The sequence below is a fragment of the Silene latifolia genome, chromosome 9, assembly GCF_048544455.1.
Source record: "Silene latifolia isolate original U9 population chromosome 9, ASM4854445v1, whole genome shotgun sequence".
In the NCBI taxonomy this organism is placed as follows: Eukaryota; Viridiplantae; Streptophyta; class Magnoliopsida; order Caryophyllales; family Caryophyllaceae; genus Silene; species Silene latifolia.
This window is the reverse complement of record NC_133534.1, coordinates 44,271,279-44,343,367: the sequence shown is the minus strand read 5'-3', so window position 1 is coordinate 44,343,367 and position 72,089 is coordinate 44,271,279. Positions and strand designations below refer to the sequence as shown.

Sequence of the window (72,089 nt, the reverse complement as noted above, 5' to 3'; positions counted from 1 at the left end):
TCACCCTTTCTTGGCTAATGAGCTGCACAAACATGTGCAAAGTCTGTTAGAGTCACCCCCGTGTCGTGTTGATACTGAATTTGTATCACGTTCACGATCGCCTGTTTGTCATTCTGTCAGTGTGCGTCCGTGTGAGTCAATGTCAGATTGGTCACGTGTCTCCGATCTGTCAAATCACGGATCTACGAGCAACAAATTCCAACTCTTAACAGCTTTTAAGCTTCACAACATTCGAAACTTCTCTTCCCTCACGTGAGATATTACATGCTAGTTGCTTTTATGCTAATTGCTCACATGCTTATGTGCTTACGTGCTTATATGCTTGCATTCAACGTGCTTGTCTATGCGACTGCAGATTTGTGTGGTCACTAACCATGCAGATAATCTTGAGAAGACAAACTCACTCCAACTGAGTACTGGGTTCTTCCCAACAGACGACGACCCATCAAGTCCAAGGGGTTCAGCCACATCAATTACATGGCATACGCTACCTTCCAACGAGCAACAACTCATATCCCCGGTGAGCCTTGAGAAGTTTCTAACTCCCCAGCGAGTGCCGATTTTAAAATGGAAGTCCCACAGGTCTTTCAAAGATCCTTGCAACATCGTTCATGATCCCGACGCAGCGCTCTCCCTATTTGGTTTTCCAGAGAACCTTGCTTATATGATTTATCCCCACGGAGTTCACTTTGGACCTCCAGCAAGTTGTAGTTCGTTGCTTCCTAGCCGAACCCATCAACGTCAACCCGACGGAAATCATTACAAGACAGTAAGCCTGATGATTCAAGCTATTTCCCACAGTCGATCTTTCGACCCTCCATGGCTAGCGAGCCTCACAATGCACATTCAACATGGCTGGCGAGCCTTACAACGCACCGCGGCGGGCGAGTCCCCTTCATTTCCGCAACACGGCTGGCGAGCCTTTGTCCACAAGCAAGATACAACCCAAGGACGTATCCCGAAGATGTCTCGAGTGCGACTCCTTATCAAGCTGGCGAGCCTTTATCCGCAAACACGTGAGGACATATCCGAAGATGCCTCAGGTATGACTCCTTCTTATGGCTGGCGAGCCTTTTTACGTAGTCTAACGGACTTTAAACGAGCCGCAAGGACAGTCGACAGACTCTAAACTGTTCCCGATGACTGGTCCTTGGCCCGTACCCTCGAGTCGCCTGGCGTCGCCCTTCCCGACGGCAGGTCCTTGGCCCAAATCCTTTCGAGCCGCCTTGACGTCGCTTGGGTCTCCAGGTTGTAATCTTCGATTGACCTGGGGGCTCTACTTTGATTTTTGCCTCGTCCAAGCCTCAGTCAAAGTGGGGGCTCTAAAGATACCCAGTATCCGCACCTTCCAAAAACCACCCGATGATGATCGGACTGTAACGTGTTTTTGATATGCGTGCGTGGATTGGCTATACATGAGACGGTTTAATGCACTACTCAAATATAAAAATTGATTTCAAAAGTTTTCTAACTTCATTTGTATTAAAATAACACTATTTAGAGTTAAGACCGTTTTCGGACCCAAAACCGACTCAGAAACCCGCAACTCGAGTCAACCTGAGTCAACCCAAATCTCGAATGTCAAAAATAATGCCATGAATGTCTTTATCATGTCATTTCCTTTAGAATTACCCTAATTAGAGTCAAAACCGACACCGGGCCAAAAACCGACTCCAAAATCAAATCCCGACTTACACGGGTCAAACCCGAGTCAAGTACACAAAACACCTACCCCAAGTAACACCAAAATCATCTTATTAGATGCCCATATTGTTACACGACATCTTATATAAATACCACATCTTATACCAACCAAACAAGGGATAGAGCAAAGGCCACGTCCAAATTGAAAGGGACAATACACCCCCTTCCATCATAAGGTAGCTCGCGCCTCTTTAGGCATGCCCTTGGCCAGCAAGAAAACTCAACCGACCTACCATCCCATATTTCTCTATAAATACCCACCATCACACACCATAAAACACACGCGAGTGTCCGCCCCCTCATATCTCCCTTAAAATTCTAGACTCGACTTCCTAAGTCACAAAATCGACACGTGTTTACGACCTACCGATCGTAAACACAAGCCTTGCACAATTTGTTTGGTACCGTCGCCGTGCATTCGACCGACCCATTTGACCAACTCAATTCATCAATCAACATGTTTTAATTAATATATTTTCAACTCATTTTCAAAACAAAATCCTTTTCTAAGGCACTCTTTTAAACTTCTTTGATCGTGAGTAGTCGCTACGAAAAAACCGTCTCTAAAGTCGTCTACGTCGCAAACATCAAAATACGTAAGTTTGAGGGTGTAAATATCTCATTTATGTCATGTCTTTATTGTTTTTATGAGTTTATATGCATGAAAAATGCATACCACGATTCAAATATAGGTTAGGCGAGCCAAAACCGAGTTTTGGCCCAAGACAGAAGCCCTTTGCTATGCAAAGAGGCTCGCGCCTCTTGTGGGTTATCGGGTCAGACTCATCCGTGTTTGTTCTCGTCTTTCCTCTTTATTTCTTTCTTATTTGCAATCGGTTGTTACCATTTCAAATGTTTCAAATCATTTTTATGACAAACATTTTAGCCATAAATTATAGCACCCTTAGTTCCATATACCATGACGGTTTAATCCGTGACTCGGTGATATTAATTGGTTAATTACATTTTAAAGGAAATTCTTTTATTTTATTTACCATTTTAATTCATTTTTATGATAAACATATTTTGACCATTACAAAAATAATCCTTGGTTCTTTATACCATGACGGTTTATTCCGTGACTCGATGATATTATTGGTTAATTACAAATTAAAGGGTATTTTAACCCCCTTTTATTTTATTTGCCATTTTTCTCATTTATTTACATTTGCAAACATATTAGTCATAATTCATAATCATCTTTGGTTCTTTATACCATGTTGGTTTAATCCGAGTACGATGACAAACTTGACTAATTACAAAGAAATGAACTTAACATAATTAGTTCAAATCACACATATTTTATATTTTTATTTGTAAACTATGCTTTTCAAACATGCAAATCCGACAACGAATATTACTAACATAATAGTAATTATTCCGAGTCATGCAAACAACATTTGCAATCATTCATCACAAATACGGTTTTAAATAACCTTTTTTTTAACAACCTTATAAAATGGTTTTAAACAACCTTTTTACAACCAAGAGACGCCTCTGGGTTCGACTCATGGCTCGCGCCCCAAGGCCTCCTGTTTTCATCTTTTATAAACCTGGGCAGAGCCCCTTCCCTCGCCAATAGGCTCGCGCCCCAATGGGGCTGCCTGTCATTGTTCTGTCTCGTTTTAGCACTTGTATAGGACGATCCCGATTATGGTTAATCCGAATACATGACGGATCAGATTAACAAGCTTACGTTTTTACACTTTGTCATTTGACACCCTTTTTCGAATAATGGATCGTGTTAAGCATCATGACCCGAATTTGGTAAATGGACGTTTAATTTCCGTTTTCACATGCAAATCAATCTAAATCCAACTTGACATCTTATACTTGATACTTGGATTAAATCAACCGACATAGAAAGCTCTCACATGTTAGGTTTAAATTAGTGGATGTGCATTCATGCATTTACACCGTTTTATCAAATTTTGCACTTAAACAACCACGATCGATCAGTAGAGGCCGCTAACGCGGGCGGGATTGGGTGTCCAATTAAAGGGCTTCCCAATACGTACCCTCACCCCTTACTCAGAACCTTTGGATAGTGGATGGCCTTATCCAGGGCGCACGAGAGTCATTTTAGGCATAGAATGCTAAAAGGGGGACGATTCCTTATCTTTAGTACCTATGTCAAACACCGCTTTTTGCCTTGATTGACCTAGGTATAAAGTGGATTCGAACGGTTATTTTACACCGGCGAGCGTGGCTTTCAAAAGACCGCTGCATGTCCACAATTTGGCCTGGCGTGCAGGTGGCCCGTGACTACGGACCGGCAGGCGGCATCGCGCCCGCAGGCCGGCCTGTGGCCCATGTCCACAACAGGAGGTCACTGTTTCATTTTGGTAGCCATCGACTACTTTACAAAATGGGTCCAAGCGGCATCCTACACTAGTCTCACCGCCAAGAACGTGGCAAAGTTCATACAAACCAATATCATCTGTCGATATGGTTGCCCGCATGAGATCATCAGTGACAATGGATCCCATTTTCAGGCTGAGACTGAGCAATTGCTAGCCAAATACAAGATCAAACACCACCATTCCTCGCCTTACAGACCTCAAACTAATGGCGCGGTAGAGGCAGCTAACAAGAATGTCGTCACAATCCTCAAGAAAATGATCAACAATTATCGCGATTGGTCCAGTAAGATGCCATTCGCATTGTGGGGTTATCGCATATCAGTTAGGACGCCCATTGGGGCTACTCCTTTCTATTTGACTTACGGCATGGAAGTTGTACAACCAGTCGAGCTAGAAATCCCGTCCTTACGCATTCTGCTTGAAAGTCAAATTCCAGAAGCTGATTGGAAGAGAGATAGATATAAAGAACTCATCCTCTTGGATGAACGAAGGTTGCGCGCATTGCATAATGTGCAAACATATCAGCCACGTAATAAACGAGCCTTCAATAAACGGGTTAAACCCAGGAACATTAAAGAAGGAGACTTGGTGCTCAAATAAGTCAGAGCTCTACTACCCGTCGATCCACGTGGAAAGTTTAAAACCAACTGGGCCGGACCTTTCTTCGTCAAGTCCATACTCTCGGGGGGTGCGGTTAGGATTACAGACCTATATGGGAATGAATTTGCTAACCCAACTAACCTCGACCAACTAAAACGATATTATGCCTAGTGTAGGACGAAAAAACGCGCCTCGCGTAACACCCACGTGCCGCTCTTGCGACACGAAATAAAAATGGCCCTTGGCCCGCTGAAATAAAGCTCATGTCACTTTGCTCTTGCATTCTGACACTTCGACATCCTCATATCATCTAATAAATTGAGTTGTATTTTAGGAGTAAGTAAAGCTCATGCTCATTTTCTAGTTCACTACAAGCTCTTGCTTATAACAATTATTCTTTTACATTTACTCAAACTAAGCGCAAGGGTTTGATTTCCTTTTTTTAAATGAATACGTAGGATATCCTTCACAGGATAAAACCCATTATTTTAAATGTAAATAGGAGGACATTTGCATTTGCATTTGAAATTCGACAAGAATAATAAAAGAAAAATCACAATAGTTTCTTAACTAATTAATCTTTTATTCATTTGTTCCATAAATAATAATAAATGCCACATAATATAAAATGCTGAAAAATAAATGCTAGGCTAGGATTCTAAAAACCCCGCCGTTTATTACAAATAATAATAATAATAAATAGTACTACGACTAAGGCTACTCTTCCATCTTTCCTTTGCCTTTGTCATTTCTGTCATACTTCTTGTCTCGACCACGAGCCAGGCGCTCTTGCGCTATCTCCGACCTAATCACCAAAGGTCTCTCTCACGGTCTAGCCTTACCATTTCGATCTGCCACCATCTCTGCGGCAGGAGCGGTCTTCGGTTTCTTCGACGGATGAACAACTCGGAATCCGGCCTCTTCCTCCTCCTCAGTCAAGTATGTCTGGTTCTCCTTTGCTACTTCGCGAATCTTGTAGTCAACAGGCTCGTGCTTCCTCAATTTCTCACGCTCTTCAGAAGTAGCTGCCTTCCTCCATTGCAAGTATGAATCAGATACCCATAAGGAGCCAATAAGAGAGGGTATGAACCACATGTTCCTCTGAGCCCACTTGAGGGACCACTCTCGACGAGTCTCTGTAGTATGTGCCGATGCAGCCTGAGGAACGGTGTCAAGCTTCGGGATCTTCTGCTTAAGGCCCACTTGCCTCATCAATCTCTCCGGAAAGATACAAATCCTGAATTCCAAGCCAGGGATGCGAACTGACCGAGTCGGGTCTAAAGATGAAACTCCAGTAACTGATCTGAGATGCCACCATTGCACAGTCCACCGGATCAAAGGACCTCCTTCACTCTTTAGTTTATTTTTCCAATAGTTACAAATCCGAGTGAAGTCCACCATGTAGAGCCTAGTTCTCATTGCAATTGACCGAGCATGGTATCCTGGCACATTAACGAGGGGCTCGATCAACCGCAGACGTTCCATGAGCCAAACCTGCAAAGAAGACGGGAATTAATGCCCACATGGTCAACCGAAAACAAAAAAAAAAAAACCGAAAAAAACCGAAAACAAAAAAAAAGAAGAAAAAAACAAAAAGAAACAAAAAACAACGAAAAAAAAGAAATAAAAAGCGGATGGAACGTGGAAATTGGGTTCTTACCTGCAAAATGATAGGACTTCCCAAATAAGGAAGCTCGCGGTTGGCTTTTCTGTTGTCCAACCCCAGAATGATCTCTCCTCAACAAAGGCATGCTGGGCTCTTGCACAGCTCCATTTGTTCCACTAAGCTCAAGAAGCGAGGGTCCCCTCTCATGTCCTTGTCAACATGCCCTTGAAGGACATAACAGTGAAGTAGACAAAACCCGAACGCCCTGCGTCTCGCAACATAAGAAATAGAAGGGTCTTCCCTGTTTATGAATCGGCCAATAAAGTCAAACATACAGACTCCTTTTGAGGTCACAAGACGGTCAACCTCAGCCTTGGTCAGTCCAAGCAATTCTCTAAATTTACTCTTATACCCTTGAGAGCTAAAAGGTATATCGGGCGCATTTTCTGGTCCCATCCTCCAATAGCAGCTATTTCCTCTGGGAAAGGACAAATATCGCCTCCAGGAAAGGCAAGAACGTGGAAATTAGGGTCCCAATATTCAAGACAAGCATCCAAGAAAGGTTTCACAATTTTCACTAATTTAAGACTCAAGATTGATCCCAAATTAAAAGCACCCATGTCATGTTTCTCAACATTTGTGAACTCGTTCGTCCACTCCTTGAGACGGTTTTCAAAGGCATCCATAATTTTGAAATTTCTTATGAAGATAGGAGAATTTTTATGAGATAGACGGAAGAAAGATGGAGGAATTATGTGAATAAAAGTGTTAGGACATATTTGTTGATGATGACATGCCCAATTTAATCGTGTTTCTAAGTGTACCATTTCAGGAATAATGCAACCTCCTTAAGCAAGAATTAATCAATGTCAAAGTCAAGAATGGTTGATAATTTGCTACCCAAGATTTAGAGTCGTTTTGTCAACCTATGTAAAGATGAAAGGGTAGAATACATGTAATGGTAACAGTCAAGCATACCGTTACTCATCACGGATAACAGTGTGTCTGACTGTCACGTTTGACCCGTCACACTTGAAGCAAGTCTTTCATCGTGAATATTTCACTCTTATTTAAAATGGGCTTTTATTCATCAGCTTTAAAAGAAGTTTTAAACTTGAAAGATTGAAGGGTGGTCTTTGAAAAGAATATGCTTTGAATATCCTAAAAGGCTTTCTCCAAAATAGCAAAAAGACTTTCCCTTACTTTATGAAAGCAAAACTTATTTCTTTCCAAAATGGTCTTTCAAGGGTTGTCCTCTTTTGCTTGGTTCACATGTTAAGTTTCTGAAAACACAAGAGCTTTTTAAGGATAGTTACAAACTCTATTTTCCCCTTTTTGATCCTTAGAAACAAGCCACTTTGGTGCTAGTTTGGGAAAGCTAAAGTATTTGTTTCTTTTCAAATGCTTTACCTCACAAACCCTAGCTTGCCTCCTCTTGTGTGCCTCCTCTATAAAAGGAACCCTTCTCTTCACTTTGAAAGTAAGACTTTTAAGAGAAATCAAAAGTATTTTTGCAAAATCAGTTTTTAAGAACTCGAAATTTTCTTTGCAAAAAATCTTCTAAGTCTTCAAGTGTGTCAGTCGAAATCACTGTTACTTCAAAGTATTGTACTCTCTCATCTAGAAATCGTTTGTACCAATAAGTTGTCCTTCTCAATTCTTTTTAAGAATCAGTCTAAGGAAACTTGGTTTGTAAACATTCTAGTTAGAGTGCCGAGTTCATAGACGGAGTAGTTTTAGAACTCGTGTCGCAACCGGAGTAGGTTGTTGGTTCTTTAGTTCATAGACGGAGTAGTATTAGAACTTATGTCGCAACCGGAGTAGGTTGTTGGTCTTTTATTTCATAGACGGAGTAGTCTTAGAACTTGTGTCGCAACCGGAGTAGTTTGTTGGTGTCGCAACCAGAGTAGGTTGTTGGTCCTTTTGTTGTTAGTGTTTTAAAGTGGTCGGAGTAGATTACTTCACTTATCAATAAAAGAAGATTGGACGTAGGCCTTTAGAGTGTCGGCCGAACCAATTCAAAATCGTTGTGTTATTTTTCTCTTCGCTTTTAATTCCGCTGCAATTTATTTTGTTTGTTCTTCATTCACGTTTTAGCTAGAAATAGTCCTGAATACTGTTACTTCTGGTCTGTAGCTTTTACTTCACTTGCTAAGATAAACAAGTAACAGTCAGAATAACTGTCGCTTCCTGATTTCAACAATTTACTTTGGCAATCGTGATACACTTTTAATCATTCAATTTATTTGATGTATCCATTTAACATTCATATTGTCAATCAACTTTCTTTAAAACAATAAAGATTAAGTTGAAATTTTCAGTTAAACTCATTCATTGTTCTTAAGCACAACAGTCTGCGATACTGTCGGTTTGGTCTGTTGCTTACAACATTTGCAAAGCCAACTAGTAACAGTCTGTCTCACTGTTCCTCTAGTCAGGTCAACAATACGCCTTTTAACTTTCATTTAAAAGGGGTGTTTGTTAGATACTTGAGATATCATTTCCTTTGCCTAACTTAAATCAATTAAGTTTAGTTAAAATTTTTAGGGTTTTTCTAACGTGTGCCCTTAGGGCACACATTAAGAGGCTAAATATAGAAAGAATTAAAGGAATATTTCACTAAATATGGAATAAATGAGTTGATTCTTACATTTCTCATGATACATTCCTTTGATTCTTTCTATATTTAGCCTCTTAATGTGTGCCCTAAGGGCACACGTTAGAAAAACCCAAATTTTTAAAAAAGTACCTAATTCACCCCCTCCCCCTCTTAGGTACTTAGAATCCATAAACTCTTCAATTGGTATCATAGCCTCGTGCTCTTGATCGAGGCTAATTGCCTTAGAGTTTGATTCTTGGGTAATGGATTCCGAAAAACACTCCAAGATCCCGGTCTTTACCGGTGCGAATTTTGGATGGTGGAAACTCAAAATGGAACATTACATCAAAAGTATAGACTATCAATGTTGGACCATCATCCAAAATGGACCTCTTGTTATTGAGGAAACCGATATGTTAACCGGTTTCACCAAAACCAAAGAGGAAAGAAATTACAATGAAAATGACTTCAAACTTGCCGAAAAGAACTCCAAGGCAATGTCGATACTTCAACGTTGTGTTGGTGAGGGGGAAGTTAGTTGAATCTCTGGATGTCCTACGACAAAATCTATTTGGGACTCTCTTGTACTTGCTTATGAGGGGACCTCCCAAGTTAGAAAACACCGTATTGACCTTCTCATGCAACAATATGAGATGTTTAGAATGTCAAAGGACGAGTCCATAAATAGCTTTTCTTCACGTTTTTCTTGTATTATTAATGAGCTAAAAAGTCTAGGAAGGGATTTCGAGTCCGAGGACATCATTCGGAAAATCCTTCGTAGTCTCACCTCTAAGTGGCAACCCAAAGTTACCGCTATAGATGTAACACCCCGTAATTTCGGACCGTTAATATATTGCGGAAGTAATTTATTAATCAAGTAAAATTTGATATTAACGTATTTGAAGTAATAATAATTCAAAGAAATATAATTTTATTATATTTAGAAGAAAAGTATTTATTTTGATAGTTTCGAAATGTTTAAAAATGGTTTAAACCGTGTAAAAACTTTTTATTTCGAAATAAGGGCATATTGGAAAAAAATGACAACTCTATTGAAAATTGGGCAAACGATTTTGGAAATGGGTCGTATGAGTATTCAATTTTCTTGTAATCTCGTGTTTAAGAACTTTGGTCTTGTCGGAATTTACGTTTGACAAACGGTTCTAATTATCGTCGTAACGAGCCAAAACCGACTCATTAAATCCCGTCTCATCCCGCTCCTCTCCTCTCCCTTTCCCGCGGCACCCTTCCCCCTTCCTTTCCTTTTCATTTTCTTTTTCCTCCATCATCTTCCTTAATGTTCTAAGCTTTCCAAAACACAAAACACCATCTTTATACAAAAATTCAAGCTAATTTCACCATAACTCACTCGTTTCTAGTCCGATTTTCACAAAATTTATATTTTCGGAATCCTCTCTTCAAGATCTACATCCTAGTATGTTTTAATTTCAGTTTTCTTGATGTTGTTTTAAGACGAATTTGGGCATAATTTCGGTTTTTGTACTTATTATTGTGTTTTTATTGTTTATTTAGGTGAAGATTTAGAGGACGAGTTTGGGGACTCGTATATTGTTGACGATAGTGGTTAGTTGGCAGATTAGGGTTTGGGTTCAAGGTGCTAATTGCTCATTTTCTAGCTTAAGGTAACATATTTCGAGTTACTCGACGAATAATCGTCACATTCTTTGTTTTCTTGTATGATTTTGCGATTGTTGTTTGAGTAGTTAATTTCACATGATAATATGGGTTAGTTTCATGTCTTTTGTTAGTTTAAGTTTACATATTAGTATGAAAATGGAATGGGAACGATTAAGTAATACTTAAAACGGAGTTAAAATGAACAAAAACGGAAAAATGGAGGATTGGGGGTGGCGGCCAGCAGGCCCACGACAGGCCCACGGCTGGCCCGGTCACCCGTTGCTTGTTTCGCGGTTTTTCATGCATTATTTGTCATTTCGGGTTCATTAATGTTATAGTTAGTATAAGTCACATATGGGTACACTTTTGAAATGAATCATATTAGTAGTAAAAATTATGTTGATAGTAAAAATTATGTTTATATTGGTAGTTGCACATGTTAGTATAGGTTATAAAATGAAATTGTAATGAATAGGCTCAGAATGAATTATATAGCGATAATTGTAATGTTTGGATGATTATGCCGAAAACTGAGCCTTAGTCCCTTTGACTGATTCGATGTCAGTCAATTGTGTGATTGGTCAGCCGCAATTTAACCCGTAACTGTCGCAGGACTGGGGTTGCGGGTAAAAATTCGGTTGGATGAAATTTTATATGAATTGGATAATCGGCGTTTTTCTTGTTTTAGGCCATTTATTAAGTTTTAGTTCACATGTGTTGTTGGTTGAATTTAATAGTTTCTTATATTGTGAAAACGGCCTAGATTCCCCGAAACCTTTAATATTGTTAATATTGCTAGAAATGGTATTGGTATTAAATACTTTTTGCAGGTTGTTGTGTTTGTCATAGATAGGTCTTTATAGTCTTTGACGAGTATATGTTCACTGCTTAATAGCCTTTGTGTTCCTGACTTGGTGGGATTATATCCAAGTTGGGGCATGACCTCGTTACTTATTTTGATAGTAAGTGGTCAGCTTAAGTACTAGCCAACCCTTTGGTGGACTCCTTAGGGTACTCACTTTGTTTTAGAAAAATTGTGGGTCTTGGGTGCGGTGGTGTGTATCCGCATGTCTAGGTCTCAAGATTTTTAGGCTAGGGTTGTATTGTGTCTTGGCCATGTTTTGATAGAACCTCTGAGCCAAGATACCGGTTCGATTATCTTCCCTACCTCGTGGTATAGACTCGAGTTACAGAGTGACTATTGACGGGACTAAGAACTTATGCCTGTCTTTGATATATTGTCCTTTCTTGTATGGTGATTTTATGAATTGTAATAGGTGAGATGTAAGCCGGTTACAATTGATAAAGTTTGGATTACTATTTGTTATATATTTCACATGATAGTTTAATTTGGTCAGTTTAGTGTTCATATGTTAGAATACTTGATAATTGAATTATTTATCATGTTGTTTACATGTTACATTACATGTTACATTAAATATGACTTTTCGTGGCTGGGAGGACTCGAAGTTACTCCCCACTGAATTGTGGCTTTCGTGTTTGTATAAAATGCGATTGACAGGTTGATGATGCTTAGTTGGGGTACACGGACGAGCTAGTGAGCAAGAGAAGCTTGGACTTAGTTTGGTTATTTTTTTTTGTTGAAACCTTTAACTTTTGGTTGTGTATATATTTTGAAGGGACATATGTCTCCCTCTTCTATTTTGATTTGTATCACTATATCCCCGCGTCTTTAGTTATGTTATGTAAATTAGTTTGTTAGCATTTGCAGGTTTTGGGCACTCTTAAGTTGGAAATGTTTGTGAATGGTTTAGGAAAGTTTTAAAAATTACAGGTTTATCTAGTTGAACCAATTACAAACATATCCTGTCAGTTTTTCTGTAGAATTTACGTGTTTATTTAACGCTAAAAATGAGGGTGTCACAGTTGGTATCAGAGCTTGTTGCTCCCGACGCACGTTTGTGCACCCCACTTAAAATCACTTGACCTTTAAATAATAAACTTGAGAGATGGGTAGGATGGGTAGATTTAGGATTTTATGTGGTAGTCTGTTTGTGATTGCTAATTGTTAGGTACTAATTAATTTTCTCTTTTGTAAGATGGCTCCGCCAAGAAGAATTGATGATGCTATTTTACTAGTTCTTACTCAAATTCTCCAAAACCAACAAAATCAGCAGAATCAACAAGCTCCTCCTCCTCCCCCGCCTCCCGAGGGTACTCCAGGCACCTATACTTGGGTGGCTAACCAATTAACCCGAATCAACACTCCCACTTATGGTGGAGAGATTGATCCAGTTGCTCTTACAGGGTGGTTTCGGGAGTTAGAGAAAAGCTTTACGTTGTATGATGTTAAGGAGGAACATAAAGTGAAGCTGGCATCTCACTTCCTAGTACGAGAAGCAGATCGATGGTGGTCCATGACTGGGCCTACCGTTTCATCTGAACCAGGATTTGACTGGGAACGTTTCAAGGAATTAGTGGAGGCCCGATTTTATCCGCAAGAACTTAAACAGCAGAAGTTGAAGGGATTCATGGAATTAAAGCAAGGAAGCCTTCCTGTTCAGACCTTCACTGATAAATTCAACGAGTTGGCTCATTATGCAACTAGATTGGTGAAGGATGACAATGAAAAAGCCTTCTTTTATCTTGAAAAGCTCTCTCCTAAAATCAAAAGCATGGTCCGACGGGATTCCACCAGCTTTGTTTCAATTTACAATGATGCTTTATGGGCTGAGAATTCCCTGAAAGACATTGAAAATGAAGCTCGTGCAACCAGTTCCAATCTTGGCAAGAGGCCTTTATATCCATCTTCTAGGCCCTATACTCCTTCACCCAGGTTTACCTCTTCTCCTTCTGACCCAAACAAGAGGAGATTTGTTTCTACTGTGCAAGCTAACCGGGGTGGTCAATCTCCAGCTTTTAACGACAATAAAGGTACTAAAGACCGAGTGTGCTATAACTGCAAGAAACCAGCACATCCTGGTAAGTGCTTCGTTGATCCTATCATATGCTTTTCTTGCAACAAACCGGGCCACAAAGGCCAATGTTTGACCGGAGAAGAAGGTGACGGCTCCTACTATTCCTGCCGCCCCAGTGAGGCCAGTGAGGCCGAAAGGCCGGATTTTTGTCATGAGCCGAGCAGAAGCTGAGGCACACCCTGATATCATTACTAGTACATTTTCTATTTTTGATGTTCCCTGTTTGGTACTATTTGATACGGGTGCCTCTTTATCTTTTATTTCAATAAAACTCTCCGATAAATTATCACTTGAATCATCACATGGAGAAAGCACATCCATATCCTTACCCTCTGGTGATGTCTTTTCCTGTTCTAAAATCTATCCGGAAGTCCCTATTTCTATTGTGGGATCTATATTTCCAGCAAATCTTTTCCAATTTCCGCTTGAAGAATTTGATGTCATTTTGGGCATGGATTGGTTACATACTTATCATGCTCGATTTGAATGTCGAGATCAGAAAATAATTCTTACAAGCCCTTCAGGTCACCGTGTGTCTTATCAAATGGTTAAAAGACAAACCGGTACTAAATTAATTTCTGCTATGAAGTTTGTCAATGTGATGAAAAAGGGTCATCAAGCCTTCTTGTGTATGGTGACTCCTTCTGATTCTTCCTCTCTGCCTCCTAAAGAGAATGTTCCTGTAGTATGTGAATTTCCCGATGTTTTTCCTGATGAGCTACCGGGAATTCCTCCTGAAAGAGAAGTGGAATTTACTATTGATCTTATTCCTGGTACCGGCCCTATTGCTAAAGCTCCTTATAGGCTGGCACCGTCTGAAATGAAAGAGTCAGAGACTCACCGGATGATTTGATTGTCAAAGGTTTTATCCGACCTAGCTCTTCACCTTGGGGTGCTCCTGTTCTCTTTGTAAGAAAGAAGGATGGATCTATGCGATTATGCATAGATTATCGTGAGCTTAACCGGGTTACTATCAAGAATAAATATCCTCTTCCTAGAATTGATGATCTTTTTGACCAACTCCGAGGTGCTTCCACTTTTTCTAAAATTGATCTTCGTTCGGGCTATCATCAAATTCCAGTCCGTGAAGCTGACATTCTTAAAACCGCCTTCAGTACGAGATATGGTCATTTCGAGTTTACGGTGATGCCATTCGGTTTGACCAATGCTCCAGCAGTATTCATGGATCAGATGAACCGTACTTTCAGAGAACACCTTGACAAATGCGTTGTAGTGTTCATTGATGACATCCTGATCTATTCTAAATCTGAAAAAGATCATGCCAAACACCTTCGTGTTATTTTGGAGATTTTGCGCCGTGAAAAATGGTATGCTAAATTCTCTAAATGTGAATTCTGGTTACCTAAAGTGACCTTCCTTGGGCACGTCATTTCAAAAGAGGGCGTTATGGTAGATCCTGCCAAAATTGAAGCCGTTGTTGATTGGAAAAGTCCGACCAATGTTTCTGAAATCCGTAGTTTCCTTGGCTTGGCGGGTTACTATCGGCGATTTGTGAAGGATTTTTCAAAGATTGCTAGGCCAATGACTCAATTGCTGAAGAAAGAGTCTAAATTTGTGGGTCTGAAGAGTGTGAAAATGCCTTCCAGGAATTGAAAAAGAGGTTGACTACCGCTCCGGTGTTAACCTTACCTGAAGAAGGAGTGGACTTTGATGTTTACTGTGATGCTTCTAAGCATGGTATAGGTTGTGTCTTGATGCAAAAAGGGAAAGTCATTGCGTATGCCTCTCGACAGCTTAGAGTTCATGAAGTTAACTACCCGACTCATGATCTTGAATTAGCTGCGGTGGTGCATGCTTTGAAGATTTGGAGACACTACCTCATTGGAGTCCATTGCAACATCTACACCGACCACAAGAGCCTGAAATATCTCTTTACCCAAAAAGAGCTGAACATGAGACAAAGAAGATGGTTAGAATTGGTGAATGACTATGATGCCGATCTAATTTATCACGAAGGAAAAGCTAATGTGGTGGCTGATGCTCTTAGCAGAAAATCATGTCATTCTTTGAATTCTTTTCGGGAATTACCTCCTGAACTTGCTTTAGAACTTCAAAAATTAGGAATAAGCCTTGTAAAAAGGGGCTCTCATCATCTTGATGCCATGTCAGCCGAACCTGACTTCTACCGTGAGATCCGTGCTTGCCTTCCTGATGATCCTACTTTCAAATCCATTCGAGCTAAAGTTCAACTTGGGCAAGCTAAGGATTGTAAGATTGATGATAATGGGTATCTTTGTTATCATGGTCGAATCTATGTTCCGAGTGCAGCCGATTTGAGAAAAAAGAATTCTTGATGAAGCACACCTCTCTCCTTACTCCATTCATCCGGGAGGTACCAAAATGTACAAAGATTTGAGATTGCAATTCTGGTGGCCTAGGATGAAGATTGAAGTTATGGAGTATGTCAGTAAATGCCTCACCTGCCAGAAAGTAAAGATAGAGCATCAAAAGCCCGGGGGTTTGCTTCAACCCCTGGATGTTCCTCTTTGGAAATGGGAGTCTATATCCATGGATTTTGTGATGGCTTTACCCAGGACTTCCACTGGGAAGAATGCTGTTTGGGTGGTTGTGGACCGATTGACTAAGTGTGCTCGGTTTATTCCCATTAGAGAGACCTGGGGTTTAGAAGTTCTAGCTGGTGCCTATGTGAATGAAGTAGTGCGCTATCATGGGGTTCCTAAAGATATAGTTTCGAGATCGAGACCCTCGATTTTGGTCTCGTTTCGGACTGCATTACGAGAGAGCCTTGGGTAGTAAACTGCGATGAGCACTTGCTTTTCACGCCGCCACTGATGGTCAAACTGAGAGAACAATTCAAACTTTAGAGGATCTTCTTCGTGCCTGTGCCTTAGATTTCCAAACTTCTTGGGAGAAATGTTTACCTCTGGTTGAATTCTCTTACAACAACAGCTATCAAGCCTCCATTAAAATGGCACCATATGAAGCTCTGTATGGTAGGAGATGCCGTACTCCAGTCTGTTGGGATCAAACCCAAAATGTTCCAATGTTAGGACCTGATTTGGTGACCGAGTCCATTGAACAAGTTAAGATCATTCGGGAGCGGATGAAGGCCGCTCAGGACCGTCAAAAATCATATGCTGATGTCCGTCGTCGACCACTTTCCTTTGAGGTTGATGATCAAGTATTCCTTAAAGTGTCACCTATGAAAGGGGTGAAACGGTTTGGCGTAAAAGGGAAGCTGAGCCCTAAATATATTGGACCTTTCCGAGTGATTGAAAAGATTGGTCCTGCTGCTTACCGTTTAGAATTGCCCCCAAATCTGAGCAAGGTTCACAATGTCTTCCATGTTTCTCAGTTGAGGAAGTACATTAGTGACCCTAGCCATATCATCCAAGAAGAGATTCTTGAATTGGAGCCTAACTTGGCGGTTGAAGAAAGACCAATTCGGATTCTTGAAAAAGCCAACAAGCAACTTAGGAGCAAAGTTGTACCTTTAGTCCGTGTTCTTTGGCGTTGTGGAAATGTCGAAGAAGAGACTTGGGAGACTGAAGCTTCTATGTTAGCTAAATATCCTGAATTATTCTCGTAAGGTATTCCTTTTCTTACTCTTTTTCCGAGTTACTAAGCCGTGTTTAATCATAATTAGTAAAGATATTATTCTTATTATAGAACTTTAAACTAAAATTTTGAAAATGTTTTTATGATTTTTAATGGTTTTAACATTAATGAGTGTTAAATCTCGTTGTTGGAGACGTCCCAATAATGGGTTTTCTCATTTTTTGGTGTAGAAATATTTTTATATCTTGATATGAATGTGGATGTTCTTGTCTGATCAACAAGAGTATCACCGTTTCATTGAAAAGATACCTATATTTTTCTTATGATTATAATATTAAGATGTTGTATACTATAATTTCTCCTTCTAAGTTTCGAGGACGAAACTTTTTAAAAGGAGGGGTGATTGTAACACCCCGTAATTTCGGACCGTTAATATATTGCGGAAGTAATTTATTAATCAACTAAAATTTGATATTAACGTATTTGAAGTAATAATAATTCAAAGAAATATAATTTTATTATATTTAGAAGAAAAGTATTTATTTTGATAGTTTCGAAATGTTTAAAAATGGTTTAAACCGTGTAAAAACTTTTTATTTCGAAATAAGGGCATATCGGAAAAAAAATGACAACTCTATTGAAAATTGGGCAAACGATTTTGGAAATGGGTCGTATGAGTATTCAATTTTCTTGTAATCTCGTGTTTAAGAACTTTGGTCTTGTCGGAATTTACGTTTGACAAACGGTTCTAATTATCGTCGTAACGAGCCAAAACCGACTCATTAAATCCCTTCTCATCCCGCTCCTCTCCTTTCCCTTTCCCGCGGCACCCTTCCCCCTTCCTTTCCTTTTCATTTTCTTTTTCCTCCATCATCTTCCTTAATGTTCTAAGCTTTCCAAAACACAAAACACCATCTTTATACAAAAATTCAAGCTAATTTCACCATAACTCACTCGTTTCTAGTCCGATTTTCACAAAATTTATATTTTCGGAATCCTCTCTTCAAGATCTACATCCTAGTATGTTTTAATTTCAGTTTTCTTGATGTTGTTTTAAGACGAATTTGGGCATAATTTCGGTTTTTGTACTTATTATTGTGTTTTTATTGTTTATTTAGGTGAAGATTTAGAGGACGAGTTTGGGGACTCGTATATTGTTGAAGATAGTGGTTAGTTGGCAGATTAGGGTTTGGGTTCAAGGTGCTAATTGCTCATTTTCTAGCTTAAGGTAACATATTTCGAGTTACTCGACGAATAATCGTCACATTCTTTGTTTTCTTGTATGATTTTGCGATTGTTGTTTGAGTAGTTAATTTCACATGATAATATGGGTTAGTTTCATGTCTTTTGTTAGTTTAAGTTTACATATTAGTATGAAAATGGAATGGGAACGATTAAGTAATGCTTAAAACGGAGTTAAAATGAACAAAAACGGAAAAATGGAGGATTGGGGGTGGCGGCCAGCAGGCCCACGACAGGCCCACGGCTGGCCCGGGTCAGCCCGTTGCTTGTTTCGCGGTTTTTCATGCATTATTTGTCATTTCGGGTTCATTAATGTTATAGTTAGTATAAGTCACATATGGGTACATTTTTGAAATGAATCATATTAGTAGTAAAAATTATGTTGATAGTAAAAATTATGTTTATATTGGTAGTTGCACATGTTAGTATAGGTTATAAAATGAAATTGTAATGAATAGGCTCAGAATGAATTATATAGCGATAATTGTAATGTTTGGATGATTATGCCGAAAACTGAGCCTTAGTCCCTTTGACTGATTCGATGTCAGTCAATTGTGTGATTGGTCAGCCGCAATTTAACCCGTAACTGTCGCAGGACTGGGGTTGCGGGTAAAAATTCGGTTGGATGAAATTTTATATGAATTGGATAATCGACCTTTTTCTTGTTTTAGGCCATTTATTAAGTTTTAGTTCACATGTGTTGTTGGTTGAATTTAATAGTTTCTTATATTGTAGAAACGGCCCTAGATTCCCTGAAACCTTTAATATTGTTAATATTGCTAGAAATGGTATTGGTATTAAATACTTTTTGCAGGTTGTTGTGTTTGTCATAGATAGGTCTTTATAGTCTTTGACGAGTATATGTTCACTGCTTAATAGCCTTTGTGTTCCTGACTTGGTGGGATTATATCCAAGTTGGGGCATGACCTCGTTACTTATTTTGATAGTAAGTGGTCAGCTTAAGTACTAGCCAACCCTTTGGTGGACTCCTTAGGGTACTCACTTTGTTTTAGAAAAATTGTGGGTCTTGGGTGCGGTGGTGTGTATCCGCATGTCTAGGTCTGCACAGATTTTAGGCTAGGGTTGTGTTGTGTCTTGGCCATGTTTTGATAGAACCTCTGAGCCAAGATACCGGTTCGATTACCTTCCCTACCTCGTGGTATAGACTCGAGTTACAGAGTGACTATTGACGGGACTAAGAACTTATGCCTGTCTTTGATATATTGTCCTTTCTTGTATGGTGATTTTATGAATTGTAATAGGTGAGATGTAAGCCGGTTACAATTGATAAAGTTTGGATTACTATTTGTTATATGTTTCACATGATAGTTTAATTTGGTCAGTTTAGTGTTCATATGTTAGAATACTTGATAATTGAATTATTTATCATGTTGTTTACATGTTACATTACATGTTACATTAAATATGACTTTTCGTGGCTGGGAGGACTCGAAGTTACTCCCCACTGAATTGTGGCTTTCGTGTTTGTATAAAATGCGATTGACAGGTTGATGATGCTTAGTTGGGGTACACGGACGAGCTAGTGAGCAAGAGAACCTTGGACTTAGTTTGGTTTTTTTTTTGTTGAAACCTTTAACTTTTGGTTGTGTATATATTTTGAAGGGACATATGTCTCCCTCTTCTATTTTGGTTTGTATCACTATATCCCCGCGTCTTTAGTTATGTTATGTAAATTAGTTTGTTAGCATTTGCAGGTTTTGGGCACTCCTAAGTTGGAAATGTTTGTGAATGGTTTAGGAAAGTTTTAAAAATTACAGGTTTATCTAGTTGAACCAATTACAAACATATCCTGTCAGTTTTTCTATAGATCTTACGTGTTTATTTAACGCTAAAAATGAGGGTGTCACAATAGAGGAAGCCAAAGATTTGTCAACCCTATCTCCTCATGAACTAATGGGATCACTAATGGCTCACGAGTTCAATCTCGACAAGCATTCTAGTGAGTCTTCAAAGGGAAGGAGTCTCGCTCTCACGTCCTCTCCAAGCGATGGAGAAGACGAGGAGGAAGACGAGCTTGCTATGTTCTCAAGGAATCTAGCCGGGTTAGTCAATGGTCAAGAAAATAAAAGGTTCAAAAATAATTACTCGAAAAAACGCTTTCCTAAGAAACGACCTAGTTCCACCGTGGGATGCTTTAAGTGTGGTGATAAAACTCACCAAATTAAAGAATGTCCCACGTGGGATGAAATCAAATCAAAGGAAAAATGAGATAAAGTTAAAAAGGACTACAAACATAGAGTCATGAGCGCTATTTGGGGAATGTCCGACTCCGAGGAAGACGAGGAACTCATCGAGGAGCAACTAGAGGCTAAAATGTGTCTTACAAGTCATCTCAAGGACAAAGTCTCAAAAACTTCTAAAATTGAGCATCTTAGATGTCTCTTGGCTCACCCCGATGATTCCGACTCAGACTCCGACAATGAGGTAAAACATCTAAAAGCCAAGGTTAGATCTTACTCCAAAGATAAGGTATGTAAGCTTCTTGACAAACTCATTGATAAGTGTCGTTCACAAAATGATAAGCTTGATGTCATGCAAGACGAAATTGATGAAATTGCACAAGAAAACTTTAACCTTAAAAATGAACTGAAAGCAACAGACAGTGTCACTGTCACCTCTGAGGCTTATGATGAAGTAAAAAGAGTCAACAAATTGAACAAACAATTGACTAAAGAACTTGAGTGTCTTAAAATGATCCCCACGGATGTGTCTGATCTTGAAAATGTCAACACCACCTTGGTGATGCAAGTTTCCTTGCTAGCCAAGGAACGTGATGACCTTTTGAAGGACAAAGATGTTCTCAAAGATGAATTGGATGACCTAGTGGTTGAGATAATTGACTTAAGAGAAACAGTATCTGAAACTGTTGCTTCCAACAAAGATCTAGCTAAGTCAAATGAACATGTCAAACATTTTTTCAATGAAAAGGAGTGTCTTAAAATTGAATTATGTGATCACAAGAAAGAAATAGAAGTTCTTCATGAAAAGCTTGCCTTTTTCAAAAAGGGTATGCCCGAATGTAGCACTTATAAGTCTAATGCTTACAAAAGATCCGAAGAATTCGTTGATCTAAACAAACGTCTTGATAAAATGACATCTAAGTATGAGGATTCTAAAGAAAGAATTGGATACCTTGTGTCGAAACTCAATGCTCACACTCATGACTTCATAGTGGAAAAAAGATTGTCTATAGAAGTTGAAAAGAATGATGAACTTTTAAAAGAAAAATCTGTTTTCAAAGGCGTCATTAATGACCTAGTTGATGAGGTAGAAGAACCTAAAGTAACAAAGTGTGTCTCGGATCACACCTCGACATAACAATGAAGTCTCAAATGAACTTGTCACTAAATTATCCAAGGAGAATGAATGTCTTAAGGTTAACATAGATGCCTACAAAAGGGAAATTAGAATGCTTCACGAAAAATTTGTCAAATTTCAACATGATTCTCCCGAATGTAGTTCATCTAGCTCTAAAATCATTCACCTAGATAAATGCATCTCGGGTCTTAAGCTTAATGTTCAACAAAAATCTGAAACTTTCATGGAGCTTAAATCCGAGTATGACATAATGAAAAGGGACCTTGAAAGCTCTAAAGAAAGAAACAAGTATCTCACCTTCAATGTCAAGGAACTAAATAAGGAACTAAACAAGGAACGTGTTGAGGCTAAGAATGTTTCAAAGAATTGGGAAGGTGGCCAAAATGTTTTAAACTTTCCAACAAATCAGCCAAAAAGATGTGATAAGGTTGCCGGTCTAGGTTTTAAATGGAACAGTCAGTCCGACTGTTACATCCAGAAGCCTAAACCCGACTTTAGGAGAAGGAAATATGTTGGTCTTCCCGAATACATTATTTGCAACTATTGTGGTAAGAATGGTCATGTCTTTAATGCTTGGAAGAAAAGACATAATGACATTAACAAGAACATTAAAGTTGTAAAGCAAATGTGGATTAGGAAAGACATTGTGAGATATGTTGATCATAAAAGGGGACCCAAGTTTGTTTGGGTTCCTAAACTTAAAGCCTAATCTTGTGTAGGACTTAGTGAGAGGCGGCCGCACTTGGTACTTGGATAGTGGATGCTCTTGTCACATGACGAGTGATAGAAGCCAATTCCTCTCACTTAAAGCTTATGATGGTGGCACGATAACGTTTGATGACAACAAAAAGGTGAAGTAATAGGCATTGGAAAGGTTGGTAAGTCATCATTACTTTGTGTCGACAACGTGCGGCTTGTCTAAGGTTTGAAGCATAATCTCCTTAGTATTTCTCAACTTTGTGATAAGGGTAATATTGTTGAATTTAGTGCTAATTTGTGTCGTATTGTTGATACTACAACCCATGAGTTGATTCTTGAAGGTAGACGTGTCAAAGATGTTTACTTAACCGATTTGAACATGATATCCGGTCATACTATGTCTTGCATAAGTGTAATGAAAAATGACTCTTGGTTGTGGCACAAAAGATTTGGACATGTTAGTGCTAAAACTCTTAATACCCTTAGAAGACTTGACCTAGTTGAAGGTTTTCCTAACATGAAGTTTGAATTTGATAAGTTATGTGATGAATGTGCTAGATGCAAACATGTTAGAAGCTCCTTTAAATCCAAAAAGTGTACAAGTCATATTTGATGAATCTACCATTCTTGGACAGGTACAAAATAAGGATGAAGATGATGAAGATGATGAGGATGAATTTGAGATTGGTCTTGTGATAAAAGACTTTGTGTTTGCGGATGAAGAAGCTCCAAACAATGACGCCCTGCAACAGACAGACGGACTGTTACCTGCCAATGTCAACAACAATTCAGGGGGAACAGTCAGTAACACTGATACTACCTGTTCCTCCTCTTAAGCAGTAACAGACTCAACGGCTGTTACATCCACCTCCAGAGCAGCAACAGTGGAAGACACTGTCACCACATGCGAGCATTCAAACCCCATTGAAGTCCCCAGTCTTGATGTGCAACAACCTCAGGGACTGTTACCTCCAAATGAAAGCAACAATCCAAGGGGAACACGTGGTAACTCTACTGCCACTGTTTCTTCTCCGGACGCAACAGACCCAACGACTGTTGCCTCCACTTCAAAAAATGAAGCAACTCAGGATAGAGCTGAGGATAACCACTATAATCAGGAGGAAACAGTCACTGAGACTGCTACTGCTGAGGGGGAACAAGAAACCATTGTTCCAAAGAAGTGGAAACATCAAAGCTCCTATCCACCCTCAAATCTCACAAGTGATCTCAATTCTGGAATTCGAACAAGAGCCTCTCTCAACAATCTTGCCTATCTTGATGAGTATTGCGCCCACAATGCTTATCTTCGCTTTTAATTCCACTGCAATTTATTTTGTTTGTTCTTCATTCACGTTTTAGCTAGAAACAGTCCTGAATACTGTTACTTCTGGTCTGTAGCTTTTACTTCACTTGCTAAGACAAACAAGTAACAGTCAGAACAACTGCCGCTTCCTGATTTTAACAATTTACTTTGGCAATCGTGACACACTCTTAATCATTCAATTTATTTTATGTATCCATTTAACATTCATATTGTCAATCTACTTACTTTAAAACAATAAAGATTAAGTTGAAATTTTCAGTTAAACTCATTCATTGTTCTTAAGCACAATAGTCTGCGATACTGTCGGTTTGGTCTGTTGCTTACAACATTTGCAAAGCCAACTAGTAACAGTCTGTCTCACTGTTCCTCTAGTCAGGTCAACAATACGCCTTTTAACTTTCATTTAAAAGGGGTGTTTGTTAGATACTTGAGATATCATTTCATTTGACTAACTTAAATCAATTAAGTTTAGTTAAAATTTTTAAAAAAGTACCTAATTCACCCCCTCCCCCTCTTAGGTACTTAGAATCCATAAACTCTTCAAAAAGCTTCCTCAACGCCTCTATTTATTCTAAAAGCCGTTTCCTAATTTCCGTCAAGGTCTGACCAGTTGGAGAAAGGGCGCAGCACCTGCTGCGCCTCTTCGAAGAATCGCAGCTCTTGCTGCGCCTCTTCCCCAGGATGATTTCCGTGATTTTCAGCTTGGGATCTTTCCTAATTTATTTCGGCTATAATTTCTATTCCTCTAGGTTATTATTTTGGTAATTTTGTCAAATTACCAAATTTTATATTTCCCAAATATTTTCGGGTTCCCTTCTCGACACGAAATCGACATTTTCGCCAAACGCGCACACTTACCCATTTCATTTTATTTTCTTTTTTTAGGGGAATCATTTCACTCCTCATTTCACACTTATACATTCCTTTTTAAGTTTTTTTTTTCGGGGGTAGCCCTCCCTACCGTTCGGTCATTTTTTTCGCTCATTTCTGGGCAATTTTTCGCACCTTTTGTCCTTTTTTCGCTCATTTATGGGCATTTTTTTTCGCATTTTCGATTTTTTTTGCTCATTTACGGGCACCTTTTTTGCTTTTTTTTTCTTCTCATTTTGCGCTACTTTAAGTCACGTCTATGTTATGTGCAAATTCTATGTAAATTTCGGCAGCATGACGGCGCAAACCGTCATCTACCAAACCTGTTTGCTAAGCTAACCTGCAGGAACAACAAACAACCCAGTAGCAAAGGCACTCAGGCCATCATATATACAACCAAAATACAATATGTACATCAAATTGGGGGCTCTCGCCCAAAACAGGTCCAAAGAGTCCAAAATGAGGTCCAAAATGTACAAGTATATACAAGACAACAACAAAAAGGAAAAGCAGCTACTCTTGCTCGCCACTCAGCTCGGCTACGGTCGCCTCGAGAGCAGCGATCTCAACACCCCTGACCTCCAACTCCCTCAACAGGAGAGCTGTCTCCTCCTGGGACTGCACCAGCTCGCGCTCCAGGTCACGCTCCGTCTGCAAGTAATAAAGAAATGCCTCATTTCAATCATTTCATTCAACTATTTCAAATAAAACGCGAGAAATTACGATAAAATTCAAAATAAAGAGAATGAGAGGTTCATACCTGTCGTCCTCGGCCACCTGCAAGCGCCTCGATGGCCGTAGCCCGCAGCCGGTTGGCCACCCTCCACAACGCCACATGCTGAGACGACGCCACCTGCATTTCAATAAACAAATGGTTTTCAATAAAGAACGAATGCATTCTTATGCAATAGAGACAACAAAAGACAGCCGAAGCTGGGGGCTTACCCTCCTCACTAAGTGCTGCCACTCATCCAGGCCAGCATCCGTCACCTCCTCACCGAAGTCACGGATCTCGGAGATCGTCGTCATCCCTGCCGCGTCGGTGTACTCAAGGGTCTCTGGGTACGCTGGGGGCTCGACGCCTGCCACCTAGATCTCCTACAAAGTTCAAATAAATTCTTTATTCGACGATCATTCGTCAGTTTGTCAAATTAATTCAAAAAGGGAAAGTAAAATACTTGCCACAATCGGCCAGTACGCCAGCCTCTGGCGAACAAACAGAGAGTACTCCTCACCAAGAAGGAGAAGACCATCACCACCAACGTCCGCCAAGTCAGCCTCTCTCTCAGCGTCCAGAGGCTCCCTAAACATCGCCCGGAGAGGATCAACAGGAACCGTGAAAGTGTCACGAGAGCACTGGCGAGTCAAACGCTCGCCCAGGTACCACACTGGTCCCATGGACGTCCACAGCAGCAACCGGCTCGAGCTCCTGGGTCGAAGGACCTCAGCCACGAAGACCAGAGCGTCAGGGTAGTCCATCCAAGGTCTAGGCACCCACTAAAACAAGAAAACAAAAGGTCATTCCTATGATCGGCTCTAAACGAGAAAAAGGGGGGTCATCCCTATAATTGCTCCTAAATCAAGATAACAATAAGGAAAGGTAGTTGACGATACTTACGTCACTTAGCTTCAGGGCATTCACGCCCCACCGACAGACATCATAAGAAGAGGGCTGGTTCTTCCTACGTCACACCACCCAGTCCCTCACGACAGGGTACGCTCTCGGCTCAGGCTCCGTCCTCTTCGGCGCGAAGTCCGGAAAGTAGGATTACACCCACGCCTGCAAAACAAGATAATCGATAGTGATCTTTCACAATTCGATTGAAATGGAAATAAAAGAAGAAATAATGATCTTTCATGATAAGTAATGAAGGTTCATACCTCCAGCAATAGTCCAGGACCGACAGTAGCAGAAGAAGTCCCCTTCTCCATCAGCTCAGGATGAACCATGGCCCTCATGTAGCGAGTGAGGACCACAAAGCCAGGAGTAACCTAGTCCCACCGACCTAGGTCACTCAAGTTAGAAAGGAATGGAAGAAGCTTCGTCGACAGCCTCTCCCCCTTGTCTCCGAGGTAAAGCGAAGAAAAGAACCACCAGCGCCACAAACGAGCCCTCTGCTTCGCAGTACAAGCAGGAGGAGCCACCTTCCTCCTATCCATCATCACCGTCGCCGGGGTCCTACCCGCAAAGTAGTCCCTGACGTAAGTACTCGGCACCAACCCGGGAACGGTAGCAGCACCCGCTGCCAGGTTCCAGCCGATCAGCCTCCTCGCCTCGGCCGAGTCCACTCTCATGGCCGTCAACGGCCACACCACAGCCTCCTCTCCACACGGCAGACCAGAAATCATACCGTAGTCCTCCAGAGTGACCCCGACCTCCCCGAAAGGCATGTGAAAGGTCGAGGTCGTATCCCAGTACCGATCGAGGAAAGCTCGAATCAGGCAAAGGTTAGCCCGAATCTTCCTCTCCTTGATCGCCCTCCACGCTCCCACCAAAGCTCTGAAGGCTCCCAACTCGATGATGGCCTTCTCCTCCTCCGTCAGTCTCTCGTAGGCCTCCATCATCGTCGTGTAGCCGGAAAAGGATCTCATGTTCCCGGCCTCCTGTATCAATTCGACACAATGTCATCTTTAGCACAAAGAAGAAGAGAAATGAAACAACAAGTGAATAAGGAAAGGTGATAGGAAATGACAAGTTCGCAACTTACCAAGCTCCTCGCCGTCCTGTAAGACAGGTGGCTCTCTCTTGCCCAAATGAGATGTCAACCATCCCATTTCTCAGCCCACTCAGGTGCCCCCGCTAGCTGGCGACCACCTCGTCCAACGTTGGCCCGCCTCGGGACCTCCTCGACAACCTCCTCGAAAGCCTCCTCGACCATCTCCTCAAGAACGAGAGAAGAGTCGAAGTCCACATCCATGGGAGCACTCCCCGACGTAGAAGCAATGTCACCTGCAAAATCAAAGTAAATTAGGCCGCGCCAAATGACGATAAGCCTCGGTAAGGTTGTTTCAAGCCTTTTAAGCCACGAAAACGGCCTTTTCTCGCCATCTTTTGCCATTTCCTTCGAAACCCAACCACTCATGTAGTAAATTGGGTCAGGTCAAGTCTAAGTCCAAGCCTAATCGCGGGTTTGAGTCGAAATTTCGGCAGCATCTCATGGCGATTATGCCCTAGAAAAGTGTCCTGAAAAAGCCGTCACAAATAAAATATCCGACATGGTAGGAAGTTTACCCATTATAGAAGGGTTCCAAAAACCAAATTTCATCAAAAATGAACAATCCTAAGGCCATTTTCGAAGCGATTTTCGAAACAGCTGAGAAACCGTCTCAAATTCACTCAAATGCTCAATACTTGATTAAAATTCACAAAGAATATATGGTTATGTTCCTAACATTGCCAATTATACATTTCTAATGTCAATTTTTCAAGGCAAGTCCATTTGGGGGAAAATGTTGGGAAATGTGTCCTCAACAACAGTGCGATCACATGATTTAAATATCATTATTAAATCTCATTACAAGAATACGGAAGGGATGATACATAATATATATAGTCAACTGGTCCACACATATCGGTAATGATTGGCTGGCTAGAGTTTGACATTACTGTCGTGCGACGGTGGTGATCATTGATCCCGAGGTCACACCTAAAGGACGATTCCCTTAATTGAAAAGGTTAATTAATTGTATACCGATACAGATTAATTAATTCCTTAAAATTGAACAATTCAATTTGTGAGAGAGAATATTGATATCTTATTGTAATGGGATTAAATAAGATTTATTTTAGTAAATAAAATGCTTTATTACTAAAATTGTTTATTGTTTGAGAAACAATAAAGATAAGAATGAATGGTTGATTATAATTACAAGATATTGTGAATTATAACTATATGACCCATTTTATTTATGTGATCAAGTATCACTAGTCAATTTGTTGAATGTAATTTAATTAATTTATAAAATGATATTTATGTGATAAATATGCATTTAATTAATTAGTAACATGTATCATACTACATGTGACATATTGTGTGACAAATGACAAATTGACAAAAATAAAATGGTAGTCCATTTTATAAAGATGGACCGAAATAAGAGTGTAAAGGGAGTTAGTGGGTGAATTATTTTATGAGATAAAATAAGCTAATGATCACTAACCTACAACTAGCCTTACAAGCCTAAGGTATAGAAAAGAACAAAAAGAAAAGTGAAGGACCATATATTGGTCCATTTTTGCCTCACCAAACCGTGTGGCCTCTCTTCTAATTAGAGGGCTTTTGTTCTTTTATTATCATTACACTCTACCATTCAAAATAATGCAAAAGTTCATGAATTATTTCTCTCTTTAATTTTCATCAAAAAGGATGAATTTTTGATTCAAATTTGTTCAAAAGATTACTAAAATTATCAATGTAATATATGAGTATTAGTAATCAATTTTAAGGTAAACCACAATATAAATATCTAGTACATATTAGTTTGTGGATTAAGGGATAGTCTTGGGTGCTACTAATTGGAGGGCTTCTACTTTGAGGTCATGTATGTTCATCCAATATTGGAAAGCTCAAGAACTAACAAGAAGGAGATCTTGTTGGTACCCATTTGACCAAAATTCATATGGTGAGAAAATGTTTTCTTATCTTCTTTTATTGATGTTTGCATGCATAAGATCACTAATTAATTTTATGACAAATTAAATTAATACATATATGAATATGTCAAGTATATAGATCTACTTTTCCTTCAATCGGTATCAAGAGCCATGGTTGTTTGCATGCAAATCGGTTATTGTTTTTCCGAGTTATATGATTAACAAACAAAACTCATAAATTTGTGTTATTATGAGATATCACGAAAATAATTTATGCATGTTAAAGTTTCTGATCCTAAAATGTATTTAGGATATTTTGGTTAATTTATGGATTTTATTGTTCATTTTATATAATATTGACATTAAAATGTGATTTTTATGATAAAAATGTCATTTTTGGACGAAAATTAGCTAAACTACGAATTTTCCAGTGGTTTTTGGATATATTTTCACATATATTATTTTTAGATGATCTGGAAATTTTCATAATTTTATGAGTTCTTATGCTCGAAATATGGATTTTTCATGTTAAAAATCGAATTTAAATGAAAAATAGGTTAATATGAGAAATATTTCGAATCTGGTCATAAAAATTTAGTATGTTGTCACATGCAATTTTACAAGATGTGTGTAAAATAATAGGCTATAATGAAGTCTTCATGCATGATTTATGGATTTTTGATGAAAAATAGCATAAATAGTGACTTAATTAGTGAATAATTGCTAAAACATACTTCATGACTAAGGAAAAACGTCATATGTTGGATTTTATTATCTTTTTCAGATCTAAAATTGAAAAGTTGATGAATATAATTTTTCTCATGTTTTTTTATGTTTTTTATTGATAAATCCAATAAACCGCAACATTATTTTTCCCGATAATTTTCGAAATTTTTAACCTAAGTTTTTGAACATTATGAGTGTCATGATATTTTTCCAGAATGTTCATGATTTTAAATTTCAAATTTTGAATTTATTTGAAATTTTTGTGATTTATTTGAAGTTTATAGTATTTTATTGTAATTTTGGGTCCATTAATGAACAATTTTAAGAAATATGAGTTAATTATAGTCAAATAGTTAGTGGAGACTAATTTTGAGTCCTAAGAGGTTAGGGTAATTAACTTGTGCATAAATATGAATTTATGTAATTTTTGTGATTATAAAACGTTGAATCACGCAAATCCGTAAAAACCAAGTAATATACGATATTGGCTACTTAAAGGCGATTTAGCATAAAATTGGGTATGTTCATACATATTATAATGCTGCATTTTATTTATGTTTGTCATAATTTTATTTTGTGTAATTTTTGAATTATGTAATTTTTACTTAGTATGGCCTTAGTTTTAATTGGTATTACCCGAAATGTATGGGAATATCGATTCGGTTGTAATTTATTGTGATCTCGTATCACCGTTTTGTAATTTAATAGATTTATTTTATTTTAATTACAAATGTATAATAGGAAATTATGTAATTTGTTATGTAATTTATTTATTTCGGAGTTCCTTGAAGACGGTGTCACTCAAGAAGGAAATCCATTAAAGACGGTGTTACCTTGAGATGCGTGCCACAACCGAAGTTCAAGGGACCAATGGAGTTGGTTTCCGAATATGTAATAGTTAAACAATTTTTCTATTTTAGGAAGGTCATACTAGGATTTAATTTATGCTTTACATTTTATTTATATGTTGCATGCATCGCTAAATCGCCATAACTAAACATGCATTATCATTTTAATCGAGTATATCGACCGTGTCAATTACAATTATCGTAGTTCACCGCTTTAGTTCACTTAAAACGTGATAGATAATAAATTGACATGACCTCTCGCTAAAATAACCAATTTAGATATAGCCTTACCAAATAGTAGAAACCATGAAAACCTATTTCGCGAGGGAGTGCACTCGGCCCTACCGGGGTACAAAACTTGTTACGTAGGGGAAGTGGGTGATAAATGTCTATCCACCGAATTCATGTTGATAAGGGATAAATCGGCCCTACCGTGCCCAAGTTGATGTGGATTTGGATCATAGACACATTTATTCGAAATTTGGATTGAGCTCAACGGAAGTATTCGTGACCGTAGTCGCATGTGTTCCGGGCTAAAGATAAATGTTAATGTAATTTTATCGACCAAGAGTTCTAAAAGTAGAATCGATTAAAGAGTTAATCCACCGAGTTATATTGATAAGGGATGAATCGGCCCTACCGTGCCCAAGTTAATATGAATTTGGATCTTGGAATCATTTATCATAGTTGGGTAGAGGTCACTATGTAAATGCTTTACTTGTTATCTACAAGTATTATTATAACGATGAATGTTTTGTTTTCATTATTCCGTTATCATATTGTTCTATTTCTTTACCACAATTCATATACGGTATCATTTCGATTTTGATTCAAATCTCCATTAAAACATCGTAACTAAAGACAAATATGAATTTGCTTCTAAAACCTCAAATGGACCATTGCTAAGGATCTCTTGTAAAGAGTATAGATAAAAGTTATTCATTATCAAACAGGTTTTTGATTCTTGACTAACACATCTACTTACAATGAATTGTTTCTTATTTTGGTAACTAGATTTGTTGGAAATCAAAATTGACCAAAATAACGCAACCACTTCAATGAAAGTTTTAAGACTAAAACGAACAAATGAAGAGTAATCTTCATGAATTCAATTTTGCTTCTCAAAGCAAAGACTCGTTGAAATGAGTGGGAGCATTCTCTTAAACCGTTAAGATGAGGACGAGGTTCAAGAAGTAAAGATTAGAATGGAATTGATACAAGGTAATGTTAAAGGTAAAGTTGTTGAGAATGACGATACTAAACCTATCAATTCCGACCGATAAAGTTTCCATTGTCTTAAATGTTGGACACTAGAAAGGAAACTACCCCAAATTATTGAAGAATCAACAAATTAGTTGTGGGACATCTAATAGGATCTTCTTCTTTAAATGTTTATATGATTGACATAAATTTTGCTAGTACCACTTCGTCAATATTAGAAACCGGTGGTGGTTTACATCATTGTACTTGATACATAGAATGATTAGAATATGACGACTAGCATCAATGATGTCGAGAGATAGAGTCATTGTGTACTCAATCTAGTTTTCGGGTTTGGAGTTGTACTTAATTGTGACTATTAAGTACATAAACTCTAAATAAGAATACATACTTGTTAAGATACAAAAGAGGTTTCACTTTTGTGACCCTATACACCACGATTTGATGTATGGCTAGCCCATTATCAAGGTGATAATATTCTAAACCAAACTAGAACGATATATCATGAAGATGATGCAAGACTCAAATTGGTAACCCAAGATTAAACCTTAAATTCTGAAATGATTAACGCAAAGAGTTATCGAGTACTCTTGAAACCATTAGATTGTTAATGGTATATGCGTATCTTGTATTCAAAGCAAGATATCTCGTGCTTTTTGGTCGAAAAAGGAGATCGAGGTTGTAAATCATTAATCCAAAATAGGTTGATCATTTTCTTTTACCAACGATTTAGGTTGACACTAATGTGTTCACTTAATTAGGTAAATAGAGAAATCTTTGAAGAAGTTCAAAAGTTCAAAGAAGCACAATTTAGTCGTGATGGGATTATCAAAGTGAAGACTTTGATATAAGCCAAAGGAAATGTGATATAGTATCACAAGTTAATCTCTCTTAGCACGCATTATGGAATAATGTGTGGTTGGATAAGAAATCAAACGCTATTCGATATGGTTTGGACTTCAATCAAGTTACTTTGAGTTACTTGATCCTTTTGGGGAATTTATCATTTTTGTCTAAATTATTTTCCACTAAATCATATGAGATATGAAATGGTAATGTACCATATTTGTAAGTTTTCACAAGAAACAAATGCTCATTTTTCCCTTTCAATTATCACGGGAACGACGGGTTTGCGGCTCGTGAAGCTGTCTTTCTAAAATACAAGTTTATTTCTAGAAGACAGAGTGGGAGAAATTATTCAAGAGCCACAAAGAAAGCCACAAAGAATGTTATGTCGCAAGAAACTGGTCTTTCTTGGTACATGAGACGTTTTGTGTAAGATGTTGTTTCTTTAAAACCTAGGAGGTTAAATTCGTCACTTGTTGAAAAAGATGAAATCATGCTACTTTTAAGAAAGTAAAGAGCTTATAACTTACAAAAGAAATCGTTTGATTCAAATTGATTATTTCTAGAAAGTAATGAACATATGACTTACATGAGAGTGTTTAAGTCACAACTCACTACAAGGCTTAGAGCCATGAAAATCCAATACAAAAGGCTTGATTAGTTGCAAAGGGTTTTGCACTAATAAAGAGAGATTTCAAAGCATATAGATTTCAAAGTTTGATTGGTAGCAAAGATTTTTGCACTCGTTGAAATGCTTAAGTCTATTTGGATTTTCTTAGGGATTGTGTTTCATTATTATGAAATACATAGCGAGTGAATCTAAAACCCACTTCTTCAATTAGAAGGAATGTATTCAATACATGTCTTGAGTTTTGAAGATTCTTGCAATCCTAAGATAATGTGAAACTTAAGAGAGGGTCTTATGTAGGACATCAATGAGTTGGAATCAACATTTTTGATCATGTGATAAAACATTTCTCGATAAGTCGGGAAGTTGTGTTTATACATGAAGTTTAGTAGGAGTTACGGAAATTTTAATTAGTCTTATATGTGGATGACATATTGATCATTGCGAATGATTTAAGACTTTTGGAGTATTATAATACATCTTTAATATCCGGATTTATGAAGATAAATCCACATGATATTAACGTCAAATAAGAAGTCTTATGTTCATAAGATACATGACTAAGTTCAATAAATTGAACATATTTGATTGATTCCATTTGCTTCCGCTGCCGGATCAATTAAATAAGTAATGATGTATAACACTTCATATGCTTTGAGTATGATGAATTGTTTTAAAATCGAATTTAAGTAATCTTTACCAAGTAAGCCATAAAGATTACCCTTAAGTGCTTACAGAAGCATTAAGGAAGTAAAGCAAAGTGTTTATGATGCAATTTTGTGTAAGGGTGTTACACAAGTGACAATTGACAATTGAGATTGCGCATGGTTTTCGACAAAACCATAATCAAAACACATTAGGATGGTTAAGATACCATTGTGGTTATGTTATTTAAGAAATAGATTTTCTAGAATCGTTCTAGGAAATAAAGAACAATGAGAAATATTTACAACGGAAATTGAGTACACTTGCAATCATGAGATGCGCAAGAAGAATGAGTCCTGCACACCTGTGAAAACAGTGGGAGCTATTCTAAGGCTAGAGGACCTATGTCTTGATTGGATCTCGACATGTACTCAGAAAGTTTTGTGATGCAAATGTATACATTACAAAGGAAAACGAGTATGTAGTAAGGTTGAGTAAGGTACAAGAAGTTGATAAAACCTACTAACCAAAGCCTTTTCATAGGCTTAACGTGATGAGTCATGTCATTTCAATTAAATTGAAATGAACAACTACATACAAGATCAAATTAGATTATAGAACATGAAATAGTAATCAGGCATTGACTATTGATATGTGATAATCGCATTTGTCGTTCGAGTTTTACTTTAAAACTCTTTTATTATACTTTGTTACATCCAAACGGGTTGTAGAGACAATTGAACCCCGTTAAAGTGAACACGGATTAGCATTGTATTCGCCCATAGTCACTTACATGAGGTGACGTCTCGAAGTGACTAGAGTGTGATGCGATTGATGGCAAGTTCAAGTGCCATAGAGTCATGTGAGATGACTAGTCGATCACATAGGCAGACTGTTAGGACACTTTGTCGGGCAGTGACCGCTTATAGAGTTCTGGCAAATTCATATAGCCTGGTCGTGGCGAGAGCTACTATAGTATTCTAATGAGTCGATTCTTTTGACTAAAGACTGTTCACCTAAGATGGCACAGTTTCAGATTAACTTTGATTTGTGTTACTACGACCTTCGTAAATGGGGTCAAATGGGCATATTTTAAGTTATGATGGCTGTGGCTAGTCGAAGGGAATAAGTGCGTTAGGAATTGTCCACCCCCTTGTCAGGGTTAAAACAATATCTCAGGGCCACTAGAGGAGTAATGAACTAGAAATGCGTGGCCACGCTCGGAAGATATCTATGATAGATAAATCCGGTCAATCAGTTATTCTCCAGATCGAGGAAACCACTCTCGATATGATCACTTGCAAGTACGACCCTAAAGACACCTTGCATTGAGTGGGAGATAATAATAGGACAAGAGAATTGGTGACGCACACTTGTCGAGGACAAGTGGGAGATTGTTGGGAAATGTGTCCTCAACAATAGTGCGATCACATGATTTAAATATCATTATTAAATCTCATTACAAGAATACGGAAGGGATGATACATAATATATATAGTTAACTGGTCCACATATATCGGTAATGATTGGCTGGCTAGAGTTTGACATTACTGTCGTGCGACGGTGGTGATCAGTTGATCCCTTGAGGTCACACCTAAAGGACGATTCCCTTAATTGAAAAGGTTAATTAATTGTATACCGATACAGATTAATTAATTCCTTAAAATTGAACAATTCAATTTGTGAGAGAGAATATTGATATCTTATTGTAATGGGATTAAATAAGATTTATTTTAGTAAATAAAATGCTTTATTACTAAAATTGTTTATTGTTTGAGAAACAATAAAGATAAGAATGAATGGTTGATTATAATTACAAGATATTGTGAATTATAATTATATGACCCATTTTATTTATGTGATCAAGTATCACTAGTCAATTTGTTGAATGTAATTTAATTAATTTATAAAATGATATTTATGTGATAAATATGCATTTAATTAATTAGTAACATGTATCATACTACATGTGACATATTGTGTGACAAATGACAAATTGACAAAAATAAAATGGTAGTCCATTTTATAAAGATGGACCGAAATGAGAGTGTAAAGGGAGTTAGTGGGTGAATTATTTTATGAGATAAAATAAGCTAATGATCACTAACCTACAACTAGCCTTACAAGCCTAAGGTATAGAAAAGAACAAAAAGAAAAGTGAAGGACCATATATTGGTCTCTTTTTGCCTCACCAAACCGTGTGGCCTCTCTTCTAATTAGAGGGCTTTTGTTCTTTTATTATCATTACACTCTACCATTAGAAATACATGCAAAAGTTCATGAATTATTTCTCTCTTTAATTTTCATCAAAAAGGATGAATTTTTGATTCAAATTTGTTCAAAAGATTACTAAAATTATCAATGTAATATATGAGTATTAGTAATCAATTTTAAGGTAAACCACAATATAAATATCTAGTACATATTAGTTTGTGGGTTAAGGGATAGTCTTGGGTGCTACTAATTGGAGGGCTTCTACTTTGAGGTCATGTATGTTCATCCAATATTGGAAAGCTCAAGAACTAACAAGAAGGAGATCTTGTTGGTGCCCATTTGACCGAAATTCATATGGTGAGAAATTGTTTTCTTATCTTCTTTTATTGATGTTTGCATGCATAAGATCACTAATTAATTTTATGACAAATTAAATTAAAACATATATGAATATGTCAAGTATATAGATCTACTTTTCCTTCAGAAAAGCCCCAAATTTTCGACATTTTTGGGTTGAAAACCCTAATTTTTTCGATCAAAATCAAGCAAATGCAAGAATTAAAGCAAGAACGTGACACATAACTCTATTAGTCATAATTAATGGCGCGATTTGATCAAATTTTGATGAGTTTTGGTTGGAATTTGAGAGAGTTTTAATAGTTTTTGTGTTTTGTGAATAATGAAACAAACACGGCTTTTTTGTCGAGTTTTACTCAGACAGGGACGAGCTTGGGAAAGGACGCAGCACCTGCTGCGCCTCTTCCAAGAGTCGCAGCTCTTGCTGCGCCTCTTCCCCAACTTCCCTCCAGCTCAATTTTCAAAAGTTCGTTACAAGTTAGTTGTTTGTGGGCCCATCTTTGGTGCGCCTCCTCTCCAACACCTTATATCATATATTTGGTCTATTGGACATTTATTTTTGTCCGGACCCGTATTTTTCAAGTAGACTGCGAACCGTCGCAGTATTTTATCTTTAAGTAGACTGTGAACCGTCGCAGTATTTTATCTTCAAGCAGACTGTAAGCCATCGCGGTATTTTATCTTCTAGCAAGGATCTTTCATCAGGACTTCGCTTGCAACAACGAGCGGATTTTGCCTTTATCAATACCTTTTTCCCAGCGAGAGTTCATGACAGCCGATTGCACTTCTCGAGAGATGAAGTTCGCTTGAGACTGACGCAAGCAGATTCCCCCAGCAGTTTTTACCGACATCCTGCTGTCCTCAATTTTATTCATTTCGAGAAAGAAGTCTCAAGTATGGTTTCTTCTCATGGCTGGCGCGCCTCCTTACGTAGTCTTATGGACTTTAAACGACCCTCCCCGATAGTCGACAAACTCTAAAATGTTCCCGACGACAGGTCCTTGGCTCAGACCCCTTGAGCCGCCTCGCGTCGCCATAGTCGTCAGGTTGTAATCTTCGATTGACCTGATGGCTATACTTTGACTTTCGCCTTCTCCAAGCCTCAGTCAAAGTGGGGGCTCTGTAGATACCTTGTTTCTGCACCTCCCGCAAGCCATCCGGTGATGATTGGGCCGCATGTTTGGTACGCGGAATGATTTATGACAGTTCGTAAGTTTATCGTCATGTGATAGCTCAAATATTTGTGTCTACCCCTTGGTCGTCATCTACGCGCCATTACGGTCGTTTTGACATTAATTAGAGTTCATTTGGAGCCCGGGTCAAAAATCCGCTTCATTTTCTAAATAAACCGTTTAAAATGCCGAGTCGGAATGTCCTAGAATATTCTGGATATTTTTATTCCATAAAATAATTGTATATCCTTTTGGTAAAATATATCCCGAAAATCTTATTTTACATAAGGAAGTTGAGATCCACCGCAATTCCATAAAAGGAACGCGGAATTCTTTCTCCCGCAGAAGGAAACCTCTGGGGAAAGGACGCAGCACCTGCTGCGCCTCTTCCCCAGCCCTTTTCTGCGTATTTTCAGATTTTTCCGTGATTTGTTTCCAAAGTTTGAGTCATTCCATAACTCTCCGTATTTTCTAGTATAAATACGGACCTTCGTTCCACATATTTCTCACGCGAGTGTCCGCCCTTCTCTTCTCCCTTTGCATTCTAAGACCGTGCTCTAAGCTTTAGACGTCTACGTACTTGATCAATCGACCACGTAAGCTCAGATCATTTTGAGTACCAGTCACGTTGCATGACCGACCAATTTGACCAACTACACCTTAATTAATCAATCAATTTAATCTAAATCCTCTTACGAGGGCACTTTCGTCATACATTCGAGTCGAGCAATCACAAAAACGTTAATTTAGTTAATCTCATTTCGTCAAACATGTAAGTCTGAGGGTGTGAATCCCATCTTTTATTATTGTATTTTATTATTGTACCAATTAATGTAAGATTTATGTCAAAATTGTGCTTAAAACCGATTTCTAATACCCTTTTGTTAAATTGTTTTTACGGATTAATGATGGGCAGACGTCGAGAAGAAACGCAGCAACTGCTGCGCCTCTTCATAGAGTCGCAGCATCTGCTGCACCTCTTCCAGACGCTGCCGCAGTTCCTGCTTTTCTTATTCTTCCTCCGCCCCCTGTTAATTTGTTCCTTTTGTTCTTATTTCTTATTTTCTTCTCTTTTCTTTGTACATAATAATTTTGATACGTATTCTTGATAAACATTACGCTTTTGTTTTTCGTCATTAAATAAAACCCGGATTTTGGAGATTCGATTTGTTCATATCGAGTCTCTGGAATTCGACTTTTGTATATGCTTCCATCAGTTTATCACGTCTTTCAATTCGTTTCCGTCTTAATAGTTTAACCTAGTTAATAGTTCCAACTCGTCTATAATTAGTTTTAATCCGTCTTAATTCGTTCTAATTCATTTTTATCGCTTTCATGACAATTTCATATGTAAATAATATGCTAAATCACTTTCATCCAAGTCAAATATCCATAATCAACCATTAAATACACCAAAGAGCATTAACGAATAGCGATTCGACTTCACAAAATTTAACTCACCTCGAAACAGACGCAATGACCATCGCCTCTTCCAAGAGACGCAAAGATTCTTTGCTTCTTCTTTGTTCCGGGTTGATTTCTGTCTCTGAACTTCCATTCTTGCTTTGACCTAATTCTATAATTACATATTAATCAACTATTAATCGTAATATCACCCTTAATCTGTCCGTATTTTCTAACCTTATTTTATTTTCCTTTCTTTTCTTCAAATTATCCGTCTTAAATATATTTTTGACATAAATCATTAAGTCGTTGTAATTTATTGTAATTTTAATTATCGTAATTTATTTATTGTATTTTATTGATTTATTTACTTGTTTTTCACATGTAATTAACTCTAAGCCGTACTTCGACATTAATGAGTGCTAATTATATGTCAACCGACTTAGTTAATTCTCACATGTTAGGATCAAAACGTTGGATGTTGCATTGCATGAATATAATCGACGACATATCAAATACAAACGATTTCCCTAATCATTAGTAGAGGCCGCTATCGAGGCGGGCGGGATTAGGTGTTCAATAAAAGAGCTTCCTAATACGTACCCTCACCCCTTACTCCAGATCTCTGTGAACATCCGTGTTCATTGGCATCCACGAGAGTCATTCTAGACATAGAATGCTAAGGGTAACGAGTTCTTAGTGTCTATGTCATTACTTTGTGTCTTGACATGACGCGAAGTATTCGAACGGTTCCAATTTCCCATAAAAATTGGTGGCGACTCCACAAATGCAAACGCTTGTTTCCCAAGCGCCCCCGTGGGCCCCCCGTGTCCACATAAGTTCTTACTTGTTTGTCTATTTTAAGTGTGCTTTAACCTTGAGGAACTTGTTCCTCAAGGTCGTTTTTACCGTTTTATTGTAGTTTCCATGTTTGTAGTTGTATCTTTATCTTGGCTATGATGATGACCCAAGACTTGGTACATGGAGTATGTGGTGGATCTTTTGAGTATAACTACAATGGGTATGGGGAGTTTGAGGAACAAGTCAACACAAACCTACCTTACTACTCATACAATGAAAATCCTAACTACTACCCCAACTTTCCCCACCAAAATCACCACATCCAATATCCACAACAACCACCCACTCAATACCCACTTTGCAACCAATTCCAAATACCACAATATGAGCACTTTCACACCCACCCACAACAAAAAGATGAGCCCAACTTTGACATTCAAAATATGGTTCTCCAAATGATGGGGGATCAACAATATTTCTTCAAACAAGTAGAGGAGAGCCAAAATAGGAACAATGTTCTTCAAAGCATTGTTACCCATGGTGAGGAGTTGGCAATTCAAATTGCCCAAATGAAGGAAGCCCAAGTTACTACTTCTCAGCAATCCTTAGACATTGATCATGAATGCGAGTTTGAAGGAGTTACCTTTGATGAGAAATGGGAAGAGCCAATCTCCTTCAGCTCTTGTGAGTATGAAAGTGTGGTATTTGATGAGGAAGATATGAGGTTGAGTAAGCCAAATACTCTTAGCCTTTGTGAGTATGAGAGTGTGTCCTTTGATGTGAACATTGAGACGGTGGAGAAAGAACTATTGAGGAGAAATGAAGCCCCTATTTATGATTCATATGGAGAAAGCAATGATGACGCATCTACGGAAGAAGACGATGAGGGAAATATTAGCTCAAATGATAAATGTAGTTGTGAAATCAACTTGCTTGAGGAGCCCATCTTTGAGAAGTTTGAAGTTTGCCTAGAGGAAGAGGAGGAATGCCTTCATGAGAGCCTTTTCAAACCCACTATGCAGCCCATGATACTTGGAGATGACATTATGGACCTTCTCACGAAAGTCAAATCATCATACAAGAATTACCTAGTGGACACGCTCAAAGAGAGGGCTAAGAAGGAGTCTACTTGTGGAATTTGGCACCCACTATCCCAACTCCTAAAACACCCCATCATCAATGTCATGGAAGTTCACCTTCTATTCTTAGAAAATCACCTACTCCAAGTATTTTCGTCATCAACTTGGGAAGAAATAGGAGCAACCGGAAAATCCCCAATGACAAGAATCTCAAGTTTGCTAGTTTTAAGAGCCGGGAAGGCCATCATGACAAAACAAAAGAGAAAAAGAAGGAGTTCAAAAGGAGGTCCCTCATGGTTTGGCCCTACTCTATTTTGCAATGGTTCAAAACTTATTCATGCTTACTTGAGGACAATTCACAAGCTTTTGACCAACTTTTAAGGGCCTTGAGCTCTATTGACAATAGATTTCAACATTTTAAACTAGTTTGGTGGAGTCCTATCTCAAACCACCATTTGTAAAATATTCCTCTCTACAACTTTGCATTGTAACATAGTTAACGTACTTTTAGATTACTTGCATTTTTCTACATGAGAGTTGTGAGGGAGGGTTACTTACTCATTCTTTGAGCAAATTTTCAGAAATTGATAAGAAGGAAGCACAAAAGGGTGCAAGGGAAGGAATTAGCATGAAATGATTGAAGGGTTGATAAAGAATAGCTCAGGACGCGAGTCCTGACAGCAGCCCGCTCGTCCTGAGCTGTGCTTCAGGCAAAATAGATTGCTGTCACAAAATCCGCGCGACTTGGAGCCAGGACGCACGTCCCTGTACTGATCCACTCGAGCCGACACCAGGACGCTCGTCCTCAACCATGCATTGAGCAATTTTTCTTCCTGGAAGAAAATCTGGGCAGATTTTTCCTAGGACGCACGTCCCGTTGAAGATCCGCTCATCCTGAAGCCAAGACGCTCATCCCAACCTGAATGCTAAACAAGAAAACTAGTTGTAAGAAAATCCGTGCGTCTCCTCAAAAGGACGCCCGTACTGCATTCTCAGGCCGCTCGAGCCGATGGCAGGACGCACGGATTATAACGGGTAATGACTGGGTCACAGTTTAAATCCGCCCGAGACCAACCCTAGCCCGCTCGTCCCAGAACCCTATCTTCGATATAAACGCCCCCACCATCCTTATTTCCTTATCTGATCAAATCAAAACCACATCTCATCATCCACAAACAATCCCCAACACAAAAATCAAGCAAAACCCCATAACAAATCCCAACCACATCAAGCAAGGATGATGAATCTAAGGAGCAAAAGCAAGAAAGCCGCCGATTCCGCACCCAGGCGACGCAAGGGTGCTACTTCATCCGCCCAACTAGAGGCAAGGGGCCAAGGGAATGTAATGATAAAAGGTGTTGCACAACTTGAGTATTTCCCGGAGGTAATCTTCGCCAAAGATGAACACCGCCAACGATTTGAGCAATTGCTAGATAAGGACTATGAACCCACTTAATTCATCGATCTTGATGCATTAGAATTACTTGGCATAAGAAACCAAACGGAGGTGTTTTTCAATGGTATGGGTCTAGAGAAAATGTTCTATGCCAATGAGGACAAATACTTGGGTCTCACGCTAGAGTTTTTGTGTAGTCTCCGGGTAGTCACCACTCGGCAAAAAGATGTTGGTTTGATGTTACGTCTTTGCAATATAGACCATAGGTTGACTCTAGACAAATTTGCAAGTATTTTTGGTCTTGAGGTACCAAGGGATGACATCGATAAGCCCTCCGACTTTAGTGTTAACCACCTTTGGGTGGCTATTTCTGGGAGAGAACTTCATTCCTACAAGCAATGTTATACATTTGCAATCCAACATCCGGTGATTAGGATTACTGAATGGTTTATCACCGGAACTATCAATGGAAGACAAGAGAAAGATAGGTGCACCCTTCTCGACTTGACTTTTCTAGAGTCATACTTGAATGTGCAAGGGACAAGGCCCTACAATTTCAACACACCCCTTGAGATGCTTACACGGTTCAATGACTTTGCACAAGGAACACTCATATCAAAACCTTTGTGATGGGAGGCCTAATTACAATTTTGGCCAATGAACTTTGCCCCGGGTTCAACCTTGATGGAAGCTATGCAAAGCTCAAGGGGAGCACTTTGATAGATGAGGATGCTATCTTCAACCACCACCGATGGTGTACCTACAATGAGGCCGGAAGTGTAGAGTGGTTCACCAAGGGTTTCACATCCACTACAAAAAAAACGCGGGTTAGTGACGGCCCAACCGACGGAAAAAAGAGTTCGTCAGAAAACACGGGTTACTGACGGATTTGTGACGGAAATTCCGTCAGTAAAGTTTCCTGACGGACAATCCGTCAGTATCTATTGGCGCGTTGACCAAGTCAAAGGCGCCAAAAAATCTGTGACGGAAATCCCGTCAGTAATTCCTTAAACCGACGGAATATCCGTCAGTGGGTTTCACACGCAAAAATGGAGTACAGCTGGAAAGCAATTAGCATAACTGACGGAATTTCCGTCAGTATTATGGGAAAACTGACGGAATATCCGTCAGTGGGTCAATAATTATTTGAATTCTGTTGTGACAGGGTGGCACAATAATTGAGACTGTGACGGATATTCCGTCGGGAATTTGATAAAACTGACAGAATTTCCGTCAGTTGTCCATATAGTGTGACGTGTAAATTTTCTGCATTATTGGCCTGATAAAGGTGGTCAATGACAAAATTTACGTCAGTGTTTTTGATATACTGACGGATATTCCGTCAGTAATTTGATAAAACTGATGGAATTTCCGTCAGTTGTCCATTTAGAGTGACGTGTAAAATTTCTGCATTATTGGCCTGATAAAGGTGGTCAGTGACGGAATTTCCGTCAGTGTTTTTGATATACTGACGGATATTCCGTCAGTTTTTTTTTTATACTGACGGATATTCCGTCAGTCCTTCCTTTTATCTCAACCACGGGAACATCCCGTTTCACTTTACCAATTTTTCCCCCAGATTAAAAATCGCCAAACCCTCCTCCACCACCTTAAAACCCGACACCACCACCACCCTCCTCCACTTCCGGCGCCGCCACCACCACCAACAACACCACCACGCCGTCGCCATCACTATAAGGTAATTTTATTTGTTTTTCTTCTTTTCTCCTTTCTCTTTTTCCTTTTCCTTTAATTGTTTTTAATTTTTTCTCCATAGCCTCCCGCCGCCACTACTGCCGCCGCCCTTGACACCGCCCTTGCCGCCACCCCTGCCGCCACTTTCCTCTTTCCCATCCTTCTTTTTCATTTTTTTCTTTGTGGAGCTAATTAGGTATTTTCTCTTTTAATTTTTTTTTGTTTAATTATCTTAATTGAATTAGAATATTAGTTATTGTTTTAATTATTGTTGAATTATTGTTGATGTTGATGCATGTTGACTTAGGATAGAAGCCAATTTTGTTTAAATGTATGTTGTGACGGTTTTAATGTATGCATCTAATTTTTTTGTTAATTAGATTATTGTTAAATTTTGTTAAATGTTAATGTTTTTAAAGTGATAATTAGACTAGATATGTAAATTGAAAAATTATTGATGTTAGTTTTTAAAATGATAATTAGACTAGATATGTAAAATGAAAAATAAATCATGTTAGTTTATGTTAATTGAAAAAGTAGTCATTGTTGTATGTTTTGTTTTTAATATTGTTAAAATTATTATTCATATTGACCTAGTACCCGTTCAAAAATTACTCACTAGGAGTAATTTTTGAATAGTCCCCGTTTTGGGACTGTCTTTGTACGTTTTAAGTCACTTAGGTAGTAAACATGTGCTTCTGATTTGTTAATGAGAAAGGAGTTTGGTGACAATTCCTTTAATGTTCTCTAAATGCATATGTAGAGTAATTATTTATTCTACATTGTGTATTTGGAGAACGGATGGGAATTGCTGCCGAATTTTTTTTCCTCATTAACAAATCACAAGTACATGTTTGCTAGTGACTTGAAACGTACATTGATGGGTTTAGGTTGGAGTGATAAGAACCCAATTGAAAGAAATACAATATTTATATTGGTTAAAATGTTAAATTATTGTGTATTATTCTTGATTTTGATTGTTGTTAGGTTATTTTTTAATGACATATATAAATGTGTAGATACATAATAACATGAAAAGATTAGAACGGCAGTGGATGTATGAAAGATTAGACGAAAAAAAGAAACCCACGAAAGCATTTGCAGAGGGGGTGAAAGAGTTTATTAAATTCGCAGAAGGAAGTAGTGAGTTCAAGAATTTAGGTGAAATGAGGTGTCCGTGTAAGAAATGCAAAAACCTAGGTTTTAAAAGGAAAGCAGATGTTCAAATTCATCTTTGGTCGTATGGTTTCGCCGATAATTATTATGTATGGACATATCACGGTGAGAAACTACCTAGTACAAATGCTAGTGAGAATCCTTACCGTGAGTTCGTGGAAAATGCATTGCGTGATACTGTTGACCAAATTTTGGAGGATCGACTTAATCCCGATGACCTTAACGATGAAGAAGTGCGTTATGAAACCCCGAACCCCCAAGTTTCTTCGTTCTTTAAAATGTTAGAGCAAGCCGAACAGCCGGTGTTTGAGGGAAGTGATATGAGTTTGTTGCAAGCAGCTGCTAGGTTGTTATCACTCAAATGTGAGAACAACATATCTCTTAGATGCGCTAATGGTTTGTGTCGTTCGTTGGTGACATAATTCCAAAGGAAAATCAAATGGCGCGCAATTTTAATGAGATTAAAAAAGTGCTGAAGGGACTCCAACTTCCCCATGAAAAGATTGATGCATGTATCAATGGATGCATGCTTTTCTGGGAGGAAAATTCTAATCTTGAAGAATGTACAAAGTGTCGTGCATCTCGACATAAAGGTAAAAAGAATTCAAGTGGGAGGCGAATTCCATGTAAACCAATAACTTATTTCCCGCTTGCGCCAAGGTTACAACGACTATATGAAACCAAGCACATAGCAGGTGAGATGAGTTGGCACTACAAAAACTCTCGATTAAGAGAAAGGGGAACAATGGCACATCCAAGTGATGGAGAAGCGTGGAAGCATTTCGATAGAGAGCATCCAGATTTTTCAAGTGAACCCCGGAATGTTAGGCTAGGTTTGTGTACAGATGGATTTCAACCTTTTGGGCAGTTTGGGACGAAATACTCTTGTTGGCCCGAGATTGTGACTCTGTACAACTTACCTCCTTGGTTATGCATGAAGAGAGAATTTATGTTCTTATCTGTACTAGTTCCCGATCCTAAGAACCCTAAGTCAAATTTAGATGTTTTCCTCCAACCATTGATCAAAGAGTTGAAACAACTTTGGAAAACCGGCGTGGACACCTACGATGTCTCTAAGAAACAAAATTTTCAATTAAAGGCTGCATTAATGTGGACGATCAATGATTTCCCGGCATATGGCATGCTTTCTGGTTGCTCCACAAATGGATATCGTGCCTGTCCTTATTGTCCAGAAAATGATCATAGATCTTTTTGGCTTAAAAATAGCAAAAAGGTTTGTTGGTTTCATTGTCACCGTGAGTTCTTAAGACCTGATCATCCTTTCCGCGACAATTGTAACCATTTTCTTAAAAACAGAAAAACTGAGAATCACATAGCTCCATCGAAACTAACGGGTGATGAAGTGTGGGAATCCGTAAAAGACTTGCCTAAAATAGTTGATGCTTCTGATCAAGAATTGAAAAGATTGAAAGATCAGAATGAAGGTTGGTGGAAACAAAGCATATTCTGAGAACTTCCCTACTGGAAAACGTTGCTGATTCGACACAACTTGGATGTTATGCACATTGAGAAAAAGTTTTTTGAACAACTTATCAACACCATCATGGATGTACCAGGTAAAACTAAATTTGACCCTAAGGGTAAAGAAGACTTTAATGAACTTTGCTATAAACGGACCACATCATCTAGGTTTGTTTTATCAACCGCGGAGAAAAAGGCTCTATGTGACTGGGTTGCTAATTTAAAATTCCCGGATGGTTATGCTTCAAATTTGAGTCGATGTGTTGACCATAAAAAGATGGTGTTACATTCCATGAAAAGTCATGATTGTCATGTCTTTATGGAACGACTACTCCCCGTTGCCTTGAAAGAGTTGCTCCCGACAGGTCCTTGGAATGCAATAACTGAGATAAGCCAATTTTTTAGAGACCTGTGTACTTCTACGATTAGATTTGATTCTATGGAACGTCTGGAGTCAAACACTGCGGAGATAATATGCAAGTTAGAGAAGATATTTCCCCCGTCTTTTTTCAATTCCATGGAGCATTTGCCTCTTCACCTACCTTATGAAGTGAAAGTTGGAGGACCTGTTCAATATCGATGGATGTATCCATTTGAGAGATTTCTTAATCATATAAAAAAAAAGATTGGCAACAAAGCTCAGGTGGAGGGTTCAATATGCAACGCTTTTTTGTTAGAGGAAATTTCAAATTTCTTTCTTTTATTTCAAAGATCACATTGACACAAAAGCAAAAGACTTAGATGTTGGTGTAAATTCCGATGACCAGTTGAAATCTAAGTTACCCGAGTTATTCAATGATGACATGGGAACTACAACCTGAAAATGTATACAGAGGTACTTAACTGAGAAAGAGTATGAAGAAGCTCATTTTTATGTGCTAAGGAACTGTGGAGATTTTTTAGAGACTTATGAAAAGTAAGTTAATACTTCATCATTACTCAGTTGTGTTTTAATTATCAAATTAGATCGAATTTATAGGTAATTAATACATAACTAAAACATGCTTTCCCTACTTATAGGGAATTTGAGGCACATATCAAAATCAATTTTCCTGATGTCACATCCTCTGATGATGTTTGGGCATCACATGACAAAAGTTTTCCGAAATGGTTCCGAAATCAAGTAAGTGATGATACATTTTCTTTGAAATTGAACTATACATTTAGATTTCTTATTAGATATTGAAAAACATATAACAACTTAATTAACATTTTTTTATTCATAGGTTCATAGATTGAAGGATCGTCTAATAATAGCTTTAGCATTGGGTCCTAGTAACATGGTGAAGTCTTGGAGACGGTATTCCATCAACGGCTATAAGTTTCGAGCTTTTAAAGAGGGAGTTGATGTTTCGAAGTCTACGTTAAGCAATGGGGTTTCTGTGAATTCAACTGAAGGGTTGGACTACTATGGAACCCTAAATGAAGTAATTAAGCTTTCTTATTATGCCGAGCAAAGGTTTTATAGGGTTATATTGTTTAAATGTGATTGGCTTGATAATTCCCCACAAGGACTTAGTATCCATAAGGTTTATGGACTTGTAGATGTAAACGAGAAAAAGAAACTTCGTGGACATAACCCATTTGTGGCAGCTTTTCAAGTCGATCAAGTTTGTTATGCTCCTTATCCAACCATTAAGAAAGGTAATCAAGGTATTCAGTGGTCCGCGGTTTTTAAAACCAAGGCAAGATCACAAGTTGATGCTCCTATTGAAGAAAGTGTCTTTCAAGAAGATGTGGTTGTGAATGATCACTCAATTTCACCGATTTTGTTGGAAGATATAGAGGATGAAGATGTATACGAAGTGACAGTGGAAAGAGGTCAAAGGGAATATGACAGAGACGTCGGAGAAGAAGGGGATGAAGATGAAGTTGAAGAACTTATTAGATACGAAAATGAGGAATCAGAGGAAGAAGTAGGAGTGCTTTTTTCAGAAGATGAACCTGTTTTGATTTGTAGTGATAGTGAAGAGGACTAGTTGTAATTGTACAATTATTAAACATTCAATAAAATTTGCCCTCCGTTTTTTATTACTTGTCGTTCTAGCCTATTTGGTTTTTTGTTTTATACATGTCGTTTTAGCTTAACATCAATAGTGTGTTTCAATTTCCAAGGTTTGGTTATAACAAACCTCTCAATTCAGCCAATAAAATGCATTAAAGAAGAGGCAAGTGGTAATTAGTTCACAGTTTTCCATACTTAGTGTTTGTTTCAATTGTTTATATATACCCTGCAGAAATGGTTGTTTTGAACTAACGATTTTTTCTTTGAACTAACAATTTGAATTGTTTTCATGCAGTGATTATGCCGAACATTTTTCACCGTTATTTTGGGAGCAATAGTAATGCATCTCAACATAATCGGGAGGACGAGGAGGTTGAGGATGAGGTGGATCCTGAGCCTCCATCACAGAGACAGGAGGAGATGCAGGTGACTCTCTCGTCGGCCCGTGCTCGGCATGATCATTATTGGTAAGTTTATGTTAATTTTTTTATTTTTAAAACTTAACATTTAAAGTTTTAATTTCAAATATTTATGTGTTTTTTAGGTGGGATGACGAACCAATCAAGAAATATGTTACTTGGTCGTTCACCCGTAACACAGGAGATGAGTACTTCACTAGGTGTGGTAAAGCGAGTAACGCACAGCGTCAGAAGATGTGGAATTACTTTGCAGTAATTATGTTTTTCAATAATAATTTTCTTAAGTATATAAGAATTTTCTTAAGTTTTATATAACTAATTTCACACTTGTTTTTGAAACAGAGTCATGTAAGATCCATCGATCCTGAGTATGATCCTGTGCCTGAGTGGCAGTCGAGGGCAACGAGGCGAATTACCACTCTTATTAATGGACTAAAATATAACAAGAAACCGCCAAAGTGGGTGCCTGTTACTTGGTTGGAGAACCTTAGGAATAGGCCAAATGATCCTACTTTTGCCAAACATTCGAAAATCAACACGGCAAATAGGAAGTCGGGTGGGAAAGATGTGAAAGCATTGGGCACCCACACTCTTGGTCGGAAGAGTTGTTCCGATGCTTTCAAGGAATTGGTAAGTATTGTTTATATTGATTTTAAAAAGTGGTTAATATATATGATTGACAAATATATACTTGATTTTACTTGTTTCCATATTAATTTCAGGGTCAAGAGGCCACTCCCCACAAGATGTTCTTGAAGACGAAGAAAAATAAGAAGGACGAGTGGGTTAACCCTCGAGCGGCTGATATTGAGGTAAATTCTTGTATTTAATTTAATATTTATTTTTATTACAAAGAACGATAATATCTTTCTTATAAAGATAGGTATATATATATATATATATATATATATATATATATATATATATATATATATATATATATATATATATATATATATATATATATATATATCATTTCGACGATTTTCTCTTTTTTCAGCGTGATTTCCAAGCGGAGATGAGTTAGCCATTGCCACGTGGACAGTCTCCCGACGAGATTCGGGCCTACTACAAGGCTGTAGAAGGCTTTGACGAGAAGAACCGGATGTTTGAAGGCTTTGACGAGAAGAACCGGATGTTTGGGACTGGAGATACAGGGGCCCAAATATGGTATGATCTTCCTCCTAACAAGGCTGGCCGATGGTCTTTTTCTTATGCTCCTAGCATGATTTCACAGCTTTCCACCCAAATGAATGATGAGCGAGCCGCTCGAATTGCTCTTGAAAGACAGGTTCGTGAACAGGCTGAACAAATGGCGGCAATGAAAAAGGCTTGGGCTGATATGCAAGCATCTCAACCCCCAAACACGTGTTCACAATTTCCTCCACATAGACGGGATGACTTTGGGGGTAGTGATGACGGGTTTGGAGGTAGTGGTAGTTTTATTGAGCCTATAATAAGTTAGAGCCTTTAGGTTAGAACCTTTAATTTGGTTTGTATTGTCGTTTAGTAAGGAGTATGAAAAACATGGTAAGACAATTCTCTTTCGTGTTTAATTTGTAAGACAATGTTCGAATTTGACTATCTTTTTATGTAAAACATTTTGCGTTCAATTCTCTTCTGTTGTCTATTGATTCCCGCATTAGCGGTCGACGTGAAAATGGATTCCCGCTTGGCGGTCGACGATTGTATGTGTTTTGCAGGTTTTGGTTATATTTGAAACGATGCAAAAAATGCATCGTGGCTGTATTTGAAACGATGCAAAAAATGCATCGTGGCTGGACAGCAGGCTGCTGTTTCCAGGTCTGGTTTTATTAAAACCGACGGAATTTCCGTCACTATTTTGAAAAAACTGACGGATTTTCCGTCACTGACGAAATTCCCCATTTTTCCAGAAATCACAGGAAAAGGCCACGTGTCAGAAAAAACCGACGGAATTTCCGTCAGTAATGCAAAAACTGACGGATTTTCCGTCAGTTCTATTCTTTTAATTTGATTTCAGAAAAACACATGAAATGCCACGTGTCAAGTTATACCGACGGAATTTCCGTCAGTAATGCAAAAACTGACGGATTTTCTGTCAGTTCTATTCTTTTAATTTGATTTCAGAAAAACACATGGAATGCCACGTGTCAAGTCATACCGACGGAATTTCCGTCAGTTTTTGCATTACTGACGGATTTTCCGTCACTTTCGAGCTAGAAATAAAGACGGATTTCCCGTCAATGATCCGTCAGTATTTTGAAAGACCGACGGAAATTCCGTCAGGACAGGTTTTTTACTGACGAAATAAGCTGACCCTGGTTCCTGGCGGAATTTCCGTCAGGAAATTAAAATACCGACGGAAAAGCCGTCAGTATGGCCTTAATTTTTCCGTCGGTTTCCCGCGTTTTCGTTGTAGTGATCACTTATTCTAAGGGGATGGAACATACCACCCACCGAGCCCTGCTTGAGCCGGTATTCTCCAAGGCCAAGCTACCTCCTCCCCATTGAGATCCATGACAACCCACCACCAAGAGAAGAAACACCTCATCGACCTCGCGAGTTGCCGGAATGAGGTGCCGCACCACCATCTTATGTACCCATTCCACCCTACCTAACACAACATGTACCATTCACTCCTCAAGACCCGAGAGCTCCATCCATGACCGATTTGATGCAGCTCATGCAAAATGTTTATCTTGGAGTGCACAATGGGAGGGCTGACAACTACTTGGCCCAATACCCCTCCTACTACAACATGGCTCAACAAGGGTACATCAACCCTAGAGGCCCTCATCCATCTTGAGCTCGACCACATCTCTTGTTCCCTAACTATGGCAACCAAGGAGGGAACTTTGGAGACCAAAGTGGGGGATTCTTTAGCCAAGGAGGAGGGTATGACCAAGGAGGATCTAGCGGACGTGGAAACCGCGATGATGATGATGATAATGAGTAGGATGGCTAGAGGTGCTCAAATACACCACCTCCATTTGTATGATACTCTTTCCCTATCTCTCATGTATAGTTGCATTGTAATATATATCTCACATGATTCATGTAATTAGTTGCATATAGACTAGAATTTATGCATTGCCACTAATGACCCAACCTCATTTCTCCTATACTAGAAATAGTGCTTAAATCGGTTTGGGGAGGTTTGATCATAGGTGACCCAAGCATCTACATGTAGCATGCATTATCTAGTGTAGTTTAGATTGCATTCAATTATTATATATGTCATATAGAATTGGATTTAGTTAGAGCATGCATTCATATCATTGCATTTGTACTTCAATTTCCATAAAACTTTAAAAATCCAAAAACATGTATTTCTTTTTCATTCCTACTCCTAGATGTACATTGAGGACAATGTCCAAAATAAAGTGGGGGATGGAAATTTATATTCCAAAATACAAAAAAAAAAATTGAAAATTTTTGAAAAATCCTAAAAATATGTTCTTTAATTTCATTAAAACAAAATCCATAAAAATTTGAAAATTTCAAAAACCAAAAACATGTTCTTAAATTTAGTAGTGTAGAATTGTATATACTTGTGTTTTTGTTCTCTTTTCACATAGATACAACACTACATTTGAGGCATTAGCAAGGGAAAATGAAGACCGCTTGGTATGTTCGCTCTAATCCCTATTTCCCTTCCATTTCTTTTCATTACTCATATGAGGAGGATGGGCTTACATGTCAGGAGAATGTGGCGTATTTTATTGTTGCGGTTTGTGTATCTATGTGTTGTTAGGAGTTGCATCTAGATTATATGGCATAATAGTTGATAGAAGCATTTGCATTATTGTTGTATATATGTTAGTTGCATCATGGCATGTAGTTTCATGGTAGGAAAATCTTGTGAAAATGCCTATTTGGGAAGCTTGACAAGTGTATATAAGGCCCTTGTAGATAATTTTTCTCCTTGAGACTTTGTTTGCTAGAATACCCTCAAGACACCCTAAGATGTGTCATACTAGTATCCTTTGACCCATGGACTAAGGCCTAGTCAAGTGTACCTTGTGGTGTGATAACTCCTTGGCTACCGTTTATTCCAAGGTGACCTTTGAAGCCATGCAACCGTTCTTACACTTCTATCATCATATTTTGTCAAACAAAAAGGGAATGGGCACAAAAATCATCAAATTGAGTTCAAGTACAAAATTAAAATCAAAAAGTTTGCAAATTGCATCAATGAAAAGAGGAGCAAAAAAAATAGACTCCTATGCTTTAATAAAAGTACCCTTGTTACAAATGGGGTTACTTTGAAAAATGTTCAAAAATGCAATATTGAAAAGAATTGCCGAAATATGAAAATGCCAAACATCAAAAATGGCAAAGAAATGTTCTCAAAAAATCAAATACCACAAGAAATTGGGGGAGGGGGGGGGGGGGAATAAATCAAATGCAAACTACAAATGTGAAACTCAAAACATCTTGATCCCTTTTATCCATTGATCGTATTTTGTTGCATGGTGGAGAGGGGGCGACCCTTCTTCTTGTCTAGGCAAAAGGGGGAATTCCGCGATCCTACAGTGTTTCTAACACCAAAGGGAGTCTACTCTTGACGAAAGCATTTAGCAATTGTGGACAAAGGTACTGTAATACTCCGTATTTATATGTCTTGGGGTACTCTATCGAGTAGCCCTTACTCTGTCGAGTAAGGGCAAGTTGCGAAATAAAATAGTTTCTGACCTGTTGGGTACTCGATCGAGTAGCTGGGGTACTCGATCGAGTAAGGGGGTACTCGATCGAGTACCTTGGGTACTCGATCGAGTGTCCGGTTTACGGGGAGTTTTTCTCGGGTTTTGTTAATTATGCGATTAAGGTATTTAAACATAATTGTCATTGTCTTAAATCACTTTTACAAAACCTAAAACCTGTTTAATAAAGAAAGCAGCCACTTCATCTTCCTAATCGCATTCTTAGCAATTCCCGGAGTTCAGACGGTCAGTTCGTGTCGTAGTTCGTATCGTTGAGTTCCTTGCGTCGAGGGTAAGCTTTTAATACATTTTTTATAATATTTTGCTAAGTTTGGTTAAACCCTAATTTAGGGTTTGGGGGTTTTTATGAGTAGTTTGTGATGTGTAGTCTTTATGTGCTATATGATAGGAGGAGGATTCGTAGAAGAGGCGTTTTGATACACCGTGTAGATACCGTCTCGCTTGTTGTGCTTTCCGGGTAGGATTTCCTACTCGCATTAGTCCCATAATGGGATATTGGTGATGTCTTTGTAGTTAGTTGTTGATATGATGATTGTGATTGTGATTGTGATTGTGATTGGTTGTCCGGGTTCTCGAGATGCGTTCTCGGTGAGTGGGGTCACTTGCGGGAGTGACTTCACGCCCTAGTTTCGCCCTTCGTGGAACCCGCCACGGAAGGGGATGTGCACATTAATGGGACAGGGTTATCGCTCGTACGATGAGCGGGGCTTAGGTGGGAACGGTGCGGTCCCCCATCGGCGGGCTAGTCCAAAGTGGACGGTCGATTGAGATGATGGGAGTTGGTGTGTGTGTGTGTGTGATTCGGTTCAAATTGTCTGTGTATCTTATTATTGTTATCTATATTGATTGTGTGATTAGTACTGACCCCGGTGTTGTTTTGTAAACTGCGGTGATCCATTCGGGGATGGTGAGCGATATTGAGCGAGTATTGAGATGAGTACTGGATAGGCCGGGATGCCACGACAGATGATAGGAGTCTTCCGCTGTAGCCTTAGTTTATTTTCATTTCAGTTGGACGTCATTTGAGAATATTGTATCGTACTTTGGTTTGGTTTTGAGGATTGTATTTATTCATTAAACTATTTATAATAAACGTTGTTTCTGTTTTGTCTATTTGATTATCATACCTCGGGCAACCGAGATGGTGATGTCTTCATACCCGAGTGGTCCTGGTAAGGCACTTGGAGTATGGGGGTGTTACAAATGGTATCAGAGCGACGATCCTGAAACCTGTAACCAATGAACTTAATGAACATAGGGAGTCAATTAAAATGAACCCGGGGTAAAAGTTGTAGGAGCTAGTGCAAAGGCTTGGGAGACGTCCTAAAGTCGCGGGGGTCGCCCTACAACTTTGAACCGGTCACATGGGAAAGTGTTTGTCGAGTCATATGTGTGCTTGGTTAACTTGTTAACAATGTGATGAAGTGTGTGATTGTTGGATGTTGAAGGAGAAGTTGAGAATATGAAAGAAAAGTAATATATGTGTAGACTTGATGTTGGAATAACATGTTGGATGTTTACAATGTGGCTTTAATGGCATGATGAATTGATCTTGTTGATAGTAGAATAGATGCGTAGCATATCTATTATGATATCATGTGGTTTTATAAAGTTTAGCATGTTAGTATATGACGTAATATGCGGGTAGCTCTTACGTATTAGTGGTACTCGATCAAGTGAGACTGACTCGATCGGGTGGGTTTTTGGCGATTTTGAGTCCAGAATCGAGTTTTGGGGCACTCGATCGAGTAACTAGGGGTACTCGATCAAGTAGGGGGCCACTCGATCGAGTAGCCTAGATACTCGATCGAGTAGGTAAGAGATCGGAAAGGTCCATTTGGTTCTGAGTTTGGGTACTCGATCGAGTACGTGGGGCACTCGATCGAGTAGCCCGTTACTCGATCGAGTGTGTTTGGGAACTCGATCGAGTGGGTTCTGGGCATCGTGTTTTCGTGTTTTGAAGTTTAGTACGTGTGTTTATGTTTACCCCTTTCTTATATAGCTTCAAGATGCCGCCCAAGAGAACTGCTTTGTATGCGAGAGCTGAGCTTATGACCACAGATGACATCGTTAAGATGTTAGAGCACCAGGATGCTCTTACTGAGACCCTGAAGAGAGTGAATGAGGACAAGGATAAGAGTAAGGAGAAGGAGGTTGATCATTCTAAAATCAGCCTCTACATTGCGACGTTTAACCCGAAAGAATATAAGGGAGTTGGGGAGCCTAATCTGCTTGATAGTTGGCTGAGAGAGATGGAGAACATCCTAGACTTGGTTCATTGTCCTGATGAGATGAGAGTGGAACAGTGCGTTCTATCCGAGGGAGGCGGAGGCAAGTGGTGGGATTCAGTGAAGGTGAGTGCTAAGGAGATATACACCAACCAAGGCTTACCCGCTATACCTTGGGAGGAGTTTCGTAGGGGCATGAGGAAGGAGTTCGAACCGGAGCATGTGAGGAGTAAGTTGAGGGAAGAGTTTGATAAGTTTAAGATGATCACGAGATGTCTCGTGAGCCGAGTACTACGATGGCGGTTCAATGAGAAGTCCAGGTATGCCGAGGATATGGGTTTGAGTGAGGAGAACCTGGCATTGAGGTTTGAGAGAGGGTTGACTACCACGATTATGGATAAGTTACCCGTGGGGATCCTTACCAATGTTAAGGAAGCTTATGAGAGGGCCGGAAGAGTCGAGAGGTTGGTGGAGATGGCTCGGAGAGATCACGTGGTGAGAAGAGGAAGTCCGAGAGCGAGGGTGGTGGCCAATCGAATCACAAGAAAGGCAACCACAATCGCCTAAAGGATTTTCTTCTGGGTCCGGTTTAGTGTCGGGGCTTCCTTTGGGCGTGGCCGTGGGAGTGTGAGTAATAGTTGGGGAGTGACTGCTTTGGTTGTGGTGGCGTAGGCCACAAGAGACATGAGTGCACGAGTGCACCGGGATCTTTCCGGAGACTGCGCAGAGCTTCGCGAGCAACAGACACCTACCGGGATCATGGCCAAACCGGGAAGTCGAGTTACCAGAGTGGAGGCAACCGCAACGGCGGTAATTCTTATCAGAAGACACCGACGAACAACAACAACAATCAAGGGTCGGTGCTAAGCCGACCGCATCAGCTAGTATCTTGTCCAGGGGAGGTGGGCGGAAGACCATGGGGCAAGTTGTTCATGATGGAGAAGAAGGCGGTGAGGAGGATGCGCACGTTATCACCCCAGTACATTCCTTGTTAACGGTATTCCTACGTTTGTTTTGTTTGATTCGGGGCTTCTCGGTCGTTTGTGTCTTGAGTCATGTAAAACAGTTGGGTTTGAGAGTATATGAGTCCGTTAGGGAGCAAGTTTTCATACCTTCGGGTGAGTCCGTATCGTGTGGGAGGTTGTTTAGAGATGTATCTTTGATAGTTGGGCAAGTTGATTTCCTGTAGACTTGCTAGAGTTTCCTTTTAACGGTTTTGAGATGATAGTTGGGATGGATTGGTTAGGAAAGTATAAAGCTAAGATAGACTGTCATCAAAAGAAAGTGTCTTTAAGAGGTCCAAAGGGTGTTAGTGTGTCTTACCGTGGGTTTCTAGTTAAACCCAAAGTTAAGTTGATTGCAGCTGTCACCTTGAAGTCGTATCTGAGGAAGGGATGTCCTCTGATTTTGTGCCATGTGAGAGATGACCGGATAGAGAGCCCTAGATTGACGAGATACCATGGTGGGAGAGTTTGCGAGATGTTTTCCCGAGGAGATTCCGGTTTGCCACCGAAGAGGGAGATAGATTTCACCGTAGAATTGAAGCCAGGGACGGGGCCAATCTCTAAGGCACCGTACCGTATGGGTCCTAAGGAGATGGAGGAGCTTAGGAAGCAGTTGGATGATTTGATAGAGAAGGGATACATTAGACCAAGTGTATCGCCTTGGGGAGCACCAGTTCTTTTCGTGAAGAAGAAAGATGGGAGTTTGAGGCTATGCATAGATTACAGGGAGCTGAACCGTGTGACGATAAAGAACAAGTATCCTTTGCCAAGGATAGATGACCTGTTTGATCAGCTGAGCGGTGCAACAGTCTTTTCTAAGATTGATTTGAGGTCGGGGTACCATCAGGTGAAGATTAGAGAGGTGGACATACCGAAGACAGCTTTCACGTCAAGGTATGGCCATTATGAGTATGTGGTGATGCCGTTTGGGCTGTCTAATGCGCCGGCAGTGTTTATGGATTTGATGAATAGAATCTTCAGACAGTTCTTGGATCAGTTTGTAGTAGTGTTTATCGATGATATCTTGGTCTACTCTAAGACTAAGGAGGAGCATCAGGAGCATCTGAGGATCGTGTTGCAGACTTTGAGGGATCATGAGTTGTATGCTAAGCTGTCCAAGTGTGAGTTCTGGTTAGAGAAAGTTGCCTTTCTGGGGCATGTAATCTCTAAGGATGGGATAGCTGTGGATCCGGCGAAGATTGAGGTAGTGACAAAGTGGGAAGCACCAAAGAATGTCGCTGAGGTTAGAAGTTTCTTGGGTTTAGCTGGATACTACAGATGGTTCGTGAAAGATTTCTCCAAGATAGCTAGACCGATGACAGCGTTGATGAGGAAAGAGAACAGGTTTCGTTGGGATGAGAGTTGTGAGACGGCGTTCCAAACATTAAAGGAGCGTTTGACCACAGCTCCTGTCCTCGCATTGCCTGAAGGGAGCGAGAATTTCGAGGTTTATACGGATGCCTCGAAGAATGGGTTGGGATGTGTGTTGATGCAGAATGGTAAAGTGATTGTCTATGCTTCTAGGCAGTTGAAGCCTTATGAGGAGAACTACCCTACTCATGATCTGGAGTTGGGTGCAGTGGTGTTTGCTCTCAAGATTTGGAGACATTACCTTTATGGAGCAATCTTTAAGGTATTTTCTGACCACAAGAGTCTTAAGTACATCTTCACACAGAAGGAGTTGAACATGAGACAGAGGAGATGGATGGAGTTGATTGGCGACTACGACATGGAAATCATCTACCATGAAGGGAAGGCCAACGTTGTAGCTGATGCTTTGAGTAGGAAGAGTGTACATTCCTTGTGTACAGCTCTATCTTTGATGAGGCTGAGGGATGAGGTAGCGAGCTTTGGGATACATATGATGCAGAAAGGAGATGCCATGGGTGATATGATAGTACATCTGGAGTTTTATGATGACATTCGAGATAAACAGGCTTTGGATCCTAAGATAGTGGAGTGGAGAGCTGGAGTAGAGAAAGGGACAGTGTCCCGGTTTTCTATTCATACAGATGGTAGTTTGAGGTTTGATGGTAGGTGGTGTGTTCCTAATGATGAGGAGTTGAAAAAGACGATCATGACAGAAGCGCATTGCACACCATATTCAGTTCATCCAGGTGGAGACAAGTTATACAAGGATTTGAAGAAAACGTTTTGGTGGCCTGGGATGAAGAAAGAGACAAATTTGAGTTTGTGTCCGTTGTTTGACCCGCCAAAGAGTTAAAGGGGAACAGAGAAGACCACAAGGTAAGATTCAGTCTTTAGAGGTGCCTGAGTGGAAGTGGGAATCCATTTCCATGGATTTCATTGTGGGTTTGCCTAAGAGTCAACAAGGTAACAACATGATTTGGGTGATAATGGATCGTCTGACCAAGTCAGCTCACTTTGTTCCAATGAAAGATATATGGACTAAGGCACAACTGGATATGGCCTATCGAAAGAACGTGCTTAAGTTACATGGAGTTCCTAAGGACATAGTGTCTGACAGAGATGCGAGGTTTATATCGAGGTTTTGGAAGGAGTTGCAGGAATCGTTGGGAACAGCTTTGAAGATGAGTACAGCATTTCATCCTGCGACAGATGGGCAGACTGAGAGAACAATCAAAACCCTCGAGGATATGTTGCGAGCTTGTGTGATGGATTTTGGGGGTAGCTGGGAGCAGAGGTTGGACTTGATAGAATTTTCTTACAACAACAGCTATCACACCAGTATAGGTATGGCACCGTTTGAGGCTTTGTATGGGAGGAGGTGTAGGAGTCCAACCTGTTGGGACGATAGTCTTTGAGGCAAAGGGTTTTAGGACCAGAGATGGTGCATGAGATGGTGGAACAGATTAAGATGATCAGGGAACGGATGAGAGCAGCCCAGGATCGACAAAAGAGTTATGCAGATCTACATCGTCGGGACATAGAATTTCAAGTTGTGGACAAGGTTCTTCTGAAAGTGTCTCCGATGCGTGGAGTTATGATATTTGGGAAGAAAGGCAAGCTAAGTCAGAAGTTTATAGGGCCATATGAGATCTTAGAGCGAGTTGGGGAAGTTGCTTATCGTTTGGCTTTACCGGCTGCGTTGGAGAGAGTGCATAATGTGTTTCACGTATCGCAGCTGCGGAAGTATGTGAGTGACCCGTCACATGTGTTGGAGGCAGAGAGCTTAGAGCTAGATGAGTCCTTATCATATCTTGAGGTGCCTAAACAGATCCTAGACCGAAAGGTTAGAAAGACCAGGAGTGGTGAGACAGTTTTGCTTAAGATCCTTTGGTCTAACCACGAGACTGAGGAAGCTACATGGGAGGCAGAGGATATCATGAAAGAGCGTTACCCTTTCCTTTTTGATCAGGTATGTATGGTTACGGGGACGTAACCTTGTTTCTTTTAGGGGGGTAGGAGATGATCGCGAGCAGTTTTTAAGAGTTTTATACACCTTTTATATGTTGTGTCGGGATGTTTGTCGGGATAAGTTGGATTAGTATCATGTTTTCTGTTCGGTTGCTGAGTCGGGAATGTTAGGGGAGTACCTTTGTTTAGTAGTGGTTTGAACTTCGGGGACGAAGTTCCTTTTAAGGAGGGAAGATTGTAATACTCCGTATTTATATGTCTTGGGCTACTCTATCGAGTAGCCCTTACTCTGTCGAGTAAGGGCAAGTTGCGAAATAAAATAGTTTCGACTGTTGGGTACTCGATCGAGTAGTCAGGGGTACTCGATCGAGTAGTAGGGGTACTCGATCGAGTACCTTGGGTACTCGATCGAGTGTCCCAGTTTTACGGGAGTTTTTCTCGGGTTTTGTTAATTATGCGATTAAGGTATTTAAACATAATCGTCATTGTCTTAAATCACTTTTACAAAACCTAAAACCTGTTTAAGAAAGAAAGCAGCCACTTCATCTTCCTTATCGCATTCTTAGCAATTCCCGGAGTTCAGACGGTCAGTTCGTGTCGTAGTTCGTATCGTTGAGTTCCTTGCGTCGAGGGTAAGCTTTTAATACAATTTTTATAATATTTTGCTAAGTTTGGTTAAACCCTAATTTAGGGTTTGGGGGTTTTTATGAGTAGTTTGTGATGTGTAGTCTTTATGTGCTATATGATAGGAGAAGGATTCGTAGAAGAGGCGTTTTGATACAAATTTGTAGATACCGTCTCGCTTGTTGTGCTTTCCGGGTAGGATTTCCTACTCGCATTAGTCCCATAATGGGATATTGGTGATGTCTTTGTAGTTAGTTGTTGATATGATGATTGTGATTGTGATTGTGATTATGATTGGTTGTCCGTGGTTCTCGAGATGCGTTCTCGAGTGGTGGGTCACTTGCGGAGTGACTTCACACCCTAGTTTCGCCCTTCGTGGAACCCGCCACGGAAGGGGATGTGCACATTAATGGGACAGGGTTATCGCTCGTACGATGAGCGGGGCTTAGGTGGAACGGCATGCGGTCCCCCACTCGGCGTGGTGGTCCAAAGTGGACGATTAGTATTGAGATGATGGGAGTTGGTGTGTGTGTGTGTGTGTGTGTGTGTGTGTGACAGTTCAGCTGTCTGTGTATCTTATTATTGTTATCTATATTGATTGTGTGATTAGTACTGACCCCGGTGTTGTTTTGTAAACCTGCGGTGATCCATTCGGGGATGGTGAGCAGATATTGAGCAGGTATTGAGATGAGTATTGGGATAGCTGGGATGCCACGACAGATGATAGGAGTCTTCCGCTGTAGCCTTAGTTTATTTTCATTTCAGTTGGACGTCATTTGAGAATATTGTATCGTACTTTGGTTTGGTTTTGAGGATTGTATTTATTCATTAAACTATTTATAATAAACGTCGTTTCTGTTTTGTCTATTTGATTATCATACCTCGGGCGACCGAGATGGTGATGTCTTCATACCCGAGTGGTCCTGGTAAGGCACTTGGAGTATGGGGGTGTTACAGGTACCCTAGTTTGACACAACTTAGAGGTGATTTGTTGGTATCCTCTTAGACTTAGTAGCTTAGAGAAATGATATCTGCAATAGAGTGTGTACCCTTAGATTGCTTCCCTCTTAGATGATTTCCGCCACTTAGATGAGGAAAGTGGCTATTCTTTTGTAGATGCATCCATTGCTTGTTTTGTGTGCTTAATGCTTGGATGTATCGCCATTTTGGCAAGCCCCACCTTGCCTTCCAAGAATGCATCTTACCTCATAGATGTCTTGTTGTGAGTTGAAGGGGTGGAGTGAGACCCGCTAATTGTCTCACATCGGTTATATTATTACTAGGATAGTTTAAATAAAGGTCTAGTTCTAGTCACCTCTTTCCTCGGGACGCGTAAAGGTTCGGTTTGGAGATGTTTGATGTGACTCTTAATTGCGCACATTTAGTCCCCTAATTGAACCCATTTTGCATACTAATATAGCATTTCATGACCATTTTACCCGTCAATTTCTTCCTATTTTGCTTTTCTATTGCATTGTATATGTCTTGTAGGAAAGAAGATAATGAGGCGGAATTCCCTTCTCTCGCGCATATTCAGAAGCTTGTTGACGATTTTGAATGGACTAGTATGAAGAGGAGGCAAGAATGATGATCGAGGATGAAGGAATAAAGAGTATATAGGAGGATCATAAGCTTAAAAGCAAGGAGATGGAACCCTGTCCCATGATCCGTGCGTCCCAAGCTCTGGATGAGCATTTCAGCATAGGATCCGAGCGTCCCACAGCCAATCCGAGCGGATTCCCTTACAGGATCAACCATGCTTCAAGCCAGGATGCAATGATCTTCTTAGGAGTTGCTACATGATCCGCGCATTTCCCTTGGGACTTGCAAAGCTCTATTCAACACTTAAGCATTGTTATTTACTAATCTACCCTTACTTAACCTAATGATGTACCACTATATATACTCCATTGTATTACCTAGCTAAGGGCCAAGTTCCCTTAGGTGAAAGAGAGTCCTCTTAGATTAGATTAGGAGTAGATAAGAATAGATTATCCTTTAATCATTCCACAAAATTACACATTAATCTTTCCTTAATTATTGTTCAAGTTTATTATTTGGTAATTCAAGTTTATTATTGGGTAATTGAAGATTATTAGGTTATTATTGGAGAATTGACAACTCTTCATCAATTAATCAAGTTTTCTTCTATTATTCTTTCCTTTCCAATTGTTCATCTTATGTTTGGTATAATTCATTTACTCTTTACTCTTTATTGCTTATTTCTTCACTCCTTTATCATGTTAGTACTTGTTGTGATGATTGACACCATTGATAACAAGTTTCCCATGATAATAAGTGAGTAGTTACTTAACTAGGATTAAGGGGGGATTAGGGGAACTATAACATGGGGGTAGATCCATACTTAATCTAATATGTTATCTTATGATTGCTTGGTTGTTGTAATGTCAACCTATGCACATGTTATGTTTGATGAAATGCTAAACTATTAAACCTTGCATTTTTTACCCATCTCTTATCTATTCAACAAGACTTGTAAGATATAAACCAACTCGAGTCTTGTTAGACCATGCATAGAAGTGAATAGGAAGAAAGTAAGTCGACTTGTAGGTGTTGTACAATCTAGACGACTCGGCTCCGGGACCTAAATCTTCTTATGAACCGTAAGATATAAACTAACTCGGTTCCTCTACAACATTAGTTGCTTGTAACTATGGAAACATGTTTGTATGATCACCATCATGAATCCCCTATGAACCCATGACATCCTAGTATCCTTTATTACTTTTTTACATCTTTATTTGTCTTATTGCTCGTTTTACTTTATTGGTTCTATTAGTTTAGACTCATCAACTTCAAACCCCAACAATCGTGACACTAGCATAAATTGAGATAGATAGACTTAGAACCCAAAGCACACCGTCCCGTGGATCGACCTCGACTTAACCACTAACTAGTTGTTTGTTGAGAAATATAAATGTGTTTGATTGGGCATGTGACGACCGCGTTGACCCATCAAAATGGATTTGATGAGTAGTATTTTAGTCGCTTTTTACTCCGAATTTATATCTTATTCCGACTCGATTTTTGCGTGCTTAATTGATTATAAAGCTCTTTCTAATAACTAATTTATAATAATTAGTCGTATTGGTTATACTTAATGATTAGTTGAATTTTATTAATATTAGTATTTAATAGCTCAATTCTATTTATCGCGAATAAATATATTTTTATGTCGGAATTTAGTTCTAAAGCTCATTTTATTTGTTAATTAGTAATTATTAAGTTTAATTATAAATAATTTAAATGCTATAATATTTCGAGAATTAGTTACTGCTTTTGTTTATTTAATTTTTATAGGTCCGAGTTCGTGAGAGAAAATAAGACGGAAGACTCGATGAGCGCGTGTGTGAGATGGGTATGACTGTCAAAGTGGCAAATTGGAATAACCGAGGTCTAAAATAAAGGTCAAAGTTTGACCTTGATCCATCTTCATCCCCAACATCGACATCACCATTAAGCAACAACTCGTCATCTACATACAACGAGCATCAGCCCAGAATCCACCTCGAATAATCCGACATCGGAGGTCCTCAATTCGCACAACCAATTCGTCCACCACCTACATCTCGCCTGAACAGGACACCTTCATTCATCACCATCAGACCACCATTTTCACACACTCCACCATCCCACCATTTTCGTCCTTCATCTCTCCCACCATCAAACTCGTCAACAACTCACCTGTATCAATCAACAAACGACGACCAACCACCATCATCTCCACTTTCGTCATCACCATGACATGCCTTCATTATCATCCACCATCATTAAACAACGACACCAATAGACCACCGAGCCCTGCCTTCCTCTGTGCAACCACTACTCACCTTCACCTTTCACTCCACCTACACACAAACACCTGCAACCATCATACCCATCATCCCTTTCACTCCTCCCGTCACCAACTTACCACATTCATCACCATCGTCACTCATTTCATCCTCACCAATCACCATTGCCACCCTCTTCTTTGAAAACCCGAAACTCGAAATCGAAGTTCGTCAAACTGAACCACCGTGCACCCCCAGTCACGGACGCCATCTGCTCCGACCAAGTTTCGCGCCAACAGCCCTCACTTAAGTCGAACAATCGTCGTATTCGAACCCAGAATCGATTTCCAGTTTAATTCGTTATAATTGCATCCCCAGCCGGGTACCCGTCTGCCGCCTACCCTACCGGCTGGGAGAACACCAAAATTACCCTTCATTTCTCAGAAAACTCCCAGCCGGCCTTGTCACCGGTTGCCGGCCAACCGGCTCGCAACAGAAATCGCATCAAATCTGCTCTCCCAGACGGTCCACCGACCGCCGACCCCTCCACCGGCTCAGAGCACATCAAAACTCGCCCTTTTCTTCCAGAGTCTTCCCAGCCGGTGCCATCACCGAGGGCCGGCGGGCCGGCTGGGGCACCTTGCTGTGTCTTGCCCTTTTTGTTTTTCCCTTTTGTTTTGCTTTATTTGTATGAGCGTTAATCCCGTTCCCAATTTTTCTTTGTGTGTGTTTGTATCTTTGATTAGGTGAGCTTTAGTAGATTAATTTTAATATTATTATTATTATTATTATTATTAGATTATTATTAGTTGTATTAGTAGTAAATTATTAGACTAGTATAAAAGTGGACACTCTTCTACATATTAGACACCATACTTTAGACACTACCAATTAGTTAGCTTAGCTTATTTTTCCTCTCAAACATTGTAGACCCTAATATTTCCTCTCTCATTTTTATTCAATAAAATTTGTAATCTTTCCTTAATTTTAGTTTAATTGCTCTCTATTTTATCCAAGTTCATCTCTTTTCATTAGTTTACATTTAATCTTTGGGTTGTAATTTGAAGATAAGAAGAAATTCATCTTCCATTGTTATCCAAGCTTGTTCCTTTCCTCTTTGTTGGTATTATTCTCATCTATTGTTTACATTACTTTCATTAGTTTACATTTCTCATATTGTTTAATTATTATTCATCTAAAGTTTCGATCTTTATCATGTTTACCATGTTTGATTGTATTTTGTTGGAAATTGTTGGTGATTTCTCATCCATGAACATGTGTGAGTAGTCTCATCTAGAGTCATGGGGGATCTTGGGTCATTAATGGGTGTAAAATTGGGTTATTAACATTTGGAATTAGGTGATTACTTGGTATTTACTTTCATGCATATGAAGTGCTCGATGAAATGTTTGAACGAAAGTTTGAGTCTTTCATTAGCTCGTTTAACTTATCTTGGTGCATTATGCTATTGGATGGTCTTTATGCTATGATTAGTAGATCGATCGGTCTTGTTCTCATTCATATTAAGTGTTCGTAAAATCGTTTGAATGAAAGTTTGAACCTTTCTTTGACATGTTTGACTTGTCTTAGTGCTTATGCAATTGGAAGGTCTATATGCCATGTTAGTGTTGAGTTCACCTTAATTAAGTGACAACTTGTTAATGAACTTAAGGTGACTAGGAAATTAGTCTTAATTCCTTGACCATTGTCATCATCCATATCTTGTTTTAATCTTGTTTTATGCCCTCCTACCCAAGTGAACCCGAAGACTCTAGTTCTCCCATCAATTGAATACAACTCCATTTAGTTTAATTTTATTTAACTCGTTTGCATCTTAGTTTACAATTAATCAACCTCTTACATTTGTTTGACTAAACTAAAGACTTAAACAAACCAAGTATCTAACCCCCGCCATCTTTGTGTTCGACCCCGATTAAATACTACTTTTTAATTGGGTTTTATAAATTACTTTTGATAAGGGTGTGACGACTTTACCCTACTATCAAAATGACGCCGTTGTCGGGGAGGGCGTTAGGTTATGATTAGCTAGTTAAAGTCTTAGCTTTAGTGATTTGATGATTTTGATGATTTTCGTGAATAAGCGTTGTTAAAGGGCCGTTGTGGTTGCGTGTATTTGTAGTAGTGGTTGTTTGCTTTAGTAGTTGTGTGTTTCTTGTAGAGTGTGTGATTTTTGCATTACCCTAGTGTGTAAAAGCACTAGGAGTCTTACGGTTTGTCAAGTGCATGCCTAGGAGGAACCATCAAGCTTTGCTCTTTGACTCCGACCCCGAAAGGCGTTTTCGAGCCTTAAGGAATAGGACTATTGCAAGAGTTAGAACCGCCACTCAAGCCACTTCAAACCAAGCAAATTCATCCACCCAACCTACTATTGAAGACACACCACCACAACAACCAAACGATATCATTGATTCTCCACTAGAAAATCCTTTCCACAATTTCCAAATCCCAATTACACCACCTCAAACACCACCCCCTCAAATACTAAACCCACCACCTCCAATGGCTTTACGAGGCCACAATCGTCCTAACCACAATGATGCTTGTGACCCAATTAATTTCGGCACCTTGGCTCCCAACAACTTTGAGATGCACCCCGCCCAAGTAGGGTTGATTGAAAGAGACTTATTCGGGGGACAAATTGAAGAAGATGCTCATTGTAATACCCGTCCTTTTAGGGATCCGTTGACCGATGTTGACTGACCTTAGACATCGATCTTGACCTTGGGAAACTTTACGAGTTATGACTTGTGACGTGGTGAGCTTTGGTTTGTGTGGTACTCGATCTAGCTGAGGCTACTCAATCGAGTAGCTTGGGAGCTCGATCGAGTAGAGGTCACTTGATCGAGTAAGTTAGTTACTCGATCGAGTAACAGGTTTGCAGCGGGGATTTATAAATCGTCAATCGTGAAATCCCAAATCATTTCCCCACTTCTTTTTCCTAAACCTAGATGCCGTCACCTCCTTTCTCCTTCACTATAATCCCTTTCCTTGAGGCCTTGGAGGATGCTTACACCATGGGGATGGGATGCTTGAGTCGGGTAGCAGTCTTGGGGCTGGATTACTTTGTATAGGTATGTTATCGTCATCATCATCGTCATCGTTGTTTTCAGTTAGGTTTGTAGTAATAGTAATGGATGGTTGTAATATTTGTATAGGTGGTTTGCTTGATTGACTGGTATCTTGTGGTCGGACGCGGTATCGCTGCGGTTTGCTAAAGGTAGGTTTGCCTACTCAGTACTGTTGATTGTCTAGAGTGTATGTTGATGTTGTTTGGTTGGTGTAGAGTCGGTATTGCTGATTGGTTGTGGTAATTGTTAATGTTGTGTTGGCATAGTAGTCGGTGTTCATTGTTGTACAGCTGATTGTGATTGTTTGTCTGTGATTCTCGAGGTGCGCCCTCGGCTGAGTGGAGTCACTTGCGGGAGTGGCTTCACGCCCGTAGTTCGCCCTCCGTGGAACCCGCCACGTGAGGGGATGTGCACATTAAGGAACATGGGTTTATTGCTCGGATTAGATGTGCGGGGCTTAGGTGGGAACGGCTGCGGTCCCCCACTGGCGGTGTGGATTACTGGGTGCGATTGGTAATCTGGCAGGACTGGACCTTCGGGCAGACAGAGGTGTGTGGTTGGTTGGAGGAGGTGTGGTGTGTGTGCTGTTGTACTTGTGTTGTGTCTTCTTCTGTATATCTGTTATCTTAGTCACTGACCTTGTGTGGTTTTGTTGTGCTGTCTGTTTCTGTTGTGTCTGCCGTGATCCTCTATGGTGAGCAGTCAGTCTTAGCAGGTTGTTGTTTGGATCATAGTTGGGTGCTTGGAGGGACGAGTCTATCACGAGTCACGACAGAAGTAGTTCATATAGCAGATTGTGGTTTTGAGTTGTATCTTTGTAGCGTCTGTTGGTTTGTAAATCACTTGTAATATAACTTAAACGTTCTTTTATCGACATTTGATTATTACTGTCCTCGGGCAACCGAGATGGTAACGCCCTTATCTACTAGGGAAGGTCTTATTAAGGCTCCTTGGTAGATGGGGATGTTACACTCATGCTCATCTAAGAAAGTTCAAGAGAAAAGTCTCTATGATGAAAAAGAAAGGGGTATCCGAAGATACACTAAGGATGATGTTGTTCCCATTCTCCTTGACGGGTAAGGCGGACCGATGGTTGAATGTTCACCCTCTGGACACATTCACAACTTGGGACGCTTTAGCCAAGGCATTCATGGCCAAGTACTATCCATCATCCAAGACCGCCATGCTTCGAAATGAAATCCACACTTTCCAACAAGAGGATGGAGAATCCTTGGGTGAAGCATGGGATAGATATCAAGATCTTATCACTAGTTGCCCTCACCATGGGATTCCGGATTGGTATGTCACCCAAACCTTCTTCCAAACCTTGTTGCCAAGAACAAAAGAAATGGTGAATGCCTCCGCGGGAGGGGATTCGATCATTTGGTTGATGAGGAGGGCATGACTCTAATCAAGAAAATGGTGGACTCCGAGGCAAACTACGGCACAAGAGTGAATATCTTGAGAAGAAATAAGCACCCTCCCGAATTCTTAGTGAATGTGGAGACTAATGCTAAGCTTGATATACTCACCAAAAAGCTTGAAGAGTTGAGTAAGAAGAAGCAAGTGAGCCAAGTAAATCAAACTACCACTTCTCATGAACCATCCATGGAGGAAGTGACGCAAAGATCAACATGTGAGTCATGTGGAGGGATGGGTCACACTTATGAAGTATGTGCAAATAACCATCATAACAACTTTGATGGGAACAATGTGCAAGAGGTGAATGCTTTTCAAGCATTTAACAATTTCTCCAACCGTCCACCTAGGCCCTTATTCATCAATAACCAAGGATCAAACCAAAGCTTTGCCAACCAACCTCAAGCATACCAAGATTATGGGGGTAACCAAGGTAATCAAAACTTTTACCAAGGAAACCAAGCCAACCAAGGGTTTGGTCAAGGATTTAATCAATGGAACAACAACAATGGGTTCAATGAAGGATACAACAATAACCAAAGGTACAACCAAGGGCAAAATCACGGGTTTAGCCAAGGTTACCAAGTGAACAACCAAACTTCCAACTTTAGAGATCAAGGATATGATTTTCCTCTTCCAATTTCCAACCAACCTTTCAACCAAGAGCCACCACCCTAAGCAAGTAATACCATGGAAGTTGCTAAATATGACAACTTGGTGAAGTTGATAGGGGATTTGGCAAGTAATACCCAACAACAAATCAAGAATCTTGAAGCTAAGGTGGCTTCTCAAGCTCTCATAAATCCTCAAAGACCACCGGGTGGATTTCTAAGACAAGGGCAAAATGCAAGGGACCCTATGAAGGGAAAGGAAGTAAATGCTATCATGGTTGGAGTTGAAGAGGAAAGAGAAGAGTCATTTGGTTTGCCAAGTCAAGAGGAGTTATCATACACTACTCCCTTTTCCATGGCTATGGAAACATTCCAAGAAGTTGACCATGCGCCCGAAAAAGAGAGAATGAGAGGCTATGTGCTTGAGCAAATAATGACAATTCATGGTGCAAGCTTGGATGTTGAAGTCGACCCGGATAAAGGAGAGATGGTTATGACTACACCAACCACTATGAGTGAAGAATTTGTGCTTGAAGAAATTGTGGAAGCACCAAATGTGATGGTAGAAGTTGAGAGGAGCCCGGAAAAAGAAGAGATGATCATAGTGTAAGAACACTCTTTGTCCAATCAAAAAGGGGCCAATGATACTTCAAGGTATGATAAATTTATGGACTTGGTAATGAAAATGGAGACCTCCAATCCACCTTTGGTGGAGATGCCTTATTACTCCAAATTCCTTGAAGAAGTCATTTTTAGAAGAGTGGACATTAGTAGCCATGAGCTTGATGCCTCAAGTAAGGAGTGCAATGTGGTCAAATCAAAAGAATTCACCGTCAAACTTGATGACCCTAGGAGTTTCTCAATTCCATGTACCGTTGGTGACCAAAAGGTGGATAGTGCCTTGTGTGACTTAGGGACAAGTGTGAGTGTCATACCACTTGCCCTTGTTAAGAGGTTGAATATTTTAAGCTTAGCCCGCACTTCCATTACAATCAAACTTGCCGACGGGACAATCAAATCTCCAATTGGGATTCTCAAGGATATCATGGTACAAATTGGTAAGCTTTCAATTCCTACCGATTTTGTTGTGTTGGACATCCCTATGGGAAGACGCTCTCGTGTCATTCTTGGTAGGCCATTCTTGGCCATGGGAGGAGCTACCATAGATGTCAAAGAGGGACTATTGTCATTCAAAGTCGGGAAGGAAAAAGTTGAATTCAAGCTACCACATGCTTCAAAGAAAACCGTAATCAAGAAATGAAGGACAAAAATGACAACATCATGAACCTCAATGTTGAGATGCTTGATGACCTCCTAACCCAAGAGACCCCAAAGAAAATTGATGCAGTGATGATGATTGACGATGACAAAGGTGAGAGGGAGTTGGACCTCGGGGTTAGAGATACTCACCCTGATATCCTCCCTTCCGAGTTTGTTCCATGCACCGATTTTCCCCCCAAGAAAGTGCCCAAATCCGAAAAGAAGAAACCAAAAAGATGGTGGAAGAGATCGAAAGGAAAGAGGGTATGTGACACTAGTGTTGACGAAGACAAGCAAAGGCTCGAGGAAGAGGTGGACCGAAAATGGCAAGAGGTTCAACATGCCATGTGTAGGTTACATGATGTGATGACAAGGGTGAAAGGTGTAGATACCCAGTATCTGCACCTCCCAAAAACCACCCGATGATGATAGGACTATAACGTGTTTTTTATATGCGTGCATGGATTGGCTATACATTAGACGGTTTAATGAACTACTCGGATATGAAAAATGATTTCATAAATGGTTTTTTAACTTCATTTGCATTAAAATAACACTATTTAGAGTTAAAACCGTCTTCAGACCCAAAACCGACTCAGAAACCCGCAACTCGAGTCAACCCGAGTCAACCCAAGTCTCGAATGTCAAAAATAATGCCATGAATGTCTTTATCATGTCATTTCCATTAAAATGACCCTAATTAGAGTCAAAACCGACACCGAGCAAAAAACCGACTCGAAATTCAAATCCCGACTCACACGGGTCAAACCCGAGTCAAAAACACGAATTACCTACCCCAAGTAACACCAAAATCATCTTATTAGATTCCCATATTGTTACACGA

The 72,089-nt window shown here is 39.5% G+C and overlaps 1 protein-coding gene, 1 non-coding gene and 1 pseudogene across 2 annotated transcripts; 2 read left to right on the top strand and 1 right to left on the bottom strand.

Annotated features, from left to right (window-relative positions):
* Positions 1 to 14,050: 14,050 nt before the first annotated feature.
* Positions 14,051 to 67,587, top strand: LOC141600952 (uncharacterized; annotated as a pseudogene).
* A 1,551-nt stretch (positions 67,588 to 69,138) lies between these two features.
* On the bottom strand, positions 69,139 to 69,245 carry LOC141603255 (small nucleolar RNA R71). The gene has a single exon (XR_012525145.1). It is a non-coding gene; the product is annotated as a small nucleolar RNA R71 (small nucleolar RNA).
* Positions 69,246 to 70,670: 1,425 nt separating this feature from the next.
* Positions 70,671 to 71,246, top strand: LOC141600951 (uncharacterized). Its single transcript, XM_074421208.1, has one exon. The coding sequence runs from the start codon at positions 70,671 to 70,673 to the stop codon at positions 71,244 to 71,246; it is 576 nt and encodes a 191-aa protein (XP_074277309.1).
* Positions 71,247 to 72,089: the final 843 nt, after the last annotated feature.

Coding starts and splice junctions, on each gene's coding strand:
- LOC141600951 (XM_074421208.1), top strand. CDS start 70,671: ATGGAGACCTCCAATCCACCTTTGGTGGAGATGCCTTATTACTCCAAA.